Source organism: Chroicocephalus ridibundus, chromosome 2, assembly GCF_963924245.1.
Source record: "Chroicocephalus ridibundus chromosome 2, bChrRid1.1, whole genome shotgun sequence".
NCBI lineage: Eukaryota > Metazoa > Chordata > Aves > Charadriiformes > Laridae > Chroicocephalus > Chroicocephalus ridibundus.
The window spans coordinates 106,119,303-106,181,942 of NC_086285.1; the positions used below are offsets into that span (position 1 = coordinate 106,119,303).

General features: G+C 41.8%; 3 protein-coding genes and 1 long non-coding RNA gene across 4 annotated transcripts in view; 1 reads left to right on the forward strand and 3 right to left on the reverse strand.

The window, feature by feature from the left end:
• Positions 1-17,448, reverse strand: part of ZNF407 (zinc finger protein 407) — a 352,558-nt gene extending 335,110 nt beyond the window's left edge. The window contains exon 1 of the mRNA XM_063326422.1: positions 16,855-17,448. Within this exon, the coding sequence (XP_063182492.1) occupies positions 16,855-17,116 (262 nt within the window). The 5' untranslated portion in view covers positions 17,117-17,448. The remainder of the gene's footprint in view (positions 1-16,854) is intronic.
• Positions 17,449-28,192: 10,744 nt separating this feature from the next.
• Positions 28,193-49,134, reverse strand: CNDP1 (carnosine dipeptidase 1). The gene is made up of 14 exons (XM_063326424.1): positions 48,592-49,134; positions 46,002-46,080; positions 45,490-45,689; positions 40,507-40,621; positions 39,892-40,035; positions 38,200-38,362; positions 36,974-37,062; positions 34,822-35,019; positions 33,247-33,331; positions 32,522-32,682; positions 30,903-31,067; positions 30,585-30,726; positions 30,042-30,189; positions 28,193-29,181 (listed from the first exon to the last, which is right to left on the reverse strand). The coding sequence occupies exons 5-14, from the start codon at positions 39,964-39,966 to the stop codon at positions 29,076-29,078; spliced, it is 1,332 nt and encodes a 443-aa protein (XP_063182494.1). The 5' UTR covers positions 39,967-40,035; positions 40,507-40,621; positions 45,490-45,689; positions 46,002-46,080; positions 48,592-49,134; the 3' UTR covers positions 28,193-29,075.
• On the forward strand, positions 40,930-41,586 carry LOC134510739 (uncharacterized). The gene is made up of 3 exons (XR_010069709.1): positions 40,930-41,092; positions 41,209-41,351; positions 41,502-41,586. It is a non-coding gene; the product is annotated as an uncharacterized LOC134510739 (long non-coding RNA).
• A 12,615-nt stretch (positions 49,135-61,749) lies between the features above and the next one.
• The window catches only part of CNDP2 (carnosine dipeptidase 2), a 13,034-nt gene continuing 12,143 nt past the window's right edge, over positions 61,750-62,640 (reverse strand). Inside the window, exon 11 of the mRNA XM_063326425.1 lies at positions 61,750-62,440. Coding sequence (XP_063182495.1) covers positions 62,371-62,440 — 70 coding nt within the window. The 3' untranslated portion in view covers positions 61,750-62,370. The remainder of the gene's footprint in view (positions 62,441-62,640) is intronic.

Sequence of the window (62,640 nt, forward strand, 5' to 3'; positions counted from 1 at the left end):
GATGATCATCACTAAGCCTTAAACCATGCATAGCTGCGCAAAGCTTGGCTTCCTCCAAAATAACTGTTATTTGCTTTCAGGTGAACAAACTCATGCTTCATCTGAAGTCGCTGAACGCCTTTTAAAGCTTCATACTTCTGCATTCTGAACAGTTCAGGGGGTTACCACAGAATTTTATTCTAATTTCCATCACTGTCTGTGTCACAATGGAACCCAATACAAGAGAGCAATGGGAGGCATACAGGTGTGACAGTGGCATCGTAAGTCCAAGCACTGGCAATATGAGATGATACAAAAACTATTCGTGACTTCTCTGGTACCTGTGATACCAGTCAAGAGCTACCATTATGGCACAACCCCTCAAGCCCTTCACCAGAACTAAGCCATGTAGCTACAAAAGGTGCCTTCACTCCAGCAGATGACAGAGGAGAGGCTGAAAGCTGAGCAGGCTCCCACTTCTCAGCAAAACGCACTCTTGGTCAGCGGATGGAAAGCAGAGGTGAACAAGGCAGGAGGCAGTGCTACGGCAAAGGGCTCTGTACACCTGGCAGAGAAGGACTGGGGTGCCTCAGCAGCATCCACCTTGGACCATGGCCTGTGCAGTGAAACCACATCTCCCCAGGATGGGTCCAAGCCAGCTAGAATTGAAGGAAGGAAGGAACTGAGGAGACGGGACAACCCCTTGCTAACACCACCATCACCTATAAAACACACATTTGCCTCTTGTTCAAAGCATTCACAGTACTGATACTTCGGGAACTACTACCGTGAAGGTTGCAAATGACACTGCTTATCAATAGCACCCATTTCCCCCCATGCCTATTTGTTTCCATCCAACAAATTTGGTGCCGACCTAAATCAGTCCCTGAAATTCAGCTATCGTCCAGAACCAGCAATATGCCTAAGCACGTGCACAGTGCCAGCAGGATTCCTCCTAGGCTTGACATGAGACACATGTGTCCAAGTGCATCCCTGAACAAGGACTCACCTGGCAATTAAAGTTTTTATTTCTTCTGCAGAAATGGCCCATGCAGTGCGACGTCGGGATCAGTGGCACTGGGGACCTGACGCCTTCCATAATACCTACAAAAATGATGCAGCTTCATTCTGTTACACCTAAGAATTGCACCTTGCTTACTAGTTTCCTGTTACTTGGGTATCTAGTGTGCAAAATCTTCTCATTATTTTGAAGCACACTGTGTAACAGCTACACAAGATTACAGTGCATTTCCTTCAGTTGTTGGTTTGTCACAAACTCGAATCTCCGGTCGGCAGCCACGCTATCAAACAGCTCCCTGGGAAATATCAGCCACGGAGCCCAAGGTGAGGGGAGTCTCCTTCATCCTCTGGAGCCCGGCGGCCACACAGAGCCACTGCTGACCTGGGTGGTGGCTGGCGTGATCAGGGTGGCACCGCAGCCCTCCTCCTCTGCAGAGTAGCATGACATGTGCCGGTCAACTCAGTGGCCCCTTCCATTGCCTCCTGCTCCCCACACCCCTCCTGGGCAGGGAGCGCAGCGTGTCGCCGGACCCTTCCCGGACATGGCTCCTGGTGTCACAGGAGGTCTCAGCAGGACCATGTGGAGCTTACCCGGGCAAGGGGACCTCAGGAGCTGGGTCAGGGCTGCAACTCATGCCTATGGCCCCTGTATTTCCTCGACACATCACTCTCTCTCAGGAACGTGTTAGGAGAGTGTTATTGCTAAAAATACTACTAATTCCCTGAAAAGCACCGAGTTAAAATCAACGACACAAACTTTCCTGAGATCAATAGGTTTTAACGAACGCAGGAAACCTACTCTGTGGCAACCACCAGCAAGTACCCGGAGACCAAGCTAGAGTAAGAAATTACACCTGCTCCAACGCTTTCCTGGGAGAAAAAACTGACATATTACTAAGTAGGCTATCGCTCAGCTCAAGCGCCCCCAGGATCTGAGGGACCACAAGCTCACCCTTATGGGCGATCTGCGTGGTGATTGATCACGGCGGAGCCCAGCTGCGACACAAAGTCGGTTTTCCCCACCACAGACAGGGCAGCGTTGTGGCACCGTGCTGCTCTCCGCTGATCCAGCAGCCCTGATCACAGACCCAGCCCATTCACCTGATGGAGCAACGCAGGTACAGAAAGCAGACTGCAAGCCAAACAGGCTGCTTCCTACAGCAAAGGGTGCTGGCGTAGCCCGTTTTTCTCTCAGGTGGTAAGAAGAATATTTAGTCCCGTTTTTCAGTCATCAACAGTCATACTCCTGGTATTCGTCCTGGGAAAACACTTTTGACAAGTGCTACAGGATTTTTCTTCCTAGTTGTAATCAACAACGGAAAAGAGACAACAATCTAGAATTAAAGCTTACAGACAACAGGAGCAAAAATGTTGGTTTATGTCTTTTACAGTGAAACCTAATGTTAAGTGTGCTGTTCCATCTTGTATTATCCAGAAGACTCGAGCATTACATCCTATTTTTTCCAAGCACTATGATTCAGATTTCCACTTTCCGGTAAATTCCATAAATATTTGATAATTAATGCAACTTCTGTTTTGTCAGCTCTGCAGCCTTCCTCATTCTATAGCACCAAATTCTTTTGCTTTTCATGTAAAGCAAGCAAGGAATTCACTTCCAACAGTAGTTGTGTAATTCCATTTTACAATTTAAAATATAATTTTGTTGCATATACACCATTTCTCCAGAATCTAATATCCAATATTATTTCTATAAACTAAACAATACAGAAGATTTTTCTGGTTAAACCCCTGTAACAGCACAAATCACAGCAATACACATATGCAAAGGTTCTTATTACAACAATTATACTTTTCTCATCAAACTCCTGCATTATTGTGCTAAGGAGATGTAAGTATTCTTAAATGCATGTAAAATGGAAAAATAAATAAATACCTCTTTAACGGCTATGAATTCCTCACAAAATCCTCCCCCCCCAAATGTGTACACTTGGACTCTCAACTACTTAGTAGGCATCCTAATGCCACTGTCTCTGTTTTAAATGACTCAAATACCTACATATGTCTAAATCCAACTGAAGTCACTGGGAACAGGGCATTTGAAAGTCAACATATTTCTTCAGGTTCTTAAAAAAGATTCAGAAAGTAATGATGTCAGATATCCATATTTCATTATTTTATCCCCAAAACTTGTTATTCAGAATTGAACAAAATTACATAAAAACACATTTTTCTAATTAAAATTAGGTTTTTTTTTTATTTTAAGAACTCAACAATTAAGAACGCTTAGCTGCATTAATAACTCCTTCTCCAGAATGCTTCAAAAGAAAAATTAAGTTACGTTAGACTATTTTTAATAACTTGTAGATTTTAAAAGTGCCCAATTATAAATGAAAAAAGGACTACAGAATAAAGGTAGCAAATGCACAAATTCAATGCTATTAAAAGGCAGACACATGAGATCTCATGTATCTTGTGCCATTTGTAAAAAGGTTGTTTTATTATCAGTGTAACTAATCACAATGAAGCCATCTCTTACAACCAAAGACATTATAATGAATTTTCTTTACAGCTACAGAGAAATGGGATTTGCTGTTCCATATCAAACTAGAACAGGCTGTATAAATTCTTCTTCATATTTATTGTTAAATGTAATTTTTATCTATAAAATCAGTCATGAAATATTAAAAACTGAAACAACAGAATTTATATCCTTTACTTAATTTAGTTTAAACGGTCTATTCACTAAAGAGAGGGAAAAAAGGTTACATATGTATTATACCACGCCCTCCCCTCTCCCCCTTAAGCGTTTCCATTATAAACCCCCTAGTTTTTGGAATTTATAACTTGGCTGTAAAAATTCACTTCATACTTAGAGTTGGTATACTTTTCCTTTTACAAATTTAAAAAAAAAATCTGTTCCAAGCGGAAGGCGAGAAAGGATGTGAAAGAAAAGAAGGAGAAAAGCAATCAGACTAAAAACTTTAATGCTTAGCAACTGAAATCAGTAAAATAAGGGCCATCTACTGTAATTCAGACCCATCTTTCACCCTGAGGAACTGGCAGGAGATGGTCAGCCGGCTGCATGGCAGCCCCTGGGCGGATGGATGCCGGGTACTGACCTCCAGCTGCTGCTGACCTGCGCCAGGCGCAGGCTGGCAAACTGGGGAGGAGAATCCTCCCTGTCCTACTGCTGTCTCCTGGAGTCATCCGTACTACTGGGAACCGGACGCACTGAAAATGAGTGAGAACAGCAAGAAGCATTAAAATCATCTGCGTTGGGAGAAAAGACAAGACAAAACAAACCATCACATCTTATAAGCGAGCAACAGAAGAAAGAACATGTAAAAATGGGCTCTCCCAATTAAAAGACCTTAAAAGATTGGACAACGTATGGTGCATTGAAAACTGCAACAGAAAGATAAAACTAGCCAAAAAAAGATCAGAAGTTCATGGAAACCAAAGAATTAAAGGGTATTAAAAGGGTTTTATTTAATACAGCATGGAAAACAATTATATGTAAGAAGGCAGATTCCAAAATGAAGCGTGAAATAAGGCAACAAGAGACAAGCAACCTATGACCTTAAGGTGTAGGCTACAACCTTGTCGATTTCCTACTACCAATATCTTATTTTCAGCTTTCCCCTAGAGCACGACAAAAAAAGGACTAAAGCAAAATGTACCTTCATATTCAGAGTCCCCATTTTATGGTCTGAAAGGAATAGAAAAAAAGCAGCAAGGGACCAAAACCCTGCTTTGGTTCTCACAATGCAGCTGGTGAGTTGGTCAAGCTATGCTGGGGAGCTACCTGCCATCACTGTCCCAGGGGCACAAGGGAAGGTATCCAGAGATGCTCCCGGCTGCCCCAGATGATGCTGCACTCCTTCCTTCAGAGGAAACCAAGGCCATGGGTTCAAATGTAGCCTTTATTTAGTCCGTAACTAACTTTATTCATCAGAAGAGACGTTCACTTAGCAATTCTTTAACTACAGTCCACTAGGCTGTACATAGTTTGCAACCCATCCCCGGAACACCACATATGAGTAATGTTTAGAGATTCACTGGTTCTCTACAGCGATTCAGGCTTGGAGATGGTCATGGTTAAAAGAATAACCTCCACATGAAGACCCTTTGCTGAACTAAATTAATCTGGCACACATAGACAGCAGAGGATACTTCCGAAATGTGGATAAACAAACAAAAAAAAAAAGTGGTAGAAAGGTATTACCTACACACCCTCCTGCCACACACTCAAAAAAGGTACATGAGCAAAAAGAACTACAAAGTAAGAATTTTAAGGATCTAGTAGACATTGATATCATAATTATTTAAATATCATAATTTGATTTGCAATAGAGATGAATAGCGAGGAGCAAGAGAAAGAATGAGAAAGTCAGTGCTCTATGACAAACATATCCTTAAAACAACCAGAGTCAACAATAAAGGCTGCAATTGTAAATTCCATTACCAGTTTATGGAGTTTATGCCAGACCACAAAAAGGAAAAAGGTGAAGGAAAAGCAAAGGCTGAACAAGGTGACAAGGATGCTTTAAGGGTTTGGTTGGCCCTATGGAATACAAAGCTGCACTCAATTCCAAATATTCAACAGTCCAAAATTACTTAAGCCTGTATGCACCAGGGATGTCAGGCACCGCTGAAATGCTCAATGCCAAGCTTTAAAATGTCTGGAACAGAAAGTGAGATCTGGAGTCCTGAGTTAGGTACTGGCACCTCACATACCATACACAGAGAAAAGAAAAAAAAAAAAAAAACAGCTCCTGCTCAACCCATGGGGGACAGCCTCCTCAGCTAGAGGAGAAAGACAGCAAGCCCAAGTCCTGAACCCAGAAAAGAAGAGCTGTTTGGCCTAACAACCTGGACAAAAGGAAGAAAACATCGGCTCTGCTAAGCTGCTACCGCACTGTTTACCTCTCACATATCTGGAGAGCCTTGTTCTTGTACCCATGGCATGTCAGCTGCCCCAGCATCCTGAAGAAGGCACCTAAGCGAAGCCCTCACCTCCAAGCCTATTGGAGCTGCTCAGCAATAATGTGATGTCCCCTACTTCTGAAAACAGAGCAGAGCTTCAAGCCTGCACATCTCAAGCAGGAATCAGTAAGTTTTCGTGATGATACAGTAAAATCCACATATGCTCTAACAGTATTTTTATTTTTTTTATGTTAAAAAGTGCATAGATGCTAAGATTTTCTATTTCAATTCATTGTATTTATTTATGGTAAAAATGTATTCATTACAAAAACAAGTATTGACCAAACATAAGCAAACACACATTAGTTGTTCTACCATTCAGCTGTTCCTTAGTGGAAAGACATCAAAAGTGCATTAGGAGCACTTTGTAGGACTGTTCAAATAAGTATCTAAAAGAAAAACCTCAAAAATATTGTATTTAATAATAAAGCATATTTTACAAAGTACTGGAATTTGGAGGAGTACTAGCCTTGGAAAATGTTCCTTTAAGTTACTCTTATTTGTAATGACTGGCATGACTCTATTATCCATACATTTTTACATTGCTTTATCCAGCCAACGGACTAAATCATTAAAAATATACAGGCCTGAGCTTCAGTTTGACCTGCAGTGACTCCTATATGTATTCCCAAAATTAACACAAGCACTGAATGCTACTAATCTTCAACTTGTAATAACTGATCAAAGAATACTGCCCTGTAATTCACTGCAAGCTAAAATCATACTGCTGAACTGTGCATTTTCAAACAAGTGGTTTATAGCTCTAGATTTAAAATGCAAAGTTTCCATTATATTTAATAATTAAAATGCATGCTGTGTTATGGTTACATTTGGTGACTGGATTAGTAGTACCCCAACTGAGTTAAACAATGCCTTTTTCCTATTAGAGTTCATATTACCATATTATCTATTTGTTTAAGAAAAGGAAGAAAAAAAGCACAGCAAGGAATAAGGAATAAAAAAGAAATATGAATATCAAACATACTGAAAGACAGTGAGGACCAAGACAGCGAGAAGACCTGGTATCAGCAAAAATCTACGCTAGCTGAAAGTGGAAAAGCTGAAACATCTGTGTATTTAAAGTATGAAAACTTTTTTAAGAAAAAGAATATTCTCCATTTGTCAATAAAGGTACTAAGTACAAGGTTTAAAGCTCAGTCTTGTTTTCCTAGAGGTAGTCTCTACAAATTTAGGGAATACAGACATCACTGTCAAAGAGCGGACTCTCTCAGGCTGTCAACTTCTTAATCAGGGTCTGACTTCACTGGAAAGTGTGAAATTATGTAATTATTTATGCTTGACAATTCTGATGGTTTAGGCAATTCCAGCAATATGAACATCATCTTTTACAAAGCAAAATTCCTACTGCAATTTTTTATTCTAGGGAATGTGCCATTCTTTTTCTCTGCACTTTCTAGGTGGTTTATTTTTATTCAAACAAAATTTAAATAATACGTGAAGTATTTCTCCTCTCTCAAAACAGATACCGTTGAGCTTAGAAACATAATTTAGAAGGATGAAAAAATAGTTTAAAAATAAAATCAAAATGAAGCCATGGACACAGTGTTATCAACTGAAGTTTTCACAAACACTGTCAGTTAGATTAGGTGTCATTTAAAACTCTGTAATTAAAAGTCTAATGACCTTTGAGTACTTATAACAAATGTACAAATAAAATATTATTTCACCCCATGAAAAGACATACTTCTTACACTTCGGCATATCCATACAACATTTAAGTATAAACTTCAGAGATTAACTTGGTTTTCATTTAAAGTCTATTTTAATTATCTTGGTATCAGCAGCAGATTTGAAACCAAGCTTGTATGCCTGAAAGTTTGCCTATAGTAGCTGGTGTAATGCATTACCTCTGCCTGTATGCCACCTCCTCAGAAATCTACCCCCCGATAGGGTAATTGCCCTTTGCATACAAAATACAAAGGCATGCATTCTCTGACAAAAAAAAGTTTATTCAACACTGTACCCCAAAATACACTCTACTGATACCAGCAACGTTAAAAATCAGGATGATGTGAACAAAGAAAAAGAGCAGGTATCCCTGCAAGTCAACCTCCACCTGCAAAGGTTTTTCACCTGGAAAGAAGAAACCGAGTAGCCCAAACAAAGCTGGAAAATGCATTGCCAGGTTTTTTACTTGTCTTTTCTGAAGAACTGTCTACTGTACCTAATAACCTTGTACCCAAGGAAGATTCCTCAGTTTTGAGAGAAGGAGCTCCTTATGTCTCATCAGGTGTCTGCTTTGGAGCAGCACAAGGGACACCTCCAACGCCAGACCTACCTCGCGTTTCCCTTCAGCCTCTTCCTCTCCTTCCTTTCTCAGGTTGCCATCCCTATTGCAAACTCCTTGGGCGACATAAAGAAAATCAGACAAAGAACAAAGCCTACATACAACCCTCTGCAGGTATCACCAGAGGCACACACAAAGAAGTCAAAGAAAATACTTGCCAAGAATTTTCAAGCTACCTAGCCTTAGAATGGCTCTCAAATTCACAAGTCTGTAGCTTTGACAATTAGAGTCTCATCAGAAACAGTTAAAAAAAAAAAATGTTTCTTCGTAAAATATATGTGCAAAGCTCTTGGTAGCAACAAGTAACACTGTTTTACACAATCTCTGCTCAAAAACCAAGCTCTGTTTTTTGGGGTGAGATTTGGATTTGAAAAAAAAAAATACAATTTTATTTCTTTGGTTTTGTATGCACAAATTATGAGATGGATAGCTTGTGTCAGGTTCTGATTTTGATCATTTTGACACAAATTGAAAAAATTCTGTTAAACTAAATGGAGATAGTCCGATTTATAGTCAGGTAAATGACATCAAATTCTAGTCCCAGGTTTTCTTTCCTTCCTGATTAAATTACATTAATGTACATTTAAAACAAAGCAACTACTGCTAGTCCTACTATTTTTTTTTTTGAGCAGAATAACTTAACTGTTAACAAAACACCACATACACATATACGTGAAGTCATCAGGGTTCTTTCATATGTCTGCCATCTACCTGAAGCCTTGCAGTAGCAAGGCTTATAGCAACATTATCATATGTGGCACCAACATATTGCCCTAAATGTAGAACAGAAGTGAACCTGCTTCCTGTGAGGGCCTACAGGCCACTGGTTTTCCTCAAAATACTTTTTATTAACCTGACACATGTATGAGATCTCAAAAAAACACAACACACTGTCTTTTTACATGGAATGCACCAGAAAAAGGCCCAAAAACTAAATATTGCATCTTCATGTTGCTAAAAGGTTTGACATAGCATTTATTGCCATATTACCCCTAATTAGCAGTTTAAGCTTGTTAACAAGAACAGTTCTTTTCATTTAAGGCAAACAGGAATTATCTTTCCATTGTATAGGTAAAACTTAGAATTTATGAGCTGTCCTATTTACAAGATGAGAGAAACTAGGAAACGATTCATTAAGACTTGGGTTATAAATTCAAAACATGAAGCATAACGTGCTTAAAGAAGAAGGTTTTATTTTTAAAAGCATTCATTAGGCTCTCATCTCCAAGCTTCAGACTGGTAAATAATTTAAAATGAAAATGCAAACAACAGGAAGAAAAAAAACCAAATGCAATTCAAATCATTCCATTGTTGTACCAATAAAACTGAAAACAATAGAAAAGAAGTTGGCAGATTTTGAAGACAACATCCAGAAAACATTTTTATGTACTGTATCTTTGAACTTAGATATTATGCTAGCACTGGATCCCATCCAAAAAAAATTAGCTCTGACTTACAACAATCAGGCTGTGCCCGGTAAAGGATACAGATGCTAAACTAGTCATTTTTAGTATTCATTGCACTTCATTCTCCAGCTGCCAAAACAAACAAACAAGCTGCAGCTTATGGGTGCTTTTAGATTTTTTTATTTTTCCATTTTGACTTTTCAAAAATGTATATCCTATTAACAATTCATATGACATAAGGCGAGAACCCCCTTCCCTTTAAAGAGTAAGATAAATCCAGGTTTGCCTCACATGGGGAGCATGAAAAGAAACAGCCTTTACTTCACTGGCATCGAAAAGGGGAAGTGAAGAAGACGAAAGTAACAAATCCAACAGAAAACAAAACACAAGGATCACTGCTATCCTTGCTGCACATCCAGTGTCCCAAATCCAGTGTCAACACACCCCTGCAGAAGATGTGTTAAAAAGCAAGAAATTAGGAGAGAGCAACATTTTGCCTTTATTGGATTTCTGGAGTTTGCTATCCTTTCCCCAAGTACTGGGAACAATCCAACTTAAAATAACATATGATTTCACTTAAACATTCGATGGAAGGCAAGCATGCAGCAGGCATTTCTTTCTCCTTGCTAACAGACCACGCGGGACTGCAAAATGCAAAAGTGCTCTATTTCTATGCCATGGTTCTCGGGGAGAAAGATGGGCACATATGCTGGGCATCACGTGAACGTCAAGACGTGCTCCTCAGAAGCTGTGAGCTTACCGCCCACACCCCACATGCCAGGAAATCTGATGCTTTTTGGCCACGTGGGACTTCCCAGAAGGCCAGCAGGAAACCTGGCCCTTCCAGCGAGCCCTGGGCACACCTTACAGCCAGCGCGGTGCTTCCCAGAGGCACCAAACCCCCTGAGCAGCGAGTCTGATGCTTCCTCACATGAACCGAGACCGCTAGGTCACCCTTGTTCACGCTCTTCCCTCAAGCACGCAAGTGGGGGGTCCCAACATGCTACGTCCCACGGGTACAGGTCAAGTACGCAAGTGTCTTCCTGCTAAGGCTTGTCTTAAAACCAGCTCTGGTTTTAACTATCTCATACATTTATGGCAAATCTGTTCTACTAACTTACCAAAAGCAAACAAACCAACCACTAACCCACCAAATGGAAAAAGGGCGCAGGCCACAGGCTCTCCAAAGCAAGCCCAAGCTTGAAAACCTGCCTTAAGAGAGAACTCACGCATCCAGAAGCATAAAGCCATACCGGAGCTCTTAAGGGCATCCAAATGACACCAGAACAGTTTGTTTCTGTCTTTGCTTAAATTAGAATTGTCAAGATCCCCACACTTTTCAAACTTCTTGCTGGAATGTTTCCTACAGAAATATTTGTATAACACATAACTGTATGGATTCCATACTAAAAATATCACACGAAACAATGATTTATATATAAAATGATGACTTAATAATACTATTTGGATGAGTTTTGTTACACTTTGTAATTACAGTGAATTTTAACATTGTCCTGGTTTGAGCAACACAGGACTAATTTCTTTTCTAATGCTTGGGGAAACTGCACTTTTAGAACACTCCAGTGTCTGAATTTGTGAAAATGTTTACTTTATAGCCAGCTGTGGTATGCGGGGTTTCAAGGTCTCAGTGTTTTCGAGCCTTGCCAGGTGCAGGGATGAGGAGGAGCAAGACCTGGGCACTTGACGCAAGCTGGCCAGCAGAATTATTTCATACCATGAACATCACATTCAATATAAATTAGAACACTCTCTCTCTCTCGGTCCAGAGAACTCCTTGCCCTGGTGCCGGACCCCTGATCCCTTCCCTTCCTCCCAAAGCCGTTGCGCTTGCAGTGTCCTGCATTTGCTGTCCTCTCCTGGGAGTGCACAGCTTCCTACTCATAGAATTGACTGAGTATAATCCTGTATATTTTATATTGATATCAAGATCAATACTGCTTCATTAGTATTATTAATGTTAATTATTTAGTCTTATCCTATTAAATCTATTTATATTTGAACCCTCATGTTTCCTTGTTTTTCCCCAGTTCCCCTTCCTGGGTGGGAAGGGTTCACTGGGTGATAGAATAATTGTCTAAACTACAATAAGTTGTTGTGGGTTTCTCAAGCCATAACATTTATATGTATTTCTTAAACCTTTGTACCTATATTTTGCAAGAGACTTTTGAAATACCAAAGATGGGGCTAAGGACAGCAAGAAACTTTCTTTTTAACTACAATGAGGCAATACCAGACAGGAAAGCATCTATATATATGTTTGTAGCAAACCAGTAAGCTATAGAGATGCGGACATCTAGATCCAGACATTGAAATACTGTATACTCTAACTACTCTGCATGCCTCCTCCTTGGCCATTGCATATGCCACACACACATACAACAGCTTGTATTTTTAGACTCAGAAGGGCAGAGGCAATTAAAATTTATGCCTGTACCACTAAGGACCAAAGGAAAATAAGAACATTCACAGCCCAGTTAAATATAACCCATAATGTTACAGACAGTAGTTCAGCAGCAGGCCAGACTACTCAGAAAAAAGGTCAGCCTGCTGTAGAACAAACAAACAAACCAAAACAAAGCAAAAAAGCAGCAATCAACAACTCTGCTAATGCAGGACTGGAAAGCAGTCATGAGTCACGCAAACAAGCATTTTACTTTTGGAACATCATTACTGCTTGTTTCTAAATGGCACTTGGGTTATTTCTTTGTAAAGAAACATGTGAATTGACTAGCACTTCGTGCAGTTTTCCTTCTCATATTGAGGAAAGAAGGTAACTAGACTTCTTTCTGCTCTAAAGCTATAAATTGCTGATGTTTGTAAGTTTAGGACACAACCTTTTTTCATCTTCATATGTTGAAGAACTGATATTAAATAAAATAAGAACATTTCCACACTTCTATTTAACATAAACACCTAGAATGGGCTACAGACTCGTCTGTAACTACAGACCCTTTGCTGGCAGAAGGCAGAAACAGGATAACCAGAATTCACAGTTGCAGAGCAACAAGGCGGGTGCGGTTCCCCTCTTTTAAGCATACAACTTCTTTCTGCGAAGCAAAAGACACCTTTGGAATTTCTGCAGGTGAGAAATTACAGATTACAAGAACAGCATCTTTACACATTTTTGCTTCTTCACTAGTTTTATACATACGGGCTAAAAAGGACTTTGAGCTTATGTCTTAGCATAGGCCAAAATGACAAAAATTTAAAAAGTACCCAGTTTAGAAGACAAGTAGGTGTAGGTATATTTCATTCAAACTTCCATATACTTTCGTGTAACGCTGTAAGAATGTCGAATGCAAAGGCAGGCAGACCAAAGATTAAACCATGCTGATGTTATCAGAGAGATCTCATGAGAACTTTTGACATGCTGGGCCAAGCAACATTTCAGCGGTTTGCAATGCCACCTCCCGTGCGGCCCTTCTAATTCATTCTCTCCAAGACATCCACAGTTAATCCTATGCTGCTTATTAGCACTAAGCATCAGCAGCGAGGTGACGTACTGCTCATTTCCTACACGCATCTGCCTCCACCAAGAACCGCTGTTTTTTGTTCTGCTCATTCCACTCCTGTCGGTTCCTGGGGGAGCTCCCACGCCTGCGCTGCCGCTGGCCAGGCACTGTATGCAGCTGTACCTCAGGCGGCTGCGCTACCACGAGCTGGCAAGGCCAACAGAAAACAATACCTTTCTGGGGTAGAAGCATAGCCAAGAGTGCTCTGCTGGCCAGCTGCCGAGTATCAATCTGCCAAAATGAAAGTACAGAACAGAGACGGCTATGCCTAGTGGCTATTCTTTCTCCGCCACCACAACCCTCGTAAAAAAAAAAAGAGTCACTGGAAGAATAGCAGATGCTACATCTGTTGAATCATGTCATCTTGTCTTCCCTCCGCCGCTCCCCAAGCCCTATTTTTGGTGATGTGCTCACTTCAAAAGAGTAACTAAACCTATACTCCAGCATGTGCAATCTAAAAAGTGAACGCAGTGATTTTAACATGCACCAGAATACCGCGGCATTAATTTGAATGAATGACTAGACCAGACATATCTTAAACCAATATTTTTATTTGAGTGATGGATCATCCATCCAGTGCAGCCTTTTTGTTTCCCAAGAAAGAGAACATGTAAATTCTAAACCATCTTAGTATAGGAGCCGCTCAATAATTCCAGTTCAACCCCATTTCATAAGCCAACCTGCCTGTATATTTTAGCACATGCACAAAACCACAAGTGTATACACACACAAAAGATAAAACAACAATTGGGTAAACCAAAGCTACGTTTTTCTTAATGTTGTGCACACTAATACAAAACTGCTGTTCTTCATTACAAAAGGTTGATTTTAATGGACTATTGTGACTGACATCTGCTTCACACACATTCTCTCCAAGTAATGTTTTTCTATAAAAGGAAACAACAGAGCTTAAGTTCTAAAAAAGTTTCTAACAAAGAAAACTTTCATGCAAATAAATTAGAAATTTTTGATGCTGTTACTATACAATAGTTCCCACAGAAGAATGATAGTAAAGGATTGGCTCAATGTTTTTAACTCAGGTCGTTTGAATTACATTTCCCAAAATGCTAATAAAACTGACAAGTTTGAACATACTGAAGAAGTCACAGTCCATCATCATGCTGTCACATCAGTGCATTTGACTTTTTTAAAATGTATGGATTATACAATTACTGCCAGGCTCCATATTTTATATATAAAAGCTACAATCTGATTATATGTCCATGCTGAAATAATTTATGAAATAAGGGTGGAATGACTGTAATGTTACTTCTATGATGAATGTAACTTGCTGTGAATAGTCTAAGAGATTGCAGGAGAGACCAAACCAAAGCCTGTAATTGTCTTCATCTTTCATGAAGAGGTGTGACCTGGGGAAAATATAGATCCCAACATCCAAAGCTCCAGCCTCATGCAAGCATCTTGATTACTCATGTTCTGATATAGGAATGGAAAAAGAAAATTTACAGTCTTCACAGGCCACACCTTTAGATTATTAAGGTAAGGATCACAGCAAATTACACACAATGTTTAAATTATATGTTAGTCTATTATTGTTTTGCACCATCAGCAAATCATTCCTGCCACTATTACCCTTGCACTTGTGGATTTCCATTATTTACTACTCCCTAGGTGTTACCATCATGCTTACTATGATATAGATGAATATGAATACATGACAAACCCAAGGTCTTCCAAGTCTGCATCAGGACGACTACACAAACAAAAGAGGGTACAGGAAAACAAGAATTAAAACTACAACTATACAAATTCTGCGACCACCAACAGCTACAGCATACAGATTGCAAATTAAGTGCTTTTTCCTTTTCTTTCTCCTCAGCTAACACTACATTTAAGATTAACATTGCAGTTCACAAGTCACGCTAATTATTTGAAGAAGCAATAGGAAACCTGTCGTAACAAGTAAAATTAAACAAAATTATAACCTATCCCTCAAACGCCACCTAAAACAGTTAGTTTTGGTTTAATGATCTTTTCCACAGAAGATGCACAACTCTTTAGAAACCTATTAGAATCACAGAATCATAGAACAGTTAGAGTTGGAAGGGACCTTAAAGATCACCTAGTTCCAACCCCCCTGCCCTGGGCAGGGACACCTCCCACTAGACCAGGCTGCTCAAAGCCCCATCCAGCCTGGCCTTGAACACTTCCAGGGATGGGGCATCCACAGCTTTCCTGGGCAACCTGTTCCAGTGTCTCACCACCCTCACAGCAAAGAGTTTCTTCCTAATATCTAATCTAAATCTACCCTCTTTCAGTTTAAAACCATTACCCCTCTTCCTATCACTACACTCCCTGATAAAGACTCCCTCTCCATCTTTCCTGTAGGCCCCCTTGAAGTACTGGAAGAAAACTATAAGGTCTCCCTGGAGCCTTCTCTTCTCCAGGCTGAACAACCCCAACTCTCTCAGCCTGTCTTCACAGCATAGGTGCTCCAGCCCTCTGATCACCTTTGTGGCTATTTATGGGAACTCGCTTTCCTGAGTGCAATCTCACAGGTCCCCTTCAAGTCCGCTAACACCCTAGCGACAACAAAACCATGCTGAAAATCAGAAGATCATGAGTGCAGGAAGTGATCGTGACTCAGAAACTGCTCTGTTTGGTGAATTAAGCAGAGTAAAGGGAAAACGGCCACAACTGGTCTTTTACCACCAGTAAGAACTGCTTACAAAGCTCTGGCAGTCAGACGCTTTGTCACTCACTGCCAGCTGCACAACTTCTCAAGCTCATCCACACTTAAGCTAACACAACTGTGGGGAAAGGAGAAAGACTAAGAAAAAATGGGGGTTTTGAGCAGCAAAAACGCATTCGAGGCAGAGCTGAACCCAAGCCAAAAGTCACGTCTTCCTGCCCGTGCTGGGGGCCCGACCAAGCCACGGCCCCGGCGGAGTACGGCACCGTGACGCGACGGTACCGCAGCTCAGATCGTAACCGGGCCGGGGCTGCAGGAGCCCCGACTCCCCCCCGCCGCGCTGACGGCGATGGAGCCGTCGGCCGCCCCAACGGAGACGGTACGGTGCGGCCCCGCCGGTGTCCCCTCATTTTCCCGCCCGCTAAGGGAGGTGCCGGGACTCGGCGGCCGCCACCGCCCCGCCCGGCCTCACGGCCCGCGCATGCGCGGCGGCCCCAGTGAACGGGAGGGGCGGCCCCCACAGCACCCGCTTGCCGGAGCCGCAACGGAGCCGGCCTGGGTGCGCGCCCCCGCTCCGCCCCGTTCCCCTCCGTTCCCCCCGCCGCCCCCGCCCGCCCCGCTGCTCTCCTCCTCCCCCCCCCCAGCAGGCCGCCTGAGGCACAGCGGAAGGGAAGTGCCGCGGACCGGGCCGCTGAGGCAGCCAATAGGGACGCGGGGCGTTCTTCCCGCCCTCGGCGGCCCAGCCACTCGGCGTGCGGCGGGGGCGAGACAATGGACGGGATTGGCTGGGCTAAGCGCCGCTGGCCGCCCGCCCACCGGGAACCTGGGAAAAAAAACGACGGTAGCGCAGAGGCCCAAAAAGCCCGAGGGGAGACGCCAGCCCGGCCGCTAGCCCCAACGCCGCCCCGCCACCCCATCTGCCCCCCCCGCCGAGGCCCTCCGCGGAGGCCCGACCCGCCCCGCCGAGCGGGAGGGCGAAGCGGCGGCGTCCCGTCCGGCGGCGCTTACCGGGCGGGGGGAGCCGTCCGCCTCCGCTTGTGAGGATCTTGGTCACAAGTGGCGCGCCGTAGATTCGGCGTCTTGCGTCACCGCCCCGCGCCGGGCGCGCGGCGCGGGAAGGGAGGGGAGGCGGGCGAGGCCCACTCACGTGACCGCGGGCGGGAGGCGGCGTGGGGCCGCGCCGCTCGAGCGCCCAGCGGCCGTCTCGCGTGCCGCCGCCGGGCGCGAGGGGCTGCGCACAACGGCCGCGCGGGGCGGGCGCCGCCGCCATCTTCCCCTGCCCGAGCCTGGTGGGGGCGCTGGAGCTCGGGTGCTCAGCGGTGTCCTCCTCCTGCTGCCCCGCTCACTCGCCGGGAAGGGCCCGGGAGCCCCGGAGGGTTGCCCGGGGAGTCTGCGTGCCAGGGAGGCCACAGCTCCGGGAGGAGGCAGCAGGTGCGGCCTTGGGAGTGCTCGAAACTGCGCCTTTCTTCGCGCCTGGCAAAGCCTTGTGTACGTGCGGCCTGTGCCACGGCCGCTCCTGGCGCCGGATTGCACGGTTGTGAACTTGTGCCGTGCAGGGGTGTACGTACGATAAACTTGTCTCGCTCGGCGTGGGGCGTGCTGTGAGAATTGGTGCTAATCCACGGCACGGGTGTTTGGAAGGAGTGGGAAAGAACTAAGTAGATGAGACAGTGTACAGCAGTTGTTCACTAAGGCTATCATCTGAAGGTGATATAAACTCGTAAGCGGTACTTTATTTTTCAGAGGGTGCAGTTCAGAGGAGAAACTGAATAAGACTGAAGAGAAACTGAATAAGGGAGGGAGGCAATTTGTAAAACATGTTTTGTAAGCTCACAGAGACACCATAATATTGACACGCTTATGTTCTTACTGCCTTTCTTAAGCCAAGTCACATGAGTAGTATAATATCAAAATTCAAGAAGTATGAGCTAAAGAGTCTTTTGATATCTGTGGTGGAATGCAGTTCCTTTTTTTTTGCAGTCACTTGTGAACATGCAGGCTTACCGTTTATGTTCTTATTGCACGGTATTTTTCAGTAGATAAGAGTATCTTGATTAAACAGCATTTGGCACTCTTCAGGGCCATTGCAGTGGGGTGGCAGGAGGAGAGAACACGCCATTGTGAATGTGTTTGGAGTTCACTGGCTTTCTCCAGTCATACAGTGTACATAAGGCACAGTCAGGCTTACTAATTAGGCCTAACAACTTACAGTTTCATTAACCAATTAGTCATTGGCTAACTTGTTAGCCTTATGACACAGCATTGCCAATTCTAGAGTGGGTTGCAAAGACTGCAAGAATAGTTATAGTACATATTTTAATTGTTCTCTATATAATAACAAATCTACACAGAGGAAGCCTCTTTAATTTGTAGTAAAAATATCTTTGTTTATGCTGACCTTTATGAGGACATTTAAGAACTTCAGTAGTGTATCAAGACACAAAAGAAATCATTGGCAATTTTAAGAATGATCTGATTAAGAACAGTCTAATTGTTCTTGATATTTTTCAGCGTGGGAAGATAGGTAAAACAACCATTTGATGTCCCTCAAGCTCACTTTTTCTGTGGTTTACAAATTTCATTTACGTGCGTAAGAATTTTTGTAGGTCTGTGCCTCAAGTAAGGCCCATACTTAAATATTTGTAGTATCCAGGTCAGCATGCGTGGTCCATCAGTTATTTCATCATCTCTTTACTGAGGGGGAACATAGTGGAGGAGAAGGCATGATCATGGTGATGGATTTTTGTAAATTGAAATATTTCTAACAGAAAGTGAAGAGAGGCAACATTTTTTAGGAATAGCCTGAAGAGGGAGCCATTGGCATAGTGCAAGCAACAATTAAGGCAGAATCGCTATTAATAAAAGAAAAATTCTATCTGTAACCAAAATAACTAATTGTGGTAATTTTAAGCTCTACTTATTAAATGTTTACAGACATATCTATATTTAATGTTCTGGTACATAATTTTAAAGTCATGCTGAAAATTTAAATGCTTTTTCTTTGTTCTGAAATCTTTATACTGATTAAAATTTATTAAAATGCAACCTAAATAAGTCAATGATGAATTAGCATTACTTACTTAATAGGTTAGTTTATAAATGGATTGTAAACATAGAATGTATTTATTTTCTAACAGGATATGACACTAGGAATGATTCTGCAGTTGCTGTATTTCTTTCACGCCAAAATACTGATTTCACTAGAAATGTTGCTTATTGAAGGCTCAATACCACCTCCTTACTTAGCTGTGTAACTTACAGCTCTGTCTGCCATTCTTACTTAATATTCCATGTTTGTTCATGTACAGGAAACACACACAGCTTTGTGATTATTATTACTAGAAATGAGTAATGTAGTGGGATAAAGGCAGTCGCAATAATCATCCGAATTATGGGGGGTTTTTTTGCACATCAAATTTGTTTAGCAAAATAACCCTGTGACTTGACGATGCTGGTGTAGTTAACGTCTCTGACAGGCCCTGCGAAGGACTCTGCATAGTGTCTGTGGGATAGTCAAATTGTCCATAGACAGGATTGTCCATAAGGGTTTCCTAACCACCATTGTTTTTTCCCAGAGCAGCAAGTTTTTAAAGAAAATCTGCATGTATCTTTATTCTGACAATGCAATTATACCCACAAGAAAACATGAAACAGAATAATCAGGATGTAAACACCAGGAGCTTTTTTAATGTCAATTACCTATGTATACATATGCATGTATACCTTCCCTTTTTTAATGCAAAACACTTTTCTCCCCCATAGAAAAGACAACATTTGAAAAGCCTTATCGAGCGGTGGCTTTTCCTTCAGTTGAAAAGTGGGACTAAATGTTTTTCTCAATGTTAAAAAACAAAAGTTTTGGTTCGGGGTTTTTTTTATTCAGTGCGTGAATTATTGGGTGAAATCTTATTTCATGTATATTGGTGACTGAAGAAAAGGACCTCGCTGTTCCCTTCTGGTTCTCTTTAAGTGATAAATAAGTTAATGAGATAAACATATGTGTTCTTAGATATTCAAACTGAAAGAAGTGCTGTCTACTACTGTGTTGCACAAAAAAAATTCACAGATAGGCCTTGAAAAAGAGAACACTGTGCTTACGGTTTTTTAGGGTGCTTGGGCAGTGACTGCTGGAAGTGTCAAAGTATGTTTCAGTTTGACTGGTCTGCTGCCGCATGCTGGTCAAGCTGATGCAATTTGCCATAATTGTGTGATCCTGCTCCCTCGCTTACCACTGGTGCAGCACTGGTGTGACAGATTCCTAGGTGAGCTGGTTCTGGGTGACCCAGCAAAAAGCCGGGTAGCTTTCTGGCTGGCTCGGCAGATTCCCAAAGAGGCCAGTGTTGTGCTTTAGCTGGGGCTGGCTGAGGTGAGATCTGACATGGGTTCATCAGAAACGGCCACGGGGCAAGTGACCTGGTGGTCACGCTGGCTCTGGAAACCAGAGGAGGTGTGGCTGCATCAGGGCATAACCGCACCTCTGCGCTGTGACATGCCAGCGAGGTCACACCGCCTGTGGCACCCACGCTTACCCTTTCATTACAGGTTGCAGCTTCTTACTCACTTCATGTTATCCTGTGGTTTCGCAGCCCGTCTGCCGAGTAACTTGTTTGAAGTACAAATAGTTACCCATTTTCACATAAACAAAATGCTCACCTGCTGTTAGGTACCTTTTGTTATGCGTTTCTGTTTTCATCTAGAGAACCTTATGCAAACAAGTAAAAATGTGATAAAAATCATGTGCTTTCCCAGCTTTTCCTGGTGTTATAACTGCAATATAAATGTTCAGGAAAAATCAGAAAGAATGCACGCAGGCTTTAATGAATGCTTAGAAAGTATCTGTTTAAATTTCTTATCATTTCACAAAATCTAGAAAAAGGAAACTTTTAAGCAGCTTCAAGAGAAGAAAACAGTTTTTTTCAATGAAAAATACTATTCATTGCAGTTTAAGTTTGCATGTAGAAGTTACAAGAATTTGAAAAAAAAAAAGAGGATAATGCGTGCAGTTCTCCCTCTTATCTTAAGGCTAATACTTAGAGTCACAAATTGTGACAAAAGAGAGTAACAGTGCCTGCAAATCCTTTGTTCAGCCCACGAGATACATCATCAGGGGCTGTTGTTGCCAGTAACACTAAAGGCTTTCTGTTCAGCTCTTGAAGACATGAACAACTGGACTTGTTCCACCTTCGTGGATCGTGCCAACTTGTTTTCCAAATGCAAAAAGCAAAATGTGTGCCTTACAAGTGAAGCTGAATTATTACAGGCTTAACATTAATCCTTTCTGCTTTTATATTTGGAGGACTGAAGTCATAACTGTAGCTAAGAAGAACTTTCCTATTGCAAAGGAAAGGCAATATTTAGGTGGACTTTTCAAGATTGTTTTTTTCTAGCAAAATTATGATCTGATGTTATGAAGGTTGGACTGACAGCTTAAGAAGATACCACTAGAGTGTATTTATAGTGCTGATACTGCAAATGGCTGCCCAACAGATCCCTGCAGCCAGCACACAGAAGGGCAGGAGCCATGGATCTCCACGGGTGCGCTGAGACGTGTCTTCACAGAGGCACTTGAGGAGTCAGACGTGTCTCTTTAATCAGATACTGAATAACCTTGAGTTACGTCGCTCTAAGGCCAGGTTACAGTACCCCTGAGAAGTGTGTGACAATTGGGAGATGTAAAGGTCTGGAACAGTAGTCAGCTGGCTATCTGCTCAATATCACAGTAGTCACTATCACAAAAATAAATGGTCATAAATGGTCGTATAAAGCAATTGTATATAAGCAGAAAAAAATAAATTTCTGCATACACAATATAAAACATGAAAATGTTTTGTAACTTATGTTTCTGTGTATATGGCTTTCTAGATACAAATATCAATATGAGTGTACGAGTAAATCGTATCTTTTTGGTTTTTTCGCTGCTGCCAAACACTGAGGTTACTTGAATAAGGCAACTGGATTTTTGACCCACGGATGCTGCCTTTGAGTTTTCAGGCTGTTCCATTCAGAAAATTTCATTTTAAGATAGCCCACCACCTGGAGAGAATTGCAGGAGAAGATTAATTTCTTTTTTCAGTGGTGACTTGGTAAAGGCACCACAGGCTGTCATTGCTGGCTTGTTCACCAGTAATGAAGCTAGCACATCTTTTCATCATGGTTTTGCTTAAAACATATTTTCTTTCATTCCACTGTTTTTCAATAAAAAGTGGACTATATAGCTAACTTTTGGTATCCAGAACCTCCCAAAAATGGTTTGAGAAAGGCTGTACTTGCCAGGTCTTATTGATCCTTCCACTGTGATTAAACGGCACTATCATCTGAAGCGGTCACTGGAATGTCAGGGTTGCTGCCAAATTCATGATGTTAGCCCTACCTATGGAATTTGCTGTCTTGTCAGGAAGACAACAATGCCTAGGAAGAGACTGAAGCAGTACTAACTCTTGACTTTCTAAGTGTAAAAAACAAAACAAAAAAAAAAAAAAAAAGGAGTGGCACAGTGTGGCATAGAGTGCACCCTCAGCAAGTTTGCCGACGACACCAAGCCGTGTGGGATGGCTGACACGCTGGAGGGAAGAGATGCCATCCAGAGGGACCTTGACAGGCTGGAGAGGTGGGCCCATGTCAACCTTATGAAGTTCGACAAGACCAAGTACAAGGTCCTCCATCTGGGTCGGGGCAATCCCAAGCACCGATATAGGCTGGGCAGTGACTGGCTTGAGAGCAGCCCTGAAGGAAAGGACTTGGGGGTGCTGGTGGACGAGAGGCTCAACATGAGCCGTCAGTGTGCACTAGCAGCCCAGAAAGCCAATTGTATCCTGGGTTGCATCAGGAGAAGCGTGGCCAGCAGGTCGAGGGAGGTGATTCTCCCCCTCTACTCCACTCTCGCGAGACCCCACCTGGAGTACTGCATCCAATTCTGGAGCCCCTACTACAAGAAAGATATGGCCCAGAGAAGGGCCACGAGGATGATCAGAGGGTGGAGCACCTCTCCTATGAGGACAGGCTGAGAGAGCTGGGGTTGTTCAGTCTGGAGAAAAGAAGGCTCTGAGGAGACCTTATAGTGGCCTACCAGTATCTTAAGGGGGCCTACAAGAAAGCTGGGGAGGGACTTTTTAGGATGTCAGGTAATGGTAGGACTAGAGGGAATGGATTCAAACTAGAGATGGGTCGATTCAGACTGGACGTTAGGAAGAAGTTCTTCACCATGAGGGTGGTGAGACACTGGAACAGGTTGCCCAGAGAAGCTGTGGAAGCCCCATCCCTGGAAGTTTTTAAGGCCAGGCTGGATGGGGCTCTGAGCAACCTGATCTAGTGGGAGGTGTCCCTGCCCAGGGCAGGGGGGTTGGAACTAGGTGATCTTTAAGGTCCCTTCCAACTCTAACCATTCTATGATTCTATACAAACTTAAATGAAATTCATATGATGGCTCTGACACCACTTGTTTCTTCACACCAGAAGGCTGCATGTCGGGAGCCTGTCATGTTGAATATTTTCCAGTTTCTATTACAGAGATTACAGTTTCAATTCTGAGTTGAGGAAAAAAAAAAAAAGGAAAAAAATCCCTTTCAACTCCAAAAAGAAAAAGCATATAATGACTAGCATAATCTTTGAATTATTCTTAGAGATATAAAAAAAAAAACCCACAAAATTGTAACTGCATCTAAAGGACAGGGAATGTGCAATTGGCTGGCAGTTCATGTTATTTCACAGCGAGAGATCACTGAAATGATTTTAAGACAGGTAGCAACATCAGTATTATTCACACAAACGTACACAATGTCTGGTTTCTTTTAAGTACGGCTATATATAAGTCTGTCTGGAGGCTGACAATGCCAAACCTCCAAGGATTTGTTTTTGTTGTACTGCGGTGTTGTTTTTTTTTTAATAAAAAGGTAATTCATTGCAGTAAAATGAAAGAGATTAATTTATTACCGTGTGTTATCTGTTGTGTGTGAAGATGTCCAGCTTGCCAGTATTTACAGCTCTGCCACTGTGTAATTCATCTCCCTCAAACCCATGCAGCAAGTTTGTGAAAGACAAATATCTCAAATATAAACATCAAGTCTGGTACATTATGCGTCAATACATTAAGATTTAATGTGGTATCAGATCAGATCAGAAAAGAATTTGCAGAGATAGTCACGCGACATGAAATACAGATTTAATCCTTATTTTTCATCTTTACGAAGTCGGCATCTTACCCACCTGGCACCTGCATCCAAGCCCTGTTAGAGCTACATCCACTGAAATTAGAACGTCTGTAAACTGTCAGCTGTATGGGAAGCATTTCCTAGTTACACACTGACGTTCTCAAATGCTCATCAGGCAAGGAACACCACCGTTGTTCTTTGCTGTCAGAGGGCACCTCGTGCAGTGTGTACTTGGAAGCTTAAGCAAGGTTTTGTTGGCTTCTTTCCCTTCCCAAGGGTGAAGTTTCTTAGCAAATGGAACCCAATGCCAAGTTATGTTTTTGCAAGCGCTGCTACACACCTATTTAATTTCAGTCTGTAAAGAAACACAGCCATCATTCCTGCCTTGAGGATTAAGTGAACGTGGCAAGTGTCACACAGAGAGAGGAATTACACAACAAAACGCAAGCCTGCTTTCAGGCAATATTCGCAGTTTTTAAAACCGTGCGAGAACAAAGTAACTATGAACCTGCTCTGTCACCCTCCATCTCAAACAACTCATCCTGTGTGGGCTGCAGGATCAGCTGAAAAGCTTTGATGGGAGCTGGTGTTCCTCAGGCAGGGCTGGGAAGCCCCGTTACGACACTTGGTGGCTCTTTCACCTACCTCCTTAGAAACCAGTGGAAATGATGTCCCAGTGTCTTGAGTTCAGTTCAAGCTCGGGCTTCAGTTTTAAAAAAACGTCTGCAAAGAACTTGCAAAATTGTATACCGCCATGTTTGCATTGTTAGCAGGTCAGTTTGAATTTCCCAGTCTATTTTCCTATAACGCAGTGTAGCAGTATCCCAGGAAAACCATTTAGTGCACATTTATCAAAATGCCCTCCAATGTGAAGCTGTTCTTCATACATGTTTCCAAAGAACACAAGTGAGAGGATCACTAAATATTTGGCAGTAGAGCTAAGTAGACAAAAATGCACTCTGATCACAAGGAACTGATCGTATTTTTCTATTCATATATTTCTGTTAAAAATATTTATATAATGATTTTTCTCTTAAAGGACATGATGTGTCTGCAGCTTAAAATACAGACACATATGGAGTTGGATTTGATGATCCATATGGGTACCTTCCAACTAGAGATACTCTATGATTCTACAATACAAGGTATAGATTTGAAAAATCAATGAAGTTTCACCTTGGGGCAATAAGTATTAGCAAAACACTGCGCTTTCTCCCTGTCAGAGCATAACTTGCACCAAAACTATGGTAGTGTGTGCAGTTCTGACCAATTCCAGAGTCAGCGTCTTTCTAGAGGAGAAGTCTAAGATGTGATGCATTTGAGAAAGCAAGTGAAAAGGAAAAGGGAAAAGAAACTGCAAATGTTTTTAGGATCCTAGAAAATCCCGTGGTAGAAATAGCTGTCAGGAAGTGTTTCTGTGAGCAGAGGGGACAGACCCTGGAGGTGGGTGGGAACAAGGGGATCTCATCAATGTTTGCAACTATCTAAAGGATGTGTGTCAGGAGGATGGGGCCAGACCCTTTTCAGTGGTACCCTGCGACAGGACAAGAGGTAACAGGCACAAACTGGGACAGGAAATTCCGTCTCAACATGAGGAAAAACTTCTTTACTTTGAGGGTGGCAGAGCACTGGAACACGCTGCCCAGAAAGGTGGTGGAGTCTCCTTCTCTAGAGACGTTCCAAACCCGCCTGGATGTGTTCCTGTCCAGCCTGCTCTAGGTGAACCTGCTGTGGCACCCTTCACACCCTGGTGATGACCAACATGGAGATGAGCCAGGGAGATTAAACGGGGTATATAAAGCGAGAAGATTGTGTTCAGGAGTTTTTTCATGCATCAGTATTTTAACTTTACCTGTTACTTGCAGGTGGAAGTTTCCAGCAGGAGCAAGGGGACTGTGGCTCCTTACTGTCACCGGCCAGTGTGTCACCAGTAAAGGCACAGTCCGCAATCTTCCCTGTCCAAACATGGACTGTGGACATCCTTAACTAGCAAGGCACTGTATAACGTTTTGTCAAACAAGATAAATGCTGTATTTTGAGAGGAATAACTATCAGGAGTCAAAGTCAAGCTTCCTGGGAGTGATGTTACTGAGAAGGAAAACCATAACTGCATGGCTAAGCCTAATCTTCCACTTCCACAGGCTAAGCAGATGGTGACCTGATTAGTTCTCAGTCTCAGGAGATTGCTCATCTGTCTGCTCCTTCAGCTCCTATTGTCAGCATCTTATTATTTTACTCATTCTCCTTGATTTTAGCTGACTGCTGCGTTTTTAGTCTTCTCTTTTGAGACATTACTTAAGGATTAAAAACTGTATTTATCTAATACAAAAAAGCAACTTAAGCCCACTGATTTTAAATGAAAATTAAAATGTTCCAATTTCTTCTTTCACGTTAATTATCAGCAGGAAAATATGATCCCATCCTTAAATGTTTGATTCCATACAACAGGGATGTACAGCCTACAGGAAGAAAGACTTAGAATGACATACCAGGGGGACAGACAGACCTTGACCTGCCATGTGTAGCCACCCAATGCTATTAGAGGTGCTCTGGGGTGCTGCATTCAGCCAGCTGCCACGCCACCGGCAGCATTTGTAGAATCATCTAGGTTGGAAGGGACCTTTAAAATCATCAAATCCAACCACCAACCTGACACTGCCAAAGCCACCACTAAGCCATGTCCCTAAGCACCACATCTACCCATCTTTGAAAGAGTAGCTCTGGATAACCCCGTGGGCAGGAGTGGCTTCCCTAGTGCTTTCTTTCATGGTCAGGAGAATCTGAAATTGAAGTTTTCTGCTCTTTCTCTCTTCTGGGACTGAAGGAGGCATGAAGATGCTCTGCATAATTCATTCGTTTCACTCACACGGTTTTAACTTGACAGTAAGTGGGTATTTCAGAGCAGAACCTTACTTCAGTGCACTGCTCTGATAGTGCCTGTGCTTATAAAATGGTTCTTTGTTGACTGTTTTTTATTTGGTGTCCCAAAGAGCAATGGAAAAAAAAGGTGTGTAGCGTAAGCTTACCTTCAGTTGCACTTCTTCATGTTGTAGAGCCCATAGACAGCATGGATTGTACTGTTTTCCAAAGCAGTTATAGTCCTAGAAACACAGCCTTCATACTTCTTTCATACACCACCTCCAACATCTCACCCAGCTTTCTACTCTTCTCTTCTGCCAGAAGGGTCATATTTATGAACAGCTGTTCCTCGAACGGTGGTTGAAGTCACTTTCTGAAGTCACTTTCTAAAGTCACTGTAAAATAAAAGATTACAAATAATGTTTTATTTCAATTGTATGGCCTTCAATACTTCAGCAAATTTCAATCATTTACCTTTATGGAGCACTAGCTTTTAAGCACGGACCCATCTGCCCCGAGTCCTGTGCGGGCACTGGAGTGCTCTCCCCTACAGCGTTCCTTGTTGTGATGGTTCCTAAATGGTTTCATCAGGCGAAGGGAGCTGAGAGGCTGCAGAGGACCTGTCTGCGAGTTGGTGGTATGCAAACTGGAGTCTTCTGATCTCGGAGGGTTGGTCCTTGCCTTGTCTTGGGGTCCCCTCTCTTGACACAGGCACCAAAAAGAGACTGAGCTGGGTCCTCCTTTTCCTCTTGAATGCCGTCAGCAGCCAGTGTCCTTACTTGGCTCTTACCAGCTGAACTGTGAGCCTCACAGCCCCAGGGACAGCTGAAAATAGGTGTTTATTGAAAACCTGATTTGAAACCTAAGTATCCTGGATTATTATTGCTCCCAGTCCTCTTAAAAGGCCAGCTACCTTTATGTCCAGCTCCCAGGAATTTCAGGGGAGCTACTAAAAATCAGAGGCTTGTTTATTTATGCCTTTTAAATTCAGCTCAGGCTTTTACCCTGATAACTTTCCGCATCAGCTGTTCATACACATAATCTTTGGCACAGTATCCCCTTCTATGGACTCCACATCCACACCTTATGCCCTTAATCACCTATATTCTTGCAGGCTGTTGCAGAAGAGGGAGCGGGAGAGAAAGGAAAGATAACAGCTACTTTCTGTAATTTAATGAATATAATCTGTTTTAACAGTAGGGATAACACTAGGTTGTTTTTTTTTAAATATGATTCAGTCACTTTGGTTGTGCATGAAATAACTACATGTTATAATAAAAAAAACCCCACATTTTGAAAAAATAGAGAAGTGAATTATGTAATTTATACTAGATGTTTTGTCTAAACAGCAAACAGAACTCTCAACTATTGCTTTAATTTCAAAGTATATCATTTGCCTTTAATTTAATTATTAATGCAAACTGATGCTTTAAAAGTAAGTAAAAATAAATTGGGTGGAAAAATACCCTTCTGATGACAGATTTTGGCTAGAACAGATGTTTACAGAAACTTTTTTCTGTTGTACAAAAAGAAAGTCACATTATGGAAACATATTATGTGTAGTGATTCTTAATACTTCACTCACAGCACAGTAAGAGGAGATTTAGACTAACTGCAGGGGGAAGGCAGAATCCAGACCTGGAAATGTTTATTTACTATTGCAGTTCTGTTCACCTCAGCAATTATTCCTGTAAGTAAATGTTCATAGGCAAGGCTTTGCATCAAATTCAGTAAGCCAATTGTATTGCATTCCCCATACGCAGCTTTCAGTGAAGGACAGGGAAGAGACTAACATGATAGTGGATCTTTCTTCAAATAATGAAATAGTGAAACTTTGTATAAAGTAGGGAGGAAACGACAGAGTTGAGAATCGCTCATATGCAGAAACTGGCATATGAGCTAGGCAGCAGAAACATAGGCATACTAAAAACCAGAAATAAAGTAGTTTTAATAAAATAAATGTCAAAATTCCTTCTGCTCCTATATTCCCCTCAGCAAGAATGAATTATCCCTAACCCTATTTTATGGCATTAGGGATAAGTTCACTTGATTGACTGGATCACAAACGCATACCATTTAGTAGTATGGCAAGTAATAGCATGGCATTTATTTTTTCCACCAATTCAGACCCACTGAGTATGTGATTTGTATGTTTTTCCGGATCAGGAAGTTGGAAAGCTTAAGACTAAAAAAGTGCTTTTCTGATTTTCTCGCAATGGTCTGTCAGTTGTTAGTTTCCATGTTGGAAGTTTGACACAATTGCCGATGTAGCTTTGATATCTCCAGGAAAAAGGCTGCAAACACTTTGGTTCCTTCGATGTAGTTGTGTCTATGAAGAAGGAAAGAAAGAGAATGAAGCCCTGTCAGGCTGTTCTGCTCTTCAAATTCGCAGCATATAGTCCGGTGAAGTTTTCAGTCTTCCGAGGAATTTGCAAGATCTGTCACCCAAAAAAAGGACCAAGTGCACAGAAATTGTGGACATCCTGCAATTGTCATTCCTCTAAAGGATTCACTGAGGAGACTTTTTCAAGTGTTATATCTCCTAATTGCTATTGCCTGTAGCCACAAGGGTTAAAGATGTACTGAGGGACAACAAAAACCAAAACTGAGAAATATTGTAGGATTCTCCAGTTGCTCAAGCTTGGTGTGACTTGACTCAGAAGCTGCACAAATGTTCAGGCAACACGCTGAACATCTTACCATGGCTCCTCAAAGAATGAACACAAGTGGCAAGTTTAAGCTAGTTTTGATATAATTACACTAGTTTTTCTCCCTGTAATATAAATAGACCTTTATATCCATTTCTACCGAGAACCATTAAAATCCTTACGTAACTGTTAGCCTGAGTATGTCCAACTGTAATATGTTGAAATTAATGCTGTGACGGGAAGGTGCCTGTCTACATCATCATCTTTCAGACCAGAGCAATTGAATTGGCAGTGAAATGAAAGCTGGCAGTGCAATCTATTTAAAGGCTGAGTAAACATTTCATAAAAAGTATATAGTGGTATGCGTTAGATTGGGAATTTTGCTCTACACTTGGCACAGCAATGAGTTTGCAAGAGACAGTAGTGTGGGACTGTCCAGTGGAGAGCAAAGCTTCCTATCTGGCAAGTGCTCATGCGTGGGTATGCGGGGACTTTGGCTCTCCCCTCTTTTCTTATAGAGCAAATAGACAATAAAAGAAACCTGCTTATCTTCTCGTTCTGGGAGTGCTCCCCGTCATCGGCTGCTCCAATCGGAAACATCATCACGCTTTTCTGCATTATAGTCTGAAACATTCTGGCAACAGGAATTGTTGAACCATCCCGAATAAAATCTGGATCTTCTCCAAAAACTGAAATACATGGAAAGAATTAATTCATTAAGTGAAATAAAGGTGCTGTCTTCAGCTACTAACTATTGCCTATGTGCTCAAACACGGAGCTTCTGAGTAGGAATTGTTTTGAGCATGTAGCCAATTGATTTCATGAATCAGTTGCCCTCTACAAACCTCTGGCTTTGTATCAGTACACAAAAGAACTAAATGAGGTCTTCTGGCTACTCCTATATACCCCAATTCAGCAAGAGTTGGAGGCCTCAGTGGCTGAGTTGCTCTATCAAAATCAATAAGATGCGTACATCCATGAGATGTGACTGTAGCACTGAATCAGGAAATCCCTTTTGCTCGATGGATGAGCATAATTCCCCTGCATACTTGCAGACATATTAAGGGCTGAAAAAAGAACATACCTCTTTTTATCGCCCTTCTTGCTGCTTTATATAGTGGACCATTAATATCAGCGAGCCAGGGCTTCGCACCCAAAGGCATAGACACTTTCAGTTTGTTTGGACTGTTCCTCTTGGAGAAGACACCCTCCAAGTGCTCCACCACCTGCACGGAAAACACTTCGTGGTCAGGACTGTTCAGCTTCTTGCAACTCAAGCTTACACCCACGTTCCCACTTCTGCTCTCAGAAACAAATAAACGTTAGAAACATAGAGTTTACTACTTTGGGTGTAAATTTGTGAGGTTCTAAGAAGGACTTAGTTTACACAGTAGAGTCTTACCTGTTGTTTCACAACCGAAAGCTCCATGTGGGGGACCTGACGGATTGAGAATTTGCCAATGACTTTTGCCGGAATGACAGTTTTAATTCCTGGTTCGTGAAAAGCTCCTTCAATCCCATGAATAGAAAGAGAAGGGTAACGCCACAGGTGTAGAAGTATTTCTTCCTTCAAAAAAAAAACATTGAAAATATAAGGGATAACAGCAGAGCCATTCACAACTGATATAAATTGATGCAAAGAAACAACCTTTTTCCATCCTAAAATTTGTATCTGGAGACCTCTGTATTTTAAAGATGTTTGATTTGGAATTTAAACCCACGCTCATGTCTTTTCATTTTTTAAAAAATACTATTTCTTTCAGTAAAAAATTGTTTACTTTTAGAAATATTTGGATGAGAACAGCTTTTCATGCACAGCAAGAAAAGTGGAGCATTATTTTAAAATATCTTGAAAGCAAATTTTTCTTGTACAAAGAGAAATCAGAACAACTTCTGATCTGACCATCTGTTGATCTCAGAACCTCTCTCGGGAGAAACCTGTGACCAGTTTAGCCAGACCCCTCCCAGGTGATACCAGGGAAGAAATTCTACTATTGAGCATTAAATAATACAAGAGGTAAGATGATAATGTTCAGTAACCAAGTTGATCTATTTTTCTGGAGAAGATAAGGGGGAGGAAAAAAAGTAAGAAAAAAAAGAAAATGCTTTTTTCTAAGGAAGAAAGGAGAAATATATAAGTTACAAATTGAACTTCATGCAGAACCCCAGGACATGGCTCCTTTCCTTCTACTCCAGTTTCATGAGACTAGAGCTTTATGTACACATAAAATTTGCACAACTTCATCCTCAGATAGGTAAAGCATCAAAACTTATTTACTGTAGTTACGTGATACTTCCGTATTACTGATTATTACAGTCTAGCTTAGACTAATTCAGAAGCTTTTTCATGGAAACAAAAGCATCCATATTACAGCTTAAATCAGTATAATTAGATTAGTGGTAAAAAACCAACCAACCAAACAAACAAACCACGAGTCACTTCTTCCCTTTCTCCCAGATGCCACTCTTGTGCAGAGACATCTTTCTGAGCCAGCCCTGACCCGCTCTTTTTTTATTTAGGATATAATTTTTAAATGCTGGCAAAGAGAGGCTTATAGCTTTGGGTGCTTTTTTGGCATGCTTGGCAGACATCAAAATCTGAATTAAACACATAAAAACCACCCCAAAACACATCTGCCTAAAACTGCCTCCCCATTTCTTCAGAGCTAAATACAACTTCTTTTCTACTGTGTAACCCATGTGCAGGGGTTTTAACGCTTATTTTCTTTGGCTGGTTACGTGATGGGGAGAGGACCTGCAGTGCAAGAGAGGGGGAGTAACTCTTAAATTTGCATTATTCCTTTTCATCGATTGTTCATATTTTGGGTCATTTGCCCCAGTTGCAGTAGCTTGCAGTTTCAGCAGATTAATTTTATTTACCTTTTAATGCTCTGCACTCCTTTATTTTATTTTGAGTTTGCCATTGACTGAAAACATCTTTCAGTTTGGCTCTATACATAAATGCTATGAATGGGTGATTTAAATTCTTTCTGCTGACCATTTATACAGATTTTATGTTACCTTGGTGCCATAAAGGAATTTTTTCACGCCACCATTATTTTTATGTTCCTCTAGATCAAACTCAATCGATTCATACAATTTCCTCTCTTCCTCTGTCAGGGCAGCAACGCTGTCGTAGATTCCAGGGATCTGAATCCGACCTGTGGGATCCACAAGGCTGTCTACAAAATAAGATAGAGAGATCAGGACAAGCCGGACCTATTTCTTCCCACTCGGCAATCACACCTTTTCTCTTCTACTTAATTCTTTACCAAATAAGTAAGCCTAACAGCTAACCACTAGCAACTGCTTGCATCCATGAAGTTGTGGCACCTACACTGATGTATTTTCATATTTATTAAGAGAACCACCGAGCTGCTGCTTGTGTGTAGTGGGTCAGCACAGCTGCTGACGTGAAAACATCATCCTACCAAGATACAAATCAGCATTAAAAAGTCAAGTTTCATTACATGTGTATGTATTCGAGTTGCCAGCAATCCTTCAATGTTCTTGATTGACCTACTGACACCAGCGTAACGGGCACATGTCTGAGGTCCTGGCCTTACTGGGGACATTCCCCTCCTCAGCTGCTGCCACCGTAGCTGTGCTGAGACTTAGAAACCTGGGAATCTTGCGTCAATTAGACTTGTCTTACTCAGGTCAATTAAACATGGCACTGATCTTCATTAGGCTGATTGCTAGCCGTTGTTCCCCAGTTACTCCTGAGCAATGGCGCATGTTATTACCCAGCAGAGCTATCAGGTCCGTCAGCGGCTCATGAATGATGCCTCCAAAAGTTCCAGAGTGAAGGTCCTTGTTGCCGCATTCAACCTGCACCAAAAACACTGGTTACATATAAACACTCCCTACCTTATTCTTCTGCGAGTGTGTTTTTTGGTTTGGTTTGGGTTTTTTGTTTGTTTGGTTGGTTGGGTTTTTTTCCCCACAGCAGCTGGTGGCTTTGGTTTTTTAAATGATGCCACAAATGAATAGAAAATTATTATGTGTTTATTTCTAAAACGGAAAACATCATGTTGGGAACAATCTGTTTCTGGTAAAGAGAAGATAGCACTCTTTTGTTAATCACTAGAGAGAGAGAAATTCAGCTGTCTGTCTTAGCACACATAGGCATTTGAAAGCAAGAGTCCCTCTCCCTTGCCTCCTTTGCTCCAGTAAGACTAAATACACCGTAAGTGAAACACTTGCATATTACTGTTTCTATCATTGCAGAATAAATTCTTCAAGTTCTCTATCTTTTTTATTTAATGCAAAATCTTCATAACAAAAGCAAGAAAGAACCTTACTTGTTTTGCATTAAGAAAAATATATGTCCAAGCTTAATTCCAGAATGCAACAAATAAGAATTTAGAGGTCTCTTGAATCATATGGCTTTAGAATAGAGAGAGGCATTTGGTTTATTAAATGGGTTCTTTTTCCAGACACATTTTCATATGCAAGTTTATCATAAACTATTTTCCTGCAACAAACTTGTTTATTCTTCTCAAAACCTCATTACAGCCCACTGTCTGGTAGCAGGCAGAGATCATTTTTGATGTTTTAATAGCGTCATTTTTCTCAACCAAGACTTAGAGGAATTGAATCAAGGCTGCTGAGGCTCTTTTGGTTAAAAACAAATTTCATTCTATTTCAGACATAAAGGTTAATGCAGATTTTTCTTCAGTTCTCTAGTTCTTTAATCTTCTCTCTGAGTTCCTTTTATGCTTCATCAGGAAGTTTCCAGATGAGAAATTTCTGCTCTTCATTTCACAGTAGCTCATGTTGGCTGCTAAATATACTACAGTGCACTCTTATTTGCTTTTGCCAATGGTTACAAAAATTTTGTGCGGCTTTTAAACCCAGGGATCCAACTAAATTGAGCCCCTTGAGGCAGATACATTGCAGTAAGCAGTATCTGCTGCAAAAAGGGCAGAGCTGCAGAAGAAATGGTTTTGGAGTGAGAATGAGAGTCAGGGGGTGTAGGGATGATGCTGCAAAAGAAGAGAGTTGATGTGCAGCGAGGGTGATGAGAATAGACTGGGAGAGCAGCAGGAGAGTAATGGGATAGGAAAGGGATCAAGGAGAGAGAGCCTAAGTGGAGAAACGATGACTGAAGAAAAGTTAATGGAAGTAAAGAAGGCTAACTGAACTGAAACGAGGCGGGAAATCTCCACAAGCGAAAAAGGATAGGGAAGAAAGGTCTGTATTGGTAAATATCAAGCTTGCTCTCAGTCTTGCTCTACGTGCAGATATAGATGTGGCTACAGGTACGCCTCGCTGCTCTCTGGCCAGGGGCCCAGTTCAAATCAACCTGCGTCCCTTACCTCCACGCAGAAGCAGGCATTTCCCCGACTCCCATACGTAAGGGCAGGCTTCCTGTTGCTGAGCCAGAGGTTGTCCGAAATCACAATATAATCAACGTCAGAGAAAAAGCACTGTTTTTCTTCAAGTAATTTTTCTAGCCCCAAGGACCCTGCTTCTTCCATGCCTTCAATTACAAACTTGAAGTTTACTGGCATAGCCTAAATGAACATTAAAGAAGCCTAGGTAAGGAACAAGCATTTTCAAAAATAAAAAATCTTAAAAAAAAAATAAAATCAAAAGCAGGCTGGCTTGCAGTACATGTTGTGTTAGGAAAAGAAGGACATAGGATATATAGCTTGCTTCAGTCAAAAGGACATTGATAAATATACATGTGTAGTTTCACAGAAATACTTGTTCGTCTTCATGTTTTTCTGTACGTTTCTTTTTTGGAAGAAACCCTAAGTGCTATCTTTTTTCCTTGTGTTTCCAGAAAACTTGCTGGCCTGTCTCATAAAATGGGATTTCTCTCAGTACTATTAAGTATTCTAATTGCTTTGGAAAGCCTGCCTAATAACAGTTGCATTTTCACAGAAAATTTCCTGCCTCATATTTCCGCTGTTAGGGGCCATGGGGGAACCACTGGCAGAGGTCTACTGCTGCGGTTTTCCCAACATGTTATCTATCTCCAGAGTTAGTCACACAGCGGTAAAAATGCTGCTGGTGATTCTACTATAATTGTCCTTTTAGCAGTCACGAATCCATTTGCCTGCTAGTTCATAAGGATGTATTTCCAAGGGTAATTAAGAGAACTTTTATTATGGAATAGTGCAAGTTAGAAATGCTGACACATCCCATAGGAGAAATAAATTTGAGCTTAGTTTCCCATTCCAATTCATTTTCTCATTACAGCTTTTAAGATGTTTTATCTTTTGATTGAATGCTCAGATTAAATGCAGGAACAAATGTGTAGAATTAAATGAACTTGTGTTATGGATGGGCTTACCAATGGTTCATCGAACGACCACAAAAAAAATTTAGAAACAAACTGTTCATGAATATTGTTTGATGGTCTGTGCTGTCTTCTGGGGAAGGGCTTCAAATAACAAATATTTCTTTCTGCTTGCTTGTTAAAATGCTGAAGTAGTTATTAGTGATTTGAAAAACTGAAGAGACACAGAAGGACAGCCCCATAGCCATATCCGCTTGTACCAGCTAATCTGTATGCAAATAAGGTGTAGGTTTGCTAGCACTTAAGAGACGCTGAGGTCAATTCAGTACTATTGATGCAAGGAAAATGATCAGTTTTCCAGAAGGTTGCAAAAGGACTTTAAAAGTCAAGACTTAAACTCAGTTTGTGCCATAATGTCATAACAGAGGAACAAAACTGTTTCTCAACAATCGAACAAATTGTGTCATGCAAATTCACCTTAAAGGATGCTCACTAACCAAGTTTAAGCTTAGACCATATGTTGCTTTAGCTTTGCATTGGGGATACAACTAGCCTCAAATTGTTAAATATGCAGACTGATTTAAAAATAACTGCGTTGGTCACTGTAACAATTTAGGCAAAAGTTTGATTCTTAGAGATATGTCACACTACAAATGCATATATTTGTACTTGGTTAATGCACGCGGTCAAAGCTTTTGCTTTGATAACTTTAATACATCATTGAAAGAACAGCCCATTCTGTGTAGCATTTTTTCCATACTTGTTCTCTTCATGCACACACATAAATTGAAAGTGACTTGTAGGTAGACAAAATCAAAGACTGGCAGAATGTGACAGCTGAGATGAGTCTTCATGACCCATCTGTGCTGTACGGTATTTTACCATTTTAAAAAGCTTTCCAGAGAATAGGGTATCAAAGCTGTTTAATGTATGTAATATACATATAGAATGCTTCCCCCCAGTGTGTTTTCCTCCACAGGGCAATGACAGCAATACCATATTTACACTGCATACAGACTGTTCGAAACAGAAATGCTCAAGGACAGATTCTTACTGGGGTGGGACCGATGCCCTGGATATAGCATTAGAAATAAGCTAATATTTCAAAATGCACGTAGTCTGTTGGTACAGAGACATATCATCTAACTCACAGGAAGGTAAATGCATCCCTCCAGAGAGATTTTATAAAGCAACAACAACAATAATTCCTCATTAATACCTACTAATTTCAAGGCTCTAAATGTTTCCACTGCATTTATCCAAGCTAAGACAGGTCCTTTATTATCTGTTGCTCCACGCCCATAAAGATTTCCTTAAAAAGGAAAGAGGAAAGTTTTTAAGCAATCTTTGAAACCTCTCTCATCACTTCAATGTAATCAGCAAATTCCTATTGCCCCAGAAGCTGCAGTGGCGTGTCAAGAGAATCAGGATTTCATTGACCTGTTTTAAATAAGGTGATGGGTGTTTTCCAGAGAAAACTTCCCCCCCTCCCTCTCCCATCCCCTTTTATATACATCATACTGTAGTTTCTGCTACATGCCAATTTCTGAGCTTCACTTTTGTTCTTAGGAGCTGTTTCTTCACACCAGACATGCCTGGAGAGTTTCCACAATATGCAGCTTCTGCGCACATCAGCCAGCCCAGGTAACAAGCAGCAAAAACCCCACAGACAAATACCCCAGTACAAGTATAAAGCACAAATCTAGACACTTTTTTTTTTAAGCATTTGACTGTACAGTTATATGTAGGGACAGATTTCAGTTTCATATACAGATAAATCTTTTTTCATATACAGCTAAGTCTGTGGGTTGACACTACCAGATTTATCTGTGGCAGTCCCCACTGGAGGCAGAAGAGTTAACCCAGTAGGCATATTTCAAACTGGTCCCAAGAGATGGGAAAGGGCAATTTAACAGGTATAGGACAGGACTGGGAATCAGTATTCCTGGGTTCTTGGTCTTACTCCCTGCGGACCCTCCATCCTTAATTTTGGTCCTTCAAGTGAATGGAGCTTTTCACGCTCAGCTGGCTGTAGTGGAAGGATGAGTACATTAAGGGGGGGCTCTCATTCTTCTACCACTAGCGCTCCTTAGCTCCAGCATGGCAGGCTTCATAAAGGATTATGAAGCAGGAACAGGAAGTGCTAGGGGGTTTAATAGCTGATCCAACAGCCCAACGAGAATTTTAAAGCAGAACTGGATCCTCTATGCAATATAAAGCGGAATTAACCTCATGTGGCTCTTCCACACCAAATGTTAAGCAACCACTGATGGGTCTCATTATTCACAGCATGGTCATCAAGACTCGAAGCCACTGGATTTGTCTCACAGATGTCCATGGGAGAAGTCCTCATCCTGTGGTTAAACATATAGGGAGCCTCTTTCTACTCAAAAAAATCTGAGAGTCATGTATTCAAATAACAATAGAAAAAATATGACCAGATACATACCATTGATTTCTGTCAGCATGTAAGGGTCAGTTTTCCAGCCATCTTCCTTTTTGGCAGGCTGCACATCTACATGACCATAGAAACATACAGTGGGGTTTTGTGGATCCTTCCCCAGTTCCCCGAGAATCACAGGAGGTAGTGGGAGGTCCTTGCCATCAGGCAACTGCAGAGAAATATTTTTTTTTTTAGAAAAAAAAAAACCCAAATCAAAACACAAAGGAACACCAAACCCTTGAAAACTTGCAAATGTTATGTAAAAACCACCCTGGCATTCTCAGTATTGAAAATACTTCTACATGCTCAGTTGGCTCTGATTTGATCAGGTCCACAAATCTGACTTTGAATTCAGCTCTAACCTACCCAGAGAAATTAAGATTTCTCCCCATCTATTTAGGTTCTGTAGAGACTTTATGGAGCTCTTCTAGCATTTTACTGTCATAAATGCCCTCGTTACTAAACTCTTACTTCCCAGCACCGGAGAAGACAAAGCTGACTGTTCTGGAGTGGCAATAGCATATGTTGTGACACTGAAATAGTCCAAAGCCACACAAACTAATTTGGGGTTTGATTTTGCCATGGGCAGTTCATGGAGGACAGTTACAGGAGGCCTGTAACTTCAAATACAGAAACAAAATAAAGTTTTGCTGGCAGGAGGCAGCAGCAGCTATTTCAGACTGTTTTCAAAACAGGTGAAGGCTCTGAACTAATCCTGTAACTTACCGCTGTGCAGAACAGGTCTCCACATTGGCCAAGAGAGGCTGGGTGTCTCACAGGAGAGAGAAATAAGACGTGAAGGCATGTGTGTAATCCCTTTTATTCACCACTAATATCAGTCTGTTGCACAGCAAAAGCACAGCTTTGACACAGGCTGTTGCTATATATTTTGGCAATCATAACTGCATGCTAAGGTTTTAATTTTAAAGGCGTTCATTACAACTATTAAATGACATAACCTGAAATATGAAAGTATTGCAGTGCTGCAAGGTCCTTGGGCTAAGACTCTTGGGATCCGCCTCAGAAGCCTCAGAGGAAGGAAAAAAGGAATCGCTATTACTGAACATTTGGATTCCTGTTAGAATAGGAATCTAACAGCCCGGGGCAGGAAAGAGCCCCCAGCTACAGTAAAGGTAAGTGAACTAGAGACAAAGATTTCTCAGATATTGACTCTTGCCTGTTGCTTTCCAACTATCATTGGGAAAATGGCTTGGAGCATTTGTCAGAAGCTCCCAAAACCAAAGACAATGCTGAAGATAGCCAGCCCTTTCTGTCTGGGAGTTTTTACACTCCTCGCAGAAGCTACCTCCTTCACACAGAGACTTCGTTGATGAACTAACACATTAACTATCATGCTTCGTTACTCAGAAGAAGGTAAAAACAAGCGCTGGTAAAGACTCAGACCTTTTACATTTGCAAGCTGCTTCCCTCCAGTTAAATGTCAAACTGTCCCTGCTATGCAGGGAACGTCTGTTTGTATTTGGATTGTCTGTGTGGTCTCCCCCAAGTCTGTTCTCAGACAGTCTGAGGAGGGACTGATTTCAGCAGGTATCACGTAGCTATGGGACTATTGAGAAATTGTTATTGAGCTACCAAAAAATATCAGTAAGTCATAACATACTTTCAGTGCCATGTATATGTAATAGGTAAACCACATGTGCAAGTATGATGTTTTAAATGCAAGAATCAGACAAGCACCTGATGTGACCCCATGTTTACTGAATTAACAGTGGCTCCCAGCGCTGAAAGTCTGTCTGCTGCCAATGCCATCATTCATATTACTTCTTTCCTCAGATCTGGTTGAACAGAATCGCTTTCCACAGCCACCCATTCCTTGAGATCCTGCACAGGAAGGAAAGCAGCGCAGTTAAATCACCCAGGATGCTGCGGTGTTTGGCCTTTGAAACAAGAAGTGTCACACTGAAGGATGGTTTCATTTCCATCCCATCACAGAAATATCATGGGTGGTTGGTGTTTTTTTGTTTGGTTGGTTTGGTTTTTTTGTTTGATTTTTTCACTAGTGAGGATTTGCCAGTTCTCCCATGTGGGTGCATTTGGCTCAGTGCAGCCTATCTGCGCACGCTCGAAGGATGCCCACAGCCACCTGGTCCATGGAGCTCCATGTAGATCCCTCTTCTGCCCAGAGGGTCCCCAGCACAGACTTGCGACCTTGCTTTTTGGAGATCACGTGACACACCTGACCTGGAGCCCTGCTCGTTACCTTATTGGCGAACACTCATTTTGCACATAGAGCACGGGACTCCGGGATACCAGTTCCGTGCTCCAGTCATTTCACTGCAATGTAGTTCTTACCTCGATGAAATCACTTTGATGTGCATCAATGTACTGGAAAATCTCCATCTCCAACACAGAAGAGGATGAGGAGGACATTCCTGCCTTAATGGTGCAAGGCTGAGACAGATGCTATCTGAAAGTTAAGGATAAAATTCCAGATGTTGGAGACATCCTGCAATAGGCCCTTCCTTTCAGTGCTAGAAAGCATAAACTGCAAAGTGCTGAGCCTATTTAAGTCTCATTTAAGTCCTTCAAGCCAGGAGAAAGTATACCTTAATTATTTTAATCGCATAGAACCTGCAGTCAACTCATGGTCAAGTTTCTAGAAGAAAGTGGAAAAAATGACCACAGACTCATTGACCAAACATCAAATTGTATGTTCTGGGGAAACAACCCCAGGGGAAGACTTGCAAACACCAACACACAACAGTGGCCCAGGAGATTCGTCCTTCTTTTCCTTGGTTTCTAGAAGAAGGGAGAATGGATTCACTGACACACGCTGCGTATTCTACATGAATAAGGAATAACAATCCTGACACTGGAAAGTATTGGACAACAAATAGCTTCTGTTCTTGAATAAAAGCTGTCAATATGGAAACACTTGGTAAGTGTAGAATTCATTTAGTACTTGCAAACCTCTCTGCCGTCTTGTTTTTGACAAGATGAGTGAAGATTTGAAAAACGTAAGATTTTAAAAAGTGTTTTTCTTCCTTTCTGCAGTTTTCCCTTTCTGTTTCCTTGAAGTTTCTCCTGCAGTACCTCGAATCAGTGTTAGCAGAGTACTACTTGGAGAGCTCAGTACTTGGCTGGACTGAATTCAGAATAGCTGCTCTACTGAGTTGTGCAGCGGGATGGACTCCAAGGTCAAACACCAACACTTTGTTTCTAAAAATATTCTATACTGGTAACTAAACGTGCAGTTGCAGATCCATCCACAATTCCTTAACTGTGATGTGTTGCTAAGCCGATAGGCTGTGGTAATATTAATCATTTCAATTATGTTTCTTTGACAGAGAAGAAAGATTGAAAACCCCAGTGTGATGAACAAGCGGAGGGAAACATTGTTTGTTTTGGCTGGAGATCCTGGCTGTATGAAGGATGGGCCCCATTTTCCATGTTCCCAAACCAAGTGTCATGGTTTGGGCCGGGTTGGCCAATGACAAGACGACAGATGCTCTCCCTCACCTCTCACTCCAAGAAGAAAAAGAGAGATAAAGAGATTTATGAGTTTAGAGAATCTAAAGAAGAAAATAATGAAATAGATACGACATATACAAATATGTACAAAATATGTACATGTCACCAGCAGGCACTGGGGAAGTTCCAGACTGGACTCAGTGACAAATGGGAACTGGATTCCCGAACACGCTGATGGGGATGAAAGGTAAACGAACTGACAGGGTCCTCTCCTCAGACATCAGTCATTGAAGAAAGAGCTATTGAAGCAGCAGCTAACCTGACGCCCTTGATCCCTCAGCTTTTATACTGAACATGGCAGATGGCATAGAACACCCTATTGGTCAGTTTTGAGTCACTTGTCTACTCTCTGCAGGTACAACCCCTCCATGGGGCAAACAACCAACTCAACTGACCCTGGTTGCCACAACAATAGGGATAAGCAAGAGCCTCTCTCACTGGATAGAGAATTGGCTCTGCTCCACCCCAAACCAGGATGGCAAGATGGCACCCACATCACCTGTGACATAGGTCACTCTCGGAAGTAACGCTTTCAGAAGGTCTGTGACACTAGATGTAATCCCCAGTGTCCAGTTCCTGACATCTGCTGGCACCAGCAACACCACTATTGAAAGAGACCAAATGCCAATTTTGCAGGACAGCGAAGCTGCAAAGCACTGCTACAGAGATGACTTGTTCGCTGGAGACAAGAAAATCCAGATTTAGGTGGGACTTTTAGGGTGGAGAGATTAAATCTAGGCATACTATTTAAACATAGGAATATTATCTAAATGCCAATACTTGCTGGGAAAAAATAACAAAACCCTGAAGTGTTGATCAAAGTACCATTTTCTTCTCGCATTGTTTTCTCCACAGAAAGCTAAACCCTACCTCCAAAAGGTGGATCTGATCAGCCATCCCTTTCAGAGATTCCCATCACCAGTCACAGCAGCAGCAATCTGGCCTAAACCAAAAGGGATTATTACAGGAATTTTTGAAGCAAGCATAAAAAAAAAAAACCATGACATTTCTGAAGAGACAAAGCAGCTCCAGGGATTTAGCAACAAAGATGTGGTGGAGAATGAGGTTTTGGAGTTTGGTAGCTTAGGTTATAGATTAGTTATATATAGAGATTAGGTTATATATTGGATAGAGATTCAGCAGGTAAGGAATAAAAACAGGAACTTTGCAACAAGCACCCCAAACTTAAAATCCCCAGTCTGGCTATTTCTTCCAGGCTCAGACTGTGCAAGTGGCTGCAAATATTTGGCAACCAAAGTCCATTTTAGAGAGGGCAGCAGCAGGTAGGAGTGCAGTCACAGGCATGGTCAGGAGGACTCCCCAGGCTGCACAGGGCAGACGAGACCAGGCGTCCCAGGCTGGGGTGGTGGTAACTGTTCCCTGATGAGCAGAGTTTCCTGACAAAGGCAAGAGGCTGGCGCTTGCTGGGGTGGTGCCCGGGTGGATACAGGAGGGCCTCTGGGCTGAGACACTGCAGGTCATACCTGAAAGGGGCCCCGGGTACAGGGAGATGATCAGTATTAGGCAAAAGGCAAGCATGGAGGCCATTTATGTCATTTGCTTCTCCTTTCATTGCTGCATGCTTTTGCAGGACCAGGCAATGGCTTCACGTGAATGATGTTGCTCGGTCTTGCTTTAGCCAGCAGCAGGTCCCAGGAGAGCAAAGTTAACCTTCAGGCCAGTCCTTATTAGAGACATAGTGTCTTCCACCTCCAAGCTGGGTCTCACAGAGGGAAGCTGGTTTTTCCGCAGGCTGAGGAGAGGACAGGACCTCCAACAGGTACATTTGTGAGGGGCTCCAAAAAAGTGGACGGCACTGCAGCCCCAGAAGAGAGTGATAGAACAGGCATTGTGCAGTGTCATCATTCATCCAAAAGCAGGATAAATCCTAGTCTTGACATGGGTATTGCTAACCAATGGGTTGAGAGATCCCAGCACGTGAGGATTTTAATCAGACATTCACCTAGAGAGACTTTAGGGCTGTTACCTTCATTTACCACAAAGCCTGCTAGATGCCTCAGTTTCACACGTATTTCACTTATTCTTTCTACCTCGTTTCCAAACCTTGATTTGGAAAACATTTGTAGAAGCCACTGAATGGGCCCTCATCTAACCTTACCATAGAAAATCAGACAGACTACTTCAGGATCATTTACTTATAAAAAAAAAAATACCTTTTGGATATGCCACACTTGAACAAGGAGGATCATAAACACAGGTCAGATTATGGCTGCTAGAGTAACAAAGCTCATGCAATGGCTAAGTATCAGTGTCTCCATCATATGTGATTTTCCCTCTTTCTGTTCAGATATTCAATGTTGCTGAATTCTGTATAACTTCACTCTAAAAAAGAATGAGTATGTATATATATATATATATAGTTGGCACCTTATGGTGACTTGAAGAAACATATATCTTTTAGTACTACATGAAGGACAGAATCACAAACGGGCTGCTTGTACAGGGGATGTGTGCTGTGGTGGTGGTGGTATCTTCCCCTTTTTACCTGCGTTACATGCAAATGACCTGGAAAGATGCGGACAAGAGACAGATGTCTTCTAGTTGTGTTTCATTAGCTTTTAACTGTTTAAGAAAATGAAAGGAGGAAACAAAAAATGCTGTGGAGGGAAAAAACCAAACACTCAAACAAGCAAAACGTCCTAGGAATATTTGAAATAATTCTGCAATATTTTCAAAGCGGAAACAGGCTTCAGCAAAACCTTATAGATCATCACAAAAAAAAAGCTTAAAGAACACCACAAAAAAGTTGCTTTCCTAAGCAAAAATAAGCATGAGCAATGGCAAAGTTGAGAAAATGAACATCAGGAGATACTTACGCAGTCCTCCAGAGTAGCAGAGTGCACCAAATACTAATAATTCAAACAAGAAATGAGGTAGCAACTATGTTGTGCTGTGCTTGAGGGAGGGAGGACAGTAGCAGATGGAACTTCACGTTAATGTACTAACACACAGACAGCGCTGCTAGAAAGCATTTGGATCACAACTGGGAAAGCTTGTGTGAAAAGGGGAGCTTGATTAATAAAACAGTAGAAAGATTTCAGGCTAAAATAGCTCAGTGTTACAAGGAAGGGAAAAATGATTTGAAAGGATGATAAAGCCTGGGGGGAAAGAAATATCAAACAAAGAGTTCAGTGTTCAATTTCAAGTGTATTTTATTTGATCTCATTTAAGAGAGCAGTTGCTGCTTTATAGAAAAATGTAGTATGACTATTTTTAGAAATGATGCATGACAGTCACACAGTTTCTCTTCCTTCGTTCCGTAGTAGTAAGAACATTTTGTGTCTCACTTCCTCCCATCTTGTTAAGTACTGTTAAAAGAAAACTTAGCATTCTTGGGGGGTAATTTAACAAGAAATCCAAGTTGATTCTTTAACTAGGATGAGCCTTTGATGTAATATCAACTAAACTTAAAACAATTTGAGAAGTGGCTCCTGAACGTGCTTTGCTGCCCTCCTCGCTGTCCCTGAAGCACAGGCCTCACGTGTTTTCCTCCTTGTGATGCAGCGTTTGAGGCGTGTGCGTGGCAGGGGACACGCCAACGAAAACTGAACATTTTGCAAACAACCCAGAGAAAAACAAAGTCAGAAGTTTCCTGGTTTGTGAATAATATAAAGAACATTTGACACAAAAGGAGGTAAAGAAGTATATGGTGGAGCTAATTTACCAAACAAACAGTGAGCTCCATCGAAAGGAACATTCCCTCTAAGCAATCGAGGAAGATAAATAATAGCCTCATTATCTCAATTAACTTCCTTTAACAACGTTCACTGATAAATGGCCTACCTTTGGTGGAAGCAGGCAATCAAGCCTCAGTCACCTCTCCACTGACTAGGTGAGACCCTTGGAGGAGGAGGATGAGGACGGACTCTTCACGTGGCAGTTCTCCAGCAAAGCCCTGACCGTGTGCAGCCACTGCCGTCGTAACAACCAGGAGCTGCGGAGATCCAGACACGTGCGAGGGGATGAACGCCTGCTCACAAAGCCTGACGGCGTTTGAAGATGGTTAAAGAAATGGCATTAAATCCAACCAACCGTGTAACAGCAATGAGAACTCATTGCTGCAATCACTGCGGCAATCTGGCACTCGTGGGCAGGTGACACTGCAATGCCGGCTGCCGTTTCCAGCAGTCAGCTCTTAAGAAATGTTGCAATACGAGCTGCCTTAAGGCCGTTTCGGTGAATAACAATGGCTGGCCCTGCCCTTCTTGCTCAAGCCTTAGAGGAAAAAAATGAGACCCTTTCTGCCAGCTCTGCTTTGCTATGTTACAGATGGTACTAGAAAAGGAAATCCTTACCTCTTTGTGCTCTTGTTTTGCAGCTGCCTTTGTAGCCGTAGGTGATGAGAGTTTGAACTGGAGAGATCTCCTCTTCCACCTGCAGAACAGAGACATTTTATCTCAGTTCACCGATACGTTCTGCAGTTATGAAGGGTTACCTTTAAGTTAAAGATTAACTTTTGGTTTAGATGCTTAAGTCTGCTTCTCTATCATATAATAATCCAAGCAGGATGGCCAAATCACTACCACATCAAGCCATGAGAAATTTTGCCATCTCCTTTTCCTCCTCCTTTTCTCCCTGGGAGTCCCAGACCCCAGCAGGAACCCCAGCATTAGAAAACACTTGACAATGGCTGATAAGCATTACTGCTTTACAGTCGTGTTTTGGAGGACTTTGAGGACAGACGTGGCTTTTGTTTGTTGCTTTGGTTTGAAAACTGGAAAAGAAGAGATACATTTCTGTTAAGGAGAAGAATTTCTCCCAGGAAGTAGTATTTCAGTGTGCCCACTAAGGAGGAGTGATCCACTATTTATCTAAGAAAATTTTCTGAGCTTGACTGCTCGTTGGTTTGCAGTCACTGGTATAAAAAGATCCATCTTGGAGAGACAGCTGCTCTGCCTTTTGCTCTTTTCATAGCAAGAAGGTTAACAGGAAAGAACTGTGGGAGGTACAGCTAAGTACCAAATGTAAACATATGCACTGGTATGTAAGGCTGAGCTACAAACCTGGTTCCTCATGACCTTAAAATGCAGTGAGCACCAAAAGGAAGACTATTTACTGTGTTCTGACTTGCTGGGATGGCATTTGACATCCACATCTAAGTGTGTTGGCCTCGCTTAGAAGTGGATAGCCTCACCATCTTCTTGCTGCCAGTTCTTCCATACCAAAAGGCCTCTGAACTTGTAACAAGTTTCAGGTACTTGTGTTTGCGTACAAGTTTCTACCCTTATGGTCCTCTGTCCATTTTGAAAGAATCGCTATTCATGCGATCAGATTCAGTAATGGGCATCAGTCTTCAAAGGGAAGTCAAGGTCCTGTCTCAGAGTCTTACAAAGACCTTTTCTTTTAAGTACTTGTTCTTCATTCGATTTAATATATAAAAACTCATTTGCAAATGAAATGCAAAAGTTAGAAGGGGAATTAAATGTTTATTTGCATTTATTTAAAATAATTCTATTTTTACATGCATCCTACCTTTCTTTATCCTGACTTTAGACGTTTCACACTGGAATTACTCCTGAATTATGACAGTACAAGTGAGATTAGAAATAGGTCTACTAAATTTAGTCATTCAACTATTTGCTTATTTATCACTTTATACTACTGAGAAACTATACTACTGTGGGGGGAAAGGAGCAATGATTACTTTGTAGCTTATTATTTCATTGCTAATTGCTCCTTAATTTTATAACCTATAACTTGGAACAAGGTTTAGAGTCCACAGTGTAAGAGATTTATTTTTTTATGGTCATTGTTCCATTTATGGAGTATCATAAACATTACCAACATTGTTTAGAAGTGTTTTTAAATGCAGGCAGCTTTATTTCCTTAATAAAAACACTCTTTGATGGTAGCTTATTAACTATGAGAAATTAAACAATTTGAATAGTTTGTGCGAGTGCTGGCATAGACAACTACTCTTTGGAATACAATAAGTGTTTAAGCAGGAGGAAACAGATTAATTACAGGAAAATAGGAGCAGAACTAAAACAATAGGATAAAGAACAAGAAAGCCTCGATGTCTTTGTTTCTCTTGTCCTTTGAAAACGTAAGCTATCTGGGGCATAGATGGTCTCCTGCTTTGTATTCCTGTTACTACATCATGGCAGGAGCCTCAGCTCGTTACAAAGTGATGGTACAAACGTGAGTAACTTAATTTCATTGGCATTTTAGCAGAATTAGCATGCCTTAATTGTTGCCTTAATTGAAAAGGTATTTTAAGTAATTAAGATATTAAGTTTGGGTGACCAAATACATAAGAAATATACTGTTAGGAGCTGAAATATACTGTTCATTGACAGAGAAATGATATGATGGTTTTCAATGCTACCTGTCACTTTATAAGCAACTGCCTCTAGCTCAAGCCAGCTATTTTTCATTTCTTCAAGGTGTATTGCAGGAAAATGGGAATGGTATTGCAGTGTCATAACCAGTGGTACCTGGTTACTATTGCAGCTTACTGTCATTTCTCAGTATACTGCCTTCATATAACTTCAGTTATCGTTGTCTCCTAGAACTATAAGTGTGGGACGGAGAGGCCCCTTCACACAATTCCCAAAAATCTCTCTCCCCAACAAGGATTTCTACTTCTTCTCCCTGCGCAGCAGCAGCCAGCCCTTCCACGTCCTCACTCCTTCCCACTTCACGCTGCAGCTTGAAGAGTATGTCCCAGCCATCCTCTTTCGAGATAGTCATAACCGATGCCAAAAACTGGGACCACAAGTTACACAGTATTGGCTGCTGCAAGAACTTGTCAGACAGTGGAGCAAGATTGCACTGGTAGAGAGGTAAAGACCCCCAAGGCAATGAATTAGTAGTTGTTACCTGAATGTCGATAATCGCATCTGGGTATGTCAGTGGAAGGTGATTAATTTAGAAAAGGCTTACCCAGGCAAGAGGTTGCACAGTCCTTCACGAGGTTTGATGGCCACAGATTGTCCTCTGTATGGAGCAATGGTGCTCAGCACCTTGCAGGAGCAGGGCCGCAAAGATTCGAGATGCTCTGTAAAGGAAGAGCAGTAACACGAAGCCTTTTCACCGCTCTGTGGCTAATTCAGCAGCTCTTTGCACACAGACCTCCAAGCAAGCAGCCTTTAAGCAATATACCCTGGAGAGGAACGAACAAGTTTTTCTTGTCCAGTGCCTTTTCTAGTACACTGCGCTGAACGCTGATAGGAGACTGTCCTATTTTTCCAAGAGCAAGACTGTAAATTCATTTTGCTTAACGATTAAGCAACAGTATTTTCAGTTATTAATCATACTGAAGCGACGGCAAGCGGTTATTCCCATCTTGTTATCCTTCAGGCAGCTTTGCTCAGCCAAACAGCAGCAGCGTTCTCTTAGGGGTGACTAATGCTCTTCACGCAGGTGAGATTTTTTTTATCCAGCCAATAACTCACAGGCATTCCCAAACAGACACCGGAGGCTGGCTTTATGAGTTCATGGCGTGAAGTTGATACTCACCATGCAGCGCTTTGTTTATGCAGCTCTTCACGCTGCCTCCTCCCAGCTTTCTGTGAGGTCCAGGAATTGGCAGAGGCAGGGCACGAGTCACCGAGGTGGTGGTGTGCACGGTGTCCCTCAAGGCACACGTCTGGAGTACACAAAGTTAGCTCAGTTTGACACTTCGCTGACTTCTGCATCTTGGCTGGGTGTCCTAGGAGCAGTAGCCCCTGAAGAACGGCTTATGAGTATTTTTCCATTGCAGCCCTCCTGTCGTTAAAGTGTATTTGGGAGAAGGCCAAAGCAAGCAGAGAGGTTCTTCTCTTGACAACTATAAATCGCTCTTAAATAGCTTAAAAATGAAAGAACCCACTGTTTATACATATATGAATATATATACATGTATAAACTATATATATACACACACACACAATACTGTTGCATCTCATGGCAACAGACATTACCGGTGCAAGGTCTTTGTGACTGTGACCTCCTTGAGGAGTGTGAGATATTTCATAGCCCGTCTCTTCTCTAAAAGTGCCGCTGACTGTATCAAGGGTGAAGCACGAGCTTTGAGAGCCCAGAGCAGATGCTCATTAAGCGGAGGCTCTGCACCAAGTCACACCATCAATGGGCCGTTTTGTGAACGACGCAGTAACATCTCAACAAAAACAGAGAGGCGGGTAATTACAAGACTGGCACCTTTGGTTAGAAAACTAATTCATATCTGGACATCTTATTAAACATCTGCACATGGGCTCTGAGCCTCCTACCAACTGAAGGGGATCCATGACTAGTGGATCAGGCTCTTTGGCTAAGGTGCTATAAACTTAATTATAACTTCTGTGGAAAAGAGTTCCCTACTCATTCCAGGAAGGTTTAGACTTAAAATACTTTCCCTACAGACAAGTATTTTTGCTCTCTTCATTACAGTCTTTCCAAGCAGAGAATTTTCTCATATGTCAAAGACCCTTCAACAAAAGCATAGCATGTGCCTTGACACAGCTTAAAAGGCAATGGCGGCTTTGCATTTTTTGTACTATAGGAACCCAAATGTTTAGAGCTAATATTTTTATATCTCAACTTCTAAGCAAATGACAGATCTGAAAAATCGCTGTTTTGGATATAAGTCATTAATCCCACACTCCAAGTGCCTAAACCCTTCTGTAAATTATGAAATTTTGATTGAAATATTTGAGATAATTCATGAAGATGCATAAAGTTTGTATGTATCCCCTCGCTCACTGCATTTCAGAGGGAATTAAGTTTTAGGGTGAACTAAAAAAGAGAAAGAGAGGAAATCCTGTGATGATGATAATATTTAAGAAAGCATTTAAGCCATCAGCTATGAAAGATCAAACGCACAAACAGTTCTATGAGGAACAGCTCCATCCTGTGTTCGTCTCCTCTTGCCTGGAAGCCAATCTTTAAGGGGGACACAGCTTGACAGGGCAGAAAAGTGTCTTCTCCCCATTTGCAATAAACTATACACCCTTTCTTGCAAGCTGGGAAATGGGAAAGGAATCACATCTTGGATACAACTTGCCTGGGCACAGTCTTGAGCCACCAGACTCTTGTGCCCCAGATGAGCTACACTATCACTGGCTTTGCGTTTCATCTGATTTTAATGAAGGTTTTCCTGCTCAGGCCCTTGAGTACAAGGTTTTATGGTCATCTACCTTTGACAGAAGGTGCTGAGCTGTCCCTGCCACCCTGAGTTGAATGTTAGGGCAGCCCTCACTTTGCTCCCCCAGCTTCCAGGGCCACCAGATAGCAAGGATCCATGTCCTATGCATTACTACGGGTACTGCTTCCCACCGCAGGGCTCCGGACTCCCCTCCAAGGCTCACCCCAAACTGGTCATCATCCAAATCCCTCCCTAGGAGCAGAAGGCTACTGGGCAGCCCCACCAAACAACTCCAGCTCATCAAAATCTGACTCGTAACCACAAACCACACCAGTCTGACACACCGATAACTTTTGGTTTGCATTTATTTGCATGACCATATGGTATTCTTTGGTTTTTTCCTACATGCCAAGACATATCATTGATGGTACAGCTGGATATCCTTTAACTCAATCCACGACATGCACTTACATAAACTTCCCATAACAAAACCTTGAAAATTTTGAGGTAGCATTTTTCTTCGCTTTCTATGTGGAAAACCCACAATACCTGACTTTTGCTACGCTTCTGTCAGAATACAGACTTTTTGTTTAGAAGGTTATTTGTATTTCTTATGTCACAGGTCAATATCTTAGATTACAGAAAAGCACACACAGATCAAAAAACATGTTCTGATGTCCCCTCACTTTCCCATGGTGCTTTCCCTCATTAAGGCTGCAAAGATTAGGATAGTTTGTTTTTGTGTTGATACCTACTGGGAAACTGGCCAGGCAAGTAGATTTCCACAACAAAAACCTACCTGAGGAGTACACATAACTTATGCAGGCAATTTAGCACAAGAAAACCCAAACAACCTCAAGGACTAAAGATAATGGCATAATGAAGTGGACCCAGTTTTCCTATCACATTTGGCGTAGTACAAATATATTTGTCAGCCTCAGTTTCTCCACTTGCAATAGGTCTGCTTCCATCTACCTGATCATTCACTATTGGGGTAAAGGAAAAGGGATTATTAAAAATAGTGCTAGAGACAGCACATACCTGTATTTCCAAAACAGTAATTACATGAAGAACTCATATGGAAGAATCTAACTCTGGAACATTATGGACTTAAGGAGTTCAAACTGTCCATTTAGTACCTTGTGAATGGTTTCAGCTGAATGTAAAGGTGTCAGATCCTTCATTGGTGTGCAGCCTCCCAGCCATGTATAAACACACCTTTTATCTGCCTAGACTTGCTCTTTCTTAGCTGGGAAGTGAGGAGATTCTCTGTGGAGATATTAGAAAGATTATGCTACTCACACAGCTGAGGCTTTAGGTGAATCCTGCAAGCAAAGGAAAAAATAAAAGTCCTTTTTTTCTCATAAACAGTTTTCACAGCACCACATTTCTAGCAAAAAAAAAAAAAGTGTCAGCCTGAAGTAGTGTGACCGATTCCTTTTGAATTATCTCAGCATGGTGGCACCTTATCTGAAGATTTCATTCGTTCCTGTGACTAGTAATGGGGCTTTAAGGCCGCTAACAGATTCAGCTGGATCAAGCTCTCAAGTTCAGAGCACTGTGAAAACATACAGAGAGGTTTTGGTCTTTAAACTGAAAGATAAGTGGATGTTGTTGATTTGACATGTGCCACTAAGTACTGAAATCAGGGGTTTACAGAGTGGGGGTTTTGTCATGCGGTGTGTTCTTTTGCTAATAGTAAGACATAAGTCACTGTTCCTGCCAATCTTAAAAGTCTCTGAATATTGATAAATCAGTAAAAAATGAGTGACAGACCAAGCTTATATGTTTATGCATCATTTGCCAATATACCTTGGCTTACCCGAAGTAACCAGTTCTCCCCAGTTGCAGACTGCAAAAAACAGGCCTTTATACTATTTTGCCGTTAGTTTTAAGTTGTAGAATAAGTTGGGAGGTTTAAAGGGCTCAGAATGACACATTAGTTTCTATCAACACAAGTAAAATATTTAGAACAGATTAAAATCTGTATTTTTTCATTATACTCTCATGCAAATTGTCTGAAATTAAGATTTACTGTCTTGCTCTGTTATAAAGCAGACAAGCTCCTGAACATCGCACAGTTTGAAATCATATCCTCTACTTCCAATTTAGATCCAAACTAAAAGCAGGCTTTCAGATTCGTAGACCACTTTGGCATTTTATCCCCCCAAAATCCTTACATTCAGTAGTGGAAAAAGTCTAATAAACAGTGTGCCAGAACGTTAATTGTGTTTGATGGACACAGCCTCTAGTCATTCAAATTCTAAAGCAAACAGGTGCCTATATCGCAGTTTAGGAACAGGTTTCCAGGCACTTCTGGATATATTAGCCACACTTCTGTATTGATGCCTACGAATATAAATTGGATGAAAAGACTGTTGTATTGCAGACTGTACGCTATTGAAAATAATAACATTTTCCTATTCCAGCCTCCTTTTTAGTTTTAGCGCTAAGTCTAATTATTTTCAGAATCTCTCTTCTACGTCCTTAAGGACTGCTGGTCTGTTAGTGGCAGGGATTGTGTCATTAAAACTTTTTTCCTTATAAATCAAATTATTGGAAGGAGCTAGAGGAGCATTTATTACTGAAGCTCTCTCAGCTCCCTCTAATGAGGTCAGAGAAGCTGAACTTGTTTTACATTTGGAACAGATAATGCTAATCAGCCGTTACTGAGCACAGCTTCAAGGTGACTGCTGTGTCCCAGTAAGTCTGTGTCATATTTGCACAGAGATAGATGTGGAACTACAACGCATTAAGAAAATGGAATGTATCATCCTAAATATTAATATTTCATGTTGATGACTCAATTACCTGTCATATCCTATAGGAACACTTTCACAAAGCAGACAATGTGATACAGCATAGTTTTCTATTCAATTCATACTCAGTAGGTCTGGGGCTCCTGTTTTCCATGGAAAAAACACTCAGACATGTTTGATACTTTTTAGTATATTTCTATTTTAAACCTATCAATGCATGACCTTATCTGCAGTTAAAGACAGCATTTTATTCCCCCAATTCTCAATTCCCTTCCCCAAACTCTTATTAACTTCAAAAAATAAGGACCTTCTAAACTGGTCTCAAGGTATTTAAATTCCATCTATGACTGTCAGTTGACTGCAAGTAAAGCTTCCAAAAATTATATGCAGCTTTATAAACGTACAGAAGTTCATAACCAGCCAAATTCCATTAAACATCATTTCCAGAGCAGTGCAAAGGAATATGATCAGACTAAAGCCTAGAAGCTAAGAGACTCTAGCTGTCCATAACTCTAGCAACATGTATTTATACACTCACATATACCTTTCTCATAGAGCCTTTTACTTGATTTCTGAAACCTGCTCTCTACTTATCTTTCTCCCCAGTTTCTCCACATTCAATTTACCTTTATTCAGATCTCTATATTGCGATTCTGTTGCCAGACGACAGAATTGGTAACCAACACGCGCCTGAGCTCGTGGTGCAGTCTTCCCCCTTCTTGATTCATACTTCTGAATCCATCCGGTCAGAATTAAAACTGCCTTAAAATAATCAGCGCTGTGCCTCCTTGTGCAAAAGTTTAGGATGTGGCTGACAACACATTACAGGATATTTCTGGAATACAAACAAGATTCAAAGCTGAGCAGAATTAAATCTTTTGCTTTCTTTCTATTAATTCTCTTTGACAACCAGTTCCTGAAAATGATGACATGTGGCCTATACCGTATTTTGAATTTATATTGTATTCTTACAGCTTTGAACTTGAGTCCTCCAGCTAAGCGTTCAACTCACACAATAGAAAAACCTAAAGAGATTTGCCTAGGAGCATTTCTGAGCATCTTTTGTCTGATGCCTTTACCTTCTGGCATTTCCACAAATTTAAAAGTATGTTCCAGTGGACTTGCAGAAACAGCTGCTCTCCTGCCAGAATTTTTATAGGTTGCTATTCACTCAAAGAGTAAAAAGGTTAATGGAGAAGAATTTGGAAACAAAGAAGTTACCTTCTCCCACTCCATTTAGTGTTATTATACTGTTGTGCCAACTTCCAAGAACTGAGGACTATTGCTGTGACAACTACAGAGCAAAGCTGAAGATCGTTGGCTGCTAGCATCATTAGATGAACTACAGTCTTAATATGAGAAGTAGAAGAGACTTTGTCTAGTCAACATATACATTATCACATTATAAAGTGAAAGCCTGGTCATACTCTTAGGAAAGTGGGTCCCCTTTGCAGGATTAGCTCCCCTTGTGTGAATGATTGGGAAAAATAGCAGGAGAAGGGGAGCAGGAAGAGCAGCAGGAGAGAACATGGGAGGCAGCAGAGGCCAGATACTCTGTACTCTACACGTACTACTAAAAACCCAAAAGAAATAGAATTTTTGCACTTAAAAGGCCTCTAATGATGCAGCAGTACACTGCTGATAATGCAAGAAAAATGTTGACCCATTACTAATACAGCAAGACAGTCTAAACCAACATCCTATCAAAGGCATTTTCATGAACAAATACTATTCAGTGTTCTAGCTTGAAAAAGTTCTCTGCAGCTGTACTACTACTGTAACACTTCAGCTAGTTCAGTTTTATTGTTGCTTTCCAAGCCGCCGCAAGTCTAAGGAAGAGTTTAATAGGTTCTCTTGAAGTTAAGCAGCAGCATCTCAGAATTCTCCCTACTAGCATTTAAAACAGTCCAAGAAAAGACAGCATTTATTCTCAAGTCTCTAACGTTGACTCCACTATTCACTATATGGACATTAAATCCATTAAGTAGTTCAGAAACATGACATCTAATTTCACCATATATCTTAGCAGCTATCTAGAAATTCAGGAATTGGCTATAATTTTGCCTGTATTAACAGCTCAGCTTCGCAATGCCATTTACTTACTCTGTCTGAAAGAGCTGGAAAACAGTCCTCCAAAGACACCTTTACATCAAGTCATTTAGCATTCTTATATATGTTTTTGTTTATATAGAGAGACAGTAATAGCAGCCTTCAAAGGATCCTTCCTTAATTGCTGTAGGCACATGTATTCACAGGCAACAGCTAACAGAGAAGAAATGTCTCTATACAAAGACTTTCTTGGGTGTCTAATAACTGAACATACTTCATTTTCAAATAGTATTTGACACTTTGTGCTGTGGGTCCAATTTATTGCTATAGTTTGTGACTTTAAGAGTAACTATGTTAGTTTTCTTCTTGGTGGAGTTATCTTTTCCTGTTTGTGAAGAGACTACACAGGGTCTGAGGATGCCAAGGGTCTCACAGTCAAAACACACTGCATACAGGGCTGCTGCTTTTCCAAAGCACAGCACAATAACCATGACAAAAGAAGCTGCTCAGCTGTATTTGTTACCTCATTTTTCAGTCTAAAGGGCAGAAATGCAGGAGGTCCGTGGGCTGTCTCCATGATGAAGAACTTAAGCCTGCCCAGACAGAAGGCGGACGCTGCATACCGATGTGTCGGCATCAGCTGGCACGTTTCACTGACATGCCTTTTAAGCAGTCCTCAAGAAACCTCAGAATCACTTAGGATATGCAAAATTAATAGAAAGATGAATATTTAAAAGGACTGGAAAAACGTGTTTTAGCATTCAGGGTTTGTCATAACCTAACATCATGATGCAGAATGGTATGATGAAGCTAGCAAGGGACTAGAATCAAAATCATCCGCTATTAAGCTTTCCTCCGTAGCCTAAGAAGATTCTCTAAAGAGTGATTTAAATCCCCTGCATAACTTTATTAATTATCAGGAAGGTGATTTATTCAGATTGACTCCTCACTGTAAAAGCGTATTTAACACATGAATCTATTCTATTTTAATTGAATGAGTTCGGTTGACACTGAAAAAAAACGGTAATGTTTTTAAGCTAGTACTTTAACAGAATGAATAAACTCCCATACTCTGTCTAGCTTAGCTCTACCTTATCTCCACTCTTCACATTGCTTCAAGGTCAAGATCACAAAGCTGAAGTTCTTGAAGTCAAGACAGTCTATCACGCAACCTTGTGGAAAAGTAAGTTTTGCTTTAGTTAGTACATCCAAAACTCATTATGCTAAAACCAAAGTCCATTTTGCAAGTTAAAAAGCAGTTTCAAATTAGGAAACATTGTGCTCAATAAGCCTAAAATGGATTGCCACATTGCTGAAAAATCAAGAGCGTGTTTTTAATGTGCATGCTATTGTTTCCCAGTGCAGCGAAAATAAAGAAAAGTGACATTTTTAAAAGGCAGTTAGGGCTTATTCATTTAGGGATAATAGCTTGTAATAACTCCAGCTGCTCTTCTAAGTGCACATTCCATATCAAGATGCACTGTCCTGGATTTTGCTAAAACACAAGAAATCTAGTGAAGAACGAGGTATTATGAGCCAGAATTCTGCATTCTCAATTTTGCAGTAGTTTCACCCTGTGGACAAGTGATTGTAAAATGCATGTTGTAGATCTCCCTCTGTTCTTGGGGTGGGAGAACTGGAAGCACAAGCCATCTAGACTTGGTAACAGCAGCAAGCCACCGACTGAGGGATTTCCGAGTTTCCAGTCAGGAATCAAGCTATTATTCCACAATAGGAAACAGGACAGAAAAACATGTTTTGCTTTTGTGGCATAGAGATATTCCTTTTTTTTTTCCCAGATGCCTATTTATGAAGTCACCTTTCCTTCTGCAGGTAGTCCTGCCAGGTCCCCAGAATTAGTTCCCAGGAAACTGCTGGTGCTGACTTAAGTTACTTAAGCAAGGGGAAAAGATAGCTAAGTCAGGGTATACAAACCTTCTCACCATCTTCAATAAAACTCCAGCTTTCAAATAAAGCTGAGTTGTGCAGTTCCATCGAGTTTGACTGGAAGGGAGTCTGGACAAGAAAAGCAAAACTGTCTTGGGGTTGGGGGGTACAGGGAAGGTATAAAGCTGATCCAACTACTTTTACTTTAGTATTGGAAGGGCTTTAGCATACTTTTGCTATAACTTAGCTAAACAGAAGCTTGCAAAAAAAGAAGTCTCACCAATTTACAACCAGATGCCATTTGGTTCACCTGGCAGTAAGCTGGGCTTCTGCCTGGTTTACTCCTAAGAGGCAAGTGGTGGACAAGTGACAGAAAAGAGCACCTTGAAGCAATAGAATCATAGAATGGCTTGGGTTGGAAGGGACCTTAAAGATCACCCAGTTCCAACCTCCCTGCCCTGGGCAGGGACACCTCCCACTAGACCAGGCTGCTCAAAGCCCCATCCAGCCTGGCCTTGAACACTTCCAGGGATGGGGCATCCACAGCTTTCCTGGGCAACCTGTTCCAGTGCCTCACCACCCTCACAGCAAGGAGTTTCTTCCTAATATCTAATCTAAATCTACCCTCTTTCAGTTTAAAACTGTTACCCCTCTTCCTATCACTACACTCCCTGATAAAGACTCCCTCTCCAACTTTCTTGTAGGCCCCCTTCAGATACTGGAAGAAAACTATAAGGTCTCCCTGGAGCCTTCTCTTCTCCAGGCTGAACAACCCCAACTCTCTCAGCTTGTCCTCATCACTAAGTAAGTTTAAGGCAAGCAGGCATGTGTTGGTACCTCTGATAGGCCCAGCCAAGATTCAGACACTTCTCAGATTAGAGAGGTTCGGAACCGCATTCCTTTGGATAGCCTTCCTTATGGCTGCTTGTAAATAGAGCTGGCACACCTCTACTCAGGAAGATGGGGAGACTGTAGCTGTTCACGTTTGTAAAGCTGATCCATGCACAACTTCACCCCAGAGAAACTAAGGTGACTGTAGGCAAAGACCATGAGGAAGAAACTGCAAAACCAGCCGGAATGTTTTTCCGGTGCTTACCATTGCATAGGAGCTACTTAGCACCATAAAAATACACAGCAGCTACCCAGGCTAAGCAAAGCCCTCCGAAACATCTGCAGTCTTGCCCTCCTCCTGGCCTAACCAGAGGTTGGTCTGGCAGCTAAGTCAGTTCACTTAGGAGTCTTTTAATGAGCATCAATTGAGGGATATTAATTATACAAGCTTCCAGGTTCTATGTTAACTGGAGCCAGCCAAGCCTTTCAGCAAACTGTAACAGGTAAGAAGTTCTGTGTGGAAAATGCCAAGCAGCTTTGAACACCCAGCAGATGGTGCTGTGAGGTTCTCCGCTTCACTCATTGCATTTTGGTTTTCATGTTTAGCTCGCACTTTACATCATGTCAGACACGTCTGTATTGTGTGATAGCGCTGTTACTCAAACAAATAGGGCTGACCAAACTGTTGGTACAATGCACAAGCATTCAAAGATGCAGCAAAGCCAGATCCCTGCACCAGACAGTAGTTTTCTAGAAGTCTTCATGGAGTTAGGTCTGAAGCAGGCAGGCTACAGAAATAAACTGTCACCACCGGTCCTTTTGCACTGTTCATCCAGGCTAAGTACTATTGCTTTTGTGGTCACCTTAGGCAGGGACAAAGAAAGGTTACAGCTAGAGCAAGCTCTACTGTAGCAAGGTAACATACTGATGATTTCCAACTTTAAAATTATACATCTAAACAAATCTGACATCCCATTAAATATCATAAAGGACCCATTACTTTAGCAACTTACTCCTGTGTGCTTAAACAGGCCCCAGCATTTTGCTTAGGCCAAAGTTTCATTTTAGTCTCCTTTTCACAGGGTTCTGGCACGCACCCCCTGCCGAAATATTTCTGCTGTCTGTCCAATAGGACCTGCTTCCCAGCCTCTTCTACAAACCCCTTGACACACTTGCTTCTGTTTTGGGCATCCTTCACAACTCTGCCTACTAAAGAAGTGAAGGATCTGACGCAGTCTCTCAGTGCAGAACTTGGACAATTAAGTGTTTCCCAAGAAATTAGTTACAAATTAAATAGGACAACTACAAACACGCTCACTTTCTGAACATAGTTCGTGACATCACTTTCCCCACTGCCCAAATAAGCTTTCTTTACATTGTTAGAAACTACTATTACCCGAGTCCAGGAACCAGGGTTTTTTTAAGTTTTGATGCTTTTCAAATTGATAAGTAGAAAATAACCAATATGAATTCACCAACAGCCAGGGAATTGTCTTTTTGTGTAAGTTACCCCATTTAGAGAAGCCTGAGGCGTCAATTCAGTAACTGAGGAAGCTGCTTTAAACATGTCAACTGCTAGGACTAGTTATCCTGAATAACTAGTTGATCTCAGCATACAGATTACCCTCAAGTATGCAGGCATGCCAGTCTTGCCCTTTGTACTGTTAAAGGAGAAGCTGCTACCCGAGTGTTTACACACCATTCAAGGAGTTGCACACACACCATCCCAGACCAGCGTCCCTCCACAGCAGGTGACCCCAGGGAGCCCATAAGTGCCCCTTCCCACTCCTCACACACATTTACTCTCAGGTGCACTCCCTCCTCCTTCAAGGAGGCTCGAGGTTTCCCACAGTAGAGTCTCAGGCATCAGATTTTATAAAAATAAGTAATTTAACTGAAAGAAAGGTACAGCAACAAGGTCAGCCCAGGCTGAGTGCCTCCGAAAGGGAGAGACCTCGAACAAAGAAATCCCTGGGCAACTATACTCTTGTGATCTATACACCCACCCCTCACACACTGCTCATGTGTCTTTTACTCCAACAGTGATTTTTGGTCTGGGGTCTTCTAACACCTTATTGGATTCCTCTTCTGTGTCCATGCAGACCGTTGACTGCTCTTATCTTGCTGGTTTGCAGTCTCTGATGACAGTTGTAGCCTCCTTATCTTCTGGTTTACAATTCTTGTGCACCTGCATTCACTGGCAGAACATGGGGAACTGAAAAGTCCCAGACTTAGGGAAAACATGACCAAAACATCAGCATTACTGACATTTTCCTCATACTAAAAGATTAAACAGAGAACTGTACCAGCTGCCAGGAAAATTACTACGAAGATTAACTCTATTGCAGCCTAAAGGCTTCAGCAAAAATCTAGCTACTCATGCTAAGTAAAGCTAAGCAAACAGCATAAATCACACCATATTATAACCCTAAGTAATTTATTCTAATTAAAACTTAAGATAAACAACTATTATCTCCCAACAGTACAGACTGCATGTTGTGTCAGAGTAGTTCCACTGTGACCAAGAGGTGACAGCCTAGCAGCCTGCTACCCACTGTTTGTAGAGATGCTTGGGGCAGCAAGTACTGACAGAGAAACATGACATGGGTCTCAGCTGCAAGTGCAAAGTTTAATGGTACCAGATTATCTCCAGCCATCAACTCCCACAACAAGCCAAACAGAACCAACCAAACAAGGCACAGAAGCTTTAGAAGCTTCACAGCAAGAACAGAAGGTTCCTCCCTGCCCCAAGAGCCATCTGCTATGAAGACTCCAGATCAAGCACAGTGAAAGGCAGAGAGACAAGACATTCCTGCCTTCTGTCACCCAACAGAGGAAACCTCACATGCTGTTCAACTGCTTGTCAGGATACAGGACCACAGTACCTCACCATGCTCTCAGGCAGTGCTCAGAGCAAAGCACCATCACGTGAAATACTTACCCAGCTTAGCCTGCTAGCACTGGTCAGGCAATTCAGAGACAGTGAGCCAAACCCAGTTCAGATCAGCACACATTTAAGAGGGTTTGTTTTTTTTGACATAATACCAGAAGTGTTGCATTTCCAAAAGACACTGGAAGTCGGATGTCAGTCACTAATTGCAATGAGTGATGCTCTTCTCTCCTCACTTATGCCTACAAATTCCACCTGCTCCCTTGCAGTACCATCAGTTGTGCTACTGTTGTGATGACCTGGCTTACAGAGCCAAAATGGAACATTTTCTGAGCTTGTTCTCTCTCAGGAGAGCAGGATTTAGCAATATCTGCTTTCAAGTCAACATGCCAACATGGAGCCAGAGCCTAAGGGATAAAAATTTGAATGCCCAGGAAGTACAGCCTGCGTAGCCATGTTGCTCACCTGCCTCTATAGCCATAGAGGTGTTCCTCCCGAGTCCCCTGAAGTTACTTTCCCTCCCACATTATTATTTAATCCTTAGAAACCAAGAGCCAAACTCTAGAGCATCATTATTTATTGTTCTTTTTAGGAAGTACGAAGGCAGCTTTACAAAAAGATGGCCAGTAGTCATTATCACGGTGAATTTTGTTATAACTTAAATGCAGGCAGGTATAAACTGTAAGAGACAAAATGCTCTTCCAAATCACTCAGCAAGAGATGCCTCACTACAGCTTGAACACATTCCAGTATAGCCCCATAATCTGTCACTTTGACTACTTCCAGGACATATCCAGGAATAAGAACCTTAAACCTTGTTCAGCAGTTCTGCAACTGATGTGGCTGCTTAAACAGTTGAGAACAAACCTGTTCTTCCTGCTTTACAGGAAAAGGGGATGAATACAGCAAACCACAACTCTGAAGTGATACAGAAGGGACAAAGATGCAGTTGAAGACTGCTGGCCAGATAAAGTATAGTCTGTGTCATTTGAAGTAAGCATTTAAAGAAGTATTTTTGGTATACAGTGTTCTTTGTCAAGTGGAACCGCATGCTTCCCTCTTCCCCACCAAAGGGGTGGAGTGTTGGTGGAAGAGGGGAGCCACGTAAGACTTGGTAATTGGTGACATTTTATAAGAAAATTAGACTTCTGATATGTAAGCCAGAAGGTAAGGTGTCTAAATTAGTCCTTCAGCTGGGAGACTTCATAGAGGTATGCACCAAGCATCTTCACTCCCTGGATGTAGTTGTACCTGGAAAGAAGATAGCTTCCGTTAGCATGGTCTTAGTTTGAGCTGTTATTCCTAGCAGCCGGGCTTTCCGCAGTATCACTCCTATGCACAGGACAGACACTACAGGCATTATTGCTGCAGGCAACAGCCACCACTCCGAAGCTCCCTGCGTCCCCCTGAGCAAGAGAGAAGTGATGCCCTTAGGGTAGGGGGTAGCCAAG

Bases quoted from the DNA above. Each gene is read 5' to 3' on its own strand.
- CNDP1 (XM_063326424.1), bottom strand. From the start codon at position 39,966: ATGATGGCATTGGCAGCAGACAGACTTTCAGCGCTGGGAGCCACTGTT. The intron at 35,020-36,973 runs GTAGGTATTAAT...ATGTTCATTTAG, and splicing joins CATTTAGAGCCTTGAAATTA to GCTATGCCAGTAAACTTCAA. The intron at 33,332-34,821 runs GTAAGGGACGCA...TTTTTGGTGCAG, and splicing joins ATGCCTGCTTCTGCGTGGAG to GTTGAATGCGGCAACAAGGA.